This window comes from Nipponia nippon, unplaced genomic scaffold, assembly GCF_047370975.1.
Source record: "Nipponia nippon isolate SJK-2023a ecotype South Korea unplaced genomic scaffold, ASM4737097v1 scaffold_13, whole genome shotgun sequence".
Classification (NCBI taxonomy): domain Eukaryota; kingdom Metazoa; phylum Chordata; class Aves; order Pelecaniformes; family Threskiornithidae; genus Nipponia; species Nipponia nippon.
The window spans coordinates 7673076-7745164 of record NW_028262324.1 but is presented as its reverse complement, the minus strand read 5'-3'; the positions used below and the strand labels follow the sequence as shown (position 1 = coordinate 7745164).

The window sequence follows — 72089 nt, the reverse complement described above, 5'->3', positions numbered from 1 at the left end:
TGTCAATGGAATAGAGATGGGAATATTTTTACTTTCACACAGCAGATTTCGGGTTTTTTCCTCCTATTTATGATTAAAAAAGCAAACATCAATTGCTGGCATTACAGTGAATGAGCATTACAAGGAATGAATGTGAGGCACAAATATGATTTTTTTGACTGTTTTTTTTTTGTTTTTAATTCGTAATTTTACCAAAGGCCATGAGGATTGATCAGATCCATAATGCCAGGGGACATCAAACTGGATAGTTTCATTGAAGCTGCAGTGGCTACATCTTCCAAAATACTACTTTTGTCTACTTTAAAAAAAAAAAAAAAAAAGTAATTTCTGACTCATTCTAAAATCCTTGTCATTGAAAGACTTAGGAGTTGTAAGCAGTAGTGTAATATTTGCTCTTATCTGCCTGTCATATATATTCTCGCTTGCTTTGAGTTAATTTGTCACATATTTTGTAATTACCATTAACCATATGAAATCTTCTCTAAATGAGATGCACTGCCAACATGGTCATTTGCAGTTATTCAGTTTCAATTAAGCAGATCTTTTTAATAAACCTGACACCTTCTTTTGATCTTATTCTTAGTTTAAATAGCTGCCTTCTAGCTTCATCGTACTGGATTTTGGGTTCTAATTCATTAGTTTTGAGCAACCTTTTTGGCCAAATATCCTTAGAAATATTGCGAAGTTCACATAGGTTGATTTAATCTGTCTTTTTTTCTATGTGTTAAATGATATTCTTGAACTCTTACTTTGTTTTCCCCCCTTTCCTATATTTATCAGTAAAAATATTTCCCAACTCAATTCATTCTTTACACTAAGTTACAAGGAACTATTTAGTTTCCATATGTGCACGCACACAGAAGTTATGGTGTGACATTCTTGCATGGGAAATGGTTTTGTTGGTCAAAGAGCTTTTTATGTGTAGTATGGCTGTTCACATGTAGCTACTTTGGGAAATGAAAGGCAGCAGGTTTTCTTGGCTGTATGTATTTCTGTTACCTGTACATGAGACCATTGCAATGGCTTTTCACCATCCTAAGCAGGTAAAAATTGCTGTCCTTGTAGGCGAGGTCTCAGACAGTATTGTCCCCTGCCCTGCTCCTCTGTTCATATGACAGAGGAGGCAGAGAAGGGGATGGATGTCTGGACCCTGCTAGCCCCAGTGGGGCACGCATGCTCTCAAAGTACCATTTCCTTCTTTCTGTCCTGTACCATGTCTCATTTCTGTTCGTTGTCAAACTATTAGGCTTGTTGCATTGATGGGTTTTGTCGGCATCTCGGCTGTGAAGTGAGATACCTGGGTGGGGGGTACCTCCCAGTGCCTGCACTCTGGGAGAGGAGCTGGGCATTCGACTCATGTCAGCCTCAGGAATGGCTCTGTCTGCTCCTGGCTCTTTCAAAATAGTTTATTTCTGATAAACTTTCTCAGAGACAAATTACATTTTGTTTAATATTGTTTTTTTTTACATAGATGCAGTTTACATGCAACTGTATGGTTTGTGCTCCCTTAAAGATCGGACTGCAATTTGCACTGGCTCAGTTATTAAATGCTAAAAAAGTGCATAGAGAGTTTAGTACTGTGGCTCTCAATCCTGAAGTACAATTGTTTATGTTTTGTAACATTTGGGAAATCTTTCACTGGCAGATAAGGTAACATCAAAGTCTTAATAGTTTATTTTACAGGGATATTTTGGAGTCTTTCTAATCTGCTTGCATGATTGCTTATCTTCTCCACTGCAACTTGCTGAATGAAAAGATAATCTTCCTTTTGGATTAGTTTAGGAAATTTAGACCAAAAAGTCCACAGTGTTTTATATATGAGAGTATTTTATTGTTACTCATGGTGCTTCTGCTGAAATTCAATGTTACTAAGTACACACTAGATCAGTTTTTCATTCTGCTTAGCTGGTAGCATTAACTGAAAGTGTCAGTAAGTCAAATCAACATCAATATATATCATAAATTTCCTGCCTTTCTTCTAGAAATCAAGGTACAAGCAAAAAATGTCCAGAAATTACAGTGAATCAGTTGCAAAATATTATCTGGGATTATTGAGGTTGTCTGGGCAGAGATACCCATTAAGAAATGTGCACAACTGTGTGAAAACCTAAATCAAAACTCCAGTCATACATCTTCTGACTTCGATAACTAAAAGGTGGTTCAAACGAAGCTGTTATTCAGGCTCATGTTATTACTCTGAAATTAAATTCCTAGAAATGTAATTTACAAAATAAAATAAACATTAGTAGTGATATTAAACAAGGAGCTGGGGCTTTAAAAACCTTCAAATTTTCACATTTGCAATCCAGTCTTGAGAGGTGGAAACAATACCTGAACATATCTAAAATGGATTTACAGATACCACTGGATATATATTTTATTCTATCAGTGTTTTCGGGGAACTGTTAACAATGTAGTATAGTCAAGTTCCTTAATTTAAGATGGATACATACAGAAAAAAAGCTCATGGGGAAAAGGCACTGAAGAATCCTATTCAACAAAATCAATTGCTTACACTTTTAAAGGTAGAAATCTCACAACTGAACCTTTAAAAGTAGTAACAGTAGGTATGTGTTTTGCTCACAAAAAGAACCAATTGGCAAGCACATTTATAAAGACAATATGTGCAATTAGATTAGCAATTATACATTTTGTTTTATTGGCAAACATTCCTTCTCCAGTTTGAAACAAAGAAGAAAATGCGATGAGTAGCTTTCAGATGACACTAAATATTACACATAAATGCTTTTCAGCAAATCTACCCCAAGCAAGTCTAATAGAAACCCCTGATTTTCATAAAAGGAAATAACATTTGGTTAAAGTTTAATGTTAAGGAAATGAACTGTCACAAAGTATAAGGCTTGAACAGAGTGAGAAGGGATGACAGCAACGCCTGTTTCAGACCCAAATGCTGCTAAAATGCCATGGCAACACTCATGCATTATTTATTTCCATGACTAAATATAAGCATTACTTTTGCTATCCCGAACTGAACCACAGCTGGGAATTAGATTTTTCTTTCAATAAAGCCCATCAGTCTTACCAATCTATCAATCTTACCAGGCAGGCTTTTCAATTAACCAAGTAGTTGTTCGATCCACTCACACCAGCACAGCCGCACCAGGCCGTGCCATGGGGGATGCAAACCGCCCCCAGGAGCTCGCACCAGCCACCAACAGATCCACGGGTTACCTGAGATAAATTGCCTGCATTTTCATCAACTGACGGATGCCCTATTGGCCCTATGTGTAGTTGCAGGATGTTCAGAAAAGAGAGAGCAAGATGCCAGAAAAATGTATTAGTTGGTGACACCTATCCAGATCTAAGGGATTTCTCTACAAGGAAGCTGGCAGACAATATGGTGATGGCCAAATGAATTGCCCTGGCAGCCTGCATGTCGTTATCGGTGCACCCACCTTCTGTATTAAAGTTTTAGATCTTACGTGAACTCCTGCACTAAAAGGTTAATTGTGGGCAATTACTTGACATCTGAAGTTTGCAGCATGTGTTGGGATTGGAGACCGCGAGGAAAGCTCCCAAGACAAAAGATAAAGACCGACGTGTCTGCTAGTGCAAACTGGCATCGTTCAGCTGAAGGGAATGAAATTCTGCCAGTTTAGATTTACTGAGACTCCAACCAAAAGCTCATAATAAAGTTACAATGAGCAGACACCAGTTTCTCCAGAAAAAAACTCAAAACTAGTGTTATTGATAGAGAGTGAAACAGAGACCTCAGAATTACTCATCCATCTCTTCAAGGAATGAGGCCCTGGAACAGCCATTGCCTGAGCACATAGCAAACATTATTACAGGAGTAATTTATAACGTCACTATGGAACTACTTTAAATTAGGTTCACAGTTGAGGCACTTGATGAGTAAGGGTTGTAGCATCTTAGTGCTCATGGTCAAAAATTACCAAGAAGAGATTTGCAGGGGAGAAACGACTCCTTCCCCACATCCAGCCCAAGTGAAGGCCAGACTCCCGGGGGAGGCGGGAAAAGGGCGAGGGGAGTGTGGCACCTACTTTAAGGACAATTAAGCTTCTTGGTCAGGTGTGTGCTTTCACTGCTGCCTGGAGCGCCAGAGACGTATACATCTCTGGAGCAGGTTTGCTCCTTGCCCTGTTGATTGCACCTTATGGCCCTGCCTAAAACCTCCCAAGTCCATAGCGGAATGGGAAGATTCTGAAAGCTCCTCCTGTACGTTGTAAAAGCCTCCTTCGAAATGTAATAAACAGGCTCTCAGAGGAACCTGGCAGAGGTAGGCATCCAAACCCCGCTGCAAATTCATTAAGAGCTGGGCTTCCTTAAGCTCTTCTGAAAAGCCCAATGCACACAAGTGATTTCTGAAGCATGAAAGCGATGCCCAGAAGTTCTGCAATAGTGCCAAGAGCAGAGTATACTGCCAGTTTTTCACTCCTGCTTCAAGCTCTGGCAATCGAAAGGGACAGGTAATATTGTTACAGTGAGATAAGTTACAATTTAAAAATTCTTCCCCCCCCCCCCCATTCTTTTGGCCATAGTTTGTTTTGAAAAAGAAGGCTCTCTGAGCTTGAGTGTATAAATTCATAAGGACTCACCTCAAATGACCACAATTTGAATTTCAATACTTTAAGACAGATGGCAAGTTTAGTTTGTTCATAAATTGTACATGGAAACCTTCTCTCTAATTTCCTGTTGTTTACTAAAATGTACGGAAAAAGATCAATGCAACGCAGAGTAGATGATTATTAGGATGGCCGGTCATTGGCAGAGGCACAAAGTAGCAGAGAACGGCAAGCGCCCAAACTACCCGCGCTGTATAGCAATTCACATTAGTTAATCTTTCAAAGGAAAAAATCAGTGTAATCTATTTAAAGGAAAATTAATTGTGGTTTGGATTTGTACATGTGTCAAAGAATGATTAAAACTAAAAAATAGTGCAAAGTGCCCAGAGGGCACACTCCTCTTCAGCCTTCAGATACTTATTCGGCAAAGAACTGGGCTGGGTGCAGACTGGGCGGCTGGTCCTCACCACCAAAGGTTTCTGTCCTGGCAGGTGGGAGCTGGAAGGGTCATGAACCTGCATGTTAGCGTGCTTCAGAGAGTGCTCTGAGTCAGCTTAAGTAACTCGTAAGTTCCCTACATAAAGATATTATAAAGTTTTAATACAATGATGGAAGTTTCAGCAAATGGCTTGTTACGGGTTATAGAGTACGCAGGTTGTGCAGTGTGTTAGTAATTCTTCAGCGCTACATTTCATAATAACGTATAACCTTTTTGCTTAGTGCTTTTTACCACCCAAATTCACATATTATTAATACTAATTTAACATTTTTAATGTGTTGTAGACTACTTATTGAAAGAATGTTAACATAAAGCGAGATAGATGAATCTGGCCACAAATAATGACAAAGTTGAATTTTAATTAATCTAACATTTAAATATCAGTAAGGAAACAAAGGTATGGCTGACAAGACTTGTTACTGTTCGGCAGTGCATGCTTCTCAAGTTGTTTTTGTTGGTTTTGTTTATGAATGAGTGCTCTTTGTATGTTTGTGCCTGTGCTTTTCTTCCCCTCTCTGTTCCTGCTAATCAATGTGTATATCCACCATTTAGGACAACTGATGAATCCCCAGAGCCAGCTGAGCCTTGGCAAGCAAAGTCACCTGTGTTAATGAATACTCATTTGAAATAATTTACATGAGAGATGCAATTTACAATATTTTCTGTGTAAATTGCATGAAAATCAAGGATAATGGGGCACTAAGTCATTCTTCTCAGTGCCTCGGGGAAGTAGCTGCATGAGAGAGGTCTGTAAATTCCACCCAATGCAGCCAGATGTTCAATTAATGGCAACTTTGTTACAAAACTTGGGGTAATAGTAAACAAATATTTTTACTGATATATTCTACAGTCAAGAACACTGCCTTTTTTGCATTGCTTTTGAGTGACCTGACATAAAATTGAAATTAACCCTTTGGCAAACTTTTCCTGTTCTAGACAACCTATGCCTGTGCTGGAATCTGCTCCTCAAAATATTGACCAGCAGCAATATTTACCGCCCTCGGGAGGTGTAAGCACGTGGAATGAAGTCTCATGCTATTTCTGACCAAGACTCTGGGAAATCTGAGAAATCATTTAACCACTGAGAACCCTTTCCCGTTTGTATACCAGACTTGCTGGCGCAGTCTGGAAAGGGGACTAGGAAGCACTGTGGCTGAACCCAGGCAAGTTCCCTTAAATCTTCAGTAAGACTTCCAACTTCACTGTCCATGCAAATGCAATTAATAAATGGTGTCTCATAAAGAAAGGTCACAAGTGACTCAGTTTAAGGTACCTGCAGTTGCTGGGCAGTTAGCAGAAGTTTACAAAATCTATATTCTACACAGAGCCTTTTGCTGCCTGGTGTTATGGAGTCATGTAAATAGCTCTGATCTCTCCTTGAGCAGAGGGCCTGTCATTTGTGTTTTGCCAGCTCTGAAAGCGTTCATAATATTTTGAGTTCAATACTGAAATACAAATTCCAGATCTGTTTGTGTGCCGTAAAAAGAATGACTTGCTCTTCTGGTGTCTGCCTTATTTGAGTTAGTCTTTGTTTTATAATGGCTGTTTTGAATTTCCACCTTCAAAGTTAGCAAAGATCATCTGTAAATTTGGGCTGCCTTTTCAAAAACGTGACATGCAGGTTTTCACATGTGAACTGAATGTTTCCAATTGCATGTGCAGGAGGGTGATTGATGCAGTCTTTTGTCTCAGCTCTAGTTAAGGAGAGTCAGAAAGTACGCCTTTTTAGTTAGCTATCTTTTCTGATACTTTGGTGTGAAGGTACTGTGATTCAGTCATCATTCTTTCCTAGTAATTTGTCTTGCTTCTAAAGGGAAATTACTTGCTTTAGCCTTGTAGCGCATTGCAAAGCACAACTCTTCTTGCACCACCTCCATGCAAAAGGATTGATATGTTGGGAGAATGACACGGAGAACAAAATCCACCCTTCACGTCTTCCCCGTTCAACAGCTCCAGGGTGTTGTAAGAGCTTTGGCTTTTCCTACCTGCAAGTCGTGCTGCAATGGGGAATGGTGTTTGTTTTTAGATTAATTCATTTCATTCAGGTGCCCGGTTCTGGTAAACGCTTATGCAAATTTAACCTTGCAACTGCACAATGCAGTGTTAAAATCCAGCCCCCAAATCTACTAATTATATAAGGCAGCACATAATATTAAACTTTGCATTGTAAACTGACACTTTTTGATATCTTTAGCAAATGCCATCTGCAAATTCTATAATTAGAACATATACTTTTTTCTAACTCATTTAACAGCAACAAAAAGATCAAAAAACTTTCAGGCGTAAATTTTCAGTAGACCTGCAGCAATAAATGCTTAAATATGCGTTGTGTCAAGATAAGAATTTGCCTTGTAGACATATCGTTAACGTGGACATCAAATTAGCTTGACATTGGCTCAGTAATGAGTATTTAGGGCAAAACAACAGAAAATAAATTTCACTGGAATCAATCAGTATTGGAATATCTATAAATATATATATTGAAGTCTAATTTAGAAACAACTTCTCACATTTAAATCATGATATAACGTAAAGAAGCTTGACTTTTCAAGTGAAACCCTTAACATTTGGGTTTAAACTGAAACTTAGCTGATGCTTTTCTTGCACCGTGATAGTAGTAAATTATTTATTTAAATACACTGTAATAGCAACCAGCATCCTGTACGGCACTAATGAGGCATATTGCAGCCTGAGTGCTAGTACTAATCCCAAACCCTCTTCCTAGACAATGTTACCAAAAGCAAGATTTAGGTTCCTACAGAATGTCCTTCTTTAAAACTTGAGATACCATTAAATATAGGCCCTGGCTTAAATATTTCCCTGGGTCCCATTAATACTTTCCCAGTCAAGTTCCTTTGTGAGCATACAATAGGCAAAATGTCCATTTATGGTATGATTTCTACACCGTTGTCTGCTAAATCTCACTCACAGCTCGATGTTGGCAATTCACGTCTTGAGATACCCTTTAGCAGGCTTGTCTTCACTGTCTTGGAGGATGCTGCCTTATCCCAGAAGATATGGATTTTACCACCAGTGCTGGTAGGTCCTGTTTTGAAGGATCTCTTGAAGGAATTATTCAACGTGCTGTGGGGTTTAGCTGGGCCAGCCCCAACGACAACCATGTATGTCGTGCAGTGAAATCCACCTACACAAGCAACACAGTTAAATCCAAACACACACAAACGTGAATGAGCCTTTTATGTCCACATGGTGTAATCCAGATTCAGCTGTCGCTGAGGTCTGAGTCTTTGGTACAGCTCGATAAAGACTACAGTTGTGTATTTCGGGACCTGCTCTGGGATTAATGTTCTTGTGCTGGCTCAGATGGGAAATATCAAACAGGCAGTCAGGGAAACTGCAATTGCACAGGCTGTATCACTCCAGCTCTGCCATAGCCAAAGATCAGAGAGAGCTGCCGGTCCCAGTGCTGCGCTTTGATACACTGCAGGCTCTGATAAATTACCTATAGGAAAAGGGAGGATGGATGGTGACCCTGTGACCCACTACTCAGTCCTGTTTAATCCCTCCAGCCATGTTCTGCAGATGCAGGAAGGTCCCTTGATGTATGTCTCCAGGAGAGCGAGGATGAAAAAGTTGCTTAAATGCTTGTAACTGTCACAGAAATACAAAGCAAGCAAAACGAGTTGGGTTTTTCAATAGCTAATGTTACCCTGGATTCACTTTGCTTGCAGATTCAGTCAGCATATATTTATTTCTATCTTAACATTCACTGTGTTGACAGTAATTTTGTTAGGGACAAAATATTACAATCAGAACCACAGTTTCCAGTAAAAGGATGCATTTCATTTGCTGCTTCCCCCCCGCCCCTGCTATCTTCTCTGCCTCTCACCACCTTGGTCTACATGAAGCAAAATTATTTGAATGAATTGTGCAGAGGCAAGGTAATTTCAGTGCCTGATACTGCAATATTACTGTGCAAAATGACATGTTAGCCTGGTTAATAGATTATTTATTTTCATTAAATATTGATTATCAGTGGCTTATGCTGGCAGGCACTTTCCTGTTTACTGTGCAAGTAGCTATATGCCTACATTCTGTTATGGCAGGGGGTTTTTTTAAGTTAACTGCTCAGTCTTATGAATTTTTATGTTTTGGCACTGACTGACATCTGCATAGTAATTCCGCCAATAAGTTATGTGTATATTTCACTAATGCAATTTTATACTTAATGTATTCAAAAATCCCTGGAGCGAATGGGGATGTTTTAACCAAGGGTCCTGCCCTCACTTCACCAGGTAAGCTACCTCATAAAGCTAGCCCAGATTTTATGAAGGTTTCCTAAATTCTGTGACCCAACACACTACTCCTCTGCCTGAAGCCTGGCGGTGCTGGCCACTGCACAGGCAGCCGTCCTGGCATATTAGAAAGACACAGAAGATGTAACAGCAGAAAAAAGTATCATCTGAGAAGTCTTCATTTCTGCAGAATTCATTCATTGCAAATCAATCAGCACAATGATACATAAATGGTGAAGGAAGAGAATTTCTGAGCAGTTCTGTACTGTGGGTCCAGCATATGGTTTTGCATTAGCACCAGCAGTAGAACAAGCCACAATTATAAGGCAAAACGAATCAAATCTCTGCATTGTGAAAGAAGTAAATTCAGAATAAACTTCTTTTTTTTGTTTTTCCAAAATTAAATATGGCTGGCCTAATGATCCAAGGCACTACTACAAGTTTGGTTTTGTAAAAAGGAAAATAAGGGATTTCAAGGTTTGCAATAGCATAGGAAAACCCCCGAGTTTTTTAAAAGAATGAAACTCCCTTATTTTTGCTCATTGTCTGTTGCATTTCCTTGCAGCTAGAACTAGTCCGAATTCAGAATTTCCATTGCAAAATTCAGAATGAAATGTCAAAAAAAAAATCTCACACCAAAACAAAATTAGACATAGGAATGCCAGAAAGGTTTTCATGGAGATATCGTGTTTGAAATATTGCGTTCCAGTAACCTTGAAGTACTTGATAAGGTCAGAACACTTCATTGTGATGTTATCGTTTCTAAACTACTCTGAAAAATCAAAACAATAGTGGAAAAATGTTGGCATGTTGACCTTATGGAGACAAAATGTTACGGGAGCTTTTCATAAAAAAGTATCGATGCATGTTATACATTTCCTGAAAATCATTTCAGGGTGATCAAATGAGAAACTTTTTTTGTCAGGAAATACTTGACTATTGCCAGCTCCATCTGTTCAAGGAAATAACTTCCGCAGAAATTATTGCTTCCTTAAAATGGCCTCCGCAGTTTTCCTATTCTTTAACTTGGTAAGTCTCAGAGACGTTTGTTGAACTTCACCTGCAGACTGTGATGAAATAATATCATGGACACGGGGGATGACATGTGGCAAATACAATAAGGTGAATGTAACTTCTTTTTAAAATGTCAGTATGGCATTTTGAAAAAAACTAACTGATAGCTTCATTTTCAGTTAAAATGCATAACGGTGATTTCCATTTCCAGACCCCTAAAAGGAAACGAGCTCATTGTAGGGCACTACAATGATAGTTATTACGAGATTAGAATATAACAATGATCTACTTAAATTATTAACAGCAGGCTAGTACTTCAACGTGACCCTTGACTCTTATCTTCATAAGAAATAATAGCAATAACATTGTCATTAAAAGGAAAAGAACTTGAATTTCAATGAAAGCTTATTAAAAAGGTTTTACACAGTTTTGAATATAGATAAACATGTGCAGCATTTCCGTACAGGGAGTGCAAATGGTCAATAGACCCCTAGGGAAATGAAAGAAGAACTCCTGTCAAAACAATGAGAGCGCACATTTGCATTGGTATTGAAATCCTGGTAAACAAGTTTTTTTCTAGTGATAGTATTGGGTTGAAAACCTGAACAATGAGATTTTCTGGCACATTCTTGGAACATGTTGCACGCATGGGAATTAAAATGGATTTTCTCTTTGAACCATAGCATGTGTAAGGGATTTATGTTGTTCAAAGTAAAAACGTAAGTGGACACTAATATCCTAATTCATCAAAGAATAGGCACAGGCTTAAATCCACCTTTACTTAGCAAAGCTCTTAGGAATGTGTTTACCTGCAAGAATATGCTAGTGGCTAATGAAATCAGCAGTATGTGTTTACAGGTACTGGAAGGGATTAGAAGAAACGTCTAAACTTGTTGAAAAGACATCTGAAGTGTCTCTGTAATTTGTTTCCTGCTACAAATGTCTTTGAAACCAAAATAAGCACTCTCTGTTGTTTTCTGGGTTTAGAATATACTTGATGTATCCGGCATTAGTATTTTTATGGTGCTTGAGATTGTGAAACATGTCTCTGTGCTGAATACACACTTCTATACAAGATGAAGCAGGCCGGGTGTCTTAACTTTTCTAGCTTTCAACCAGCAATGAAATCTGATTAATGGTACTGTGGGACTGGTATTAATGGTGTTCTTGGGTCTGTACGATATATATAACAAAAATGCATTACTTGGCAATTTTGCAGTGAGGAACCTATGCTTTGTAATACACAACTTCTGTGTTGATTTAGGGTCATATTATCCTAGTGGGTGGACTTGTCTCAGAATATTCTTGTTTCTGGCATACTTTGGTGCATGGGTGTGGATGTTTTTGTTGTTTCTAGCTGAAGCTTCTCTATTTCATGCATTCTGTAAAATAGCTCAGTGAAAAGGAGAGGGAAGTGTAAAATAATAAAGTAGACTCAGAGGCAAGGACTGCAGACTTGTCTCCTTCATCCTAAGTGAATTAGCCCTTCAGCTAGAGAGTCTTACACTCTATCTCTGTAATCCACTCCATCAATTAATATTTCGTAAAGCCTGCAACGCATAATCACCTCTTCCAGCAAGAACTGAAAGCACCAGGCTGTTACCACAGCAGAGCAACCACCATCATTTCTGGCTGCTCCTAAAATGAAGGAGCTACATATTTAAACCAGAAAGGGGCCAGTTTTATCCTAGGTAAATTTTGTAGTCATTGAACAACTAGATAAAAACGGGCATCGCTTCCACGTCACCCTGCACTCGGCACAGCTGCGAGGTGATTCTCCACTCTGTCTTTCTCCTTTCTACCCCATTTGTAATTTCCATGGCATGATAATTCTCAAAGTCAAAGTCATCTATCTGGCTGACCTCCTCAGACGGCCTATATTTGTAACGCTATTAAAAGATGTCACGAAGAGATGAACAGTCCCTCTTTCCAGGACGTAGTATTTATAGTGTGCCACTAACAGGTAACCCATGTAGAGCAAGCAGGGTCACTGGAGCCCCTCTCTCCTGGGCTCGATGCGTACTTGGCAATATTTGCATGTTCTTGGAAAAGGAGAACTCAGGGGACGCAGAAGGCAACCCCGGGGGCCAGTGCCAGGCAAAGCCTTTCATTACCGAAACCGCACGTTGCCTAGAAAACGCAGCATGTGCTCGTGTGACATTTCCGCGACATGAAGCGCACCATAGGACAACAGCTCAGGTTACCGGTCTGTAGAAGGAGGCTCTGGAGCTGCGCCACTTGGCAGACTTTCAGGCATCTGAAAGACTTTCTGGGAAGCCCACTTTCCTGGGGAAAACCACAAGTCAGAGCCTCATCGCCCCGGCACGGGGGGGCAGATCTGATTATTCCCAGCAGACCCACCTGCAGCTGGAGGAAACTACGTGCTTGCTTCAGCGTGGGGTGGCATAAAACATTTAGGCAGCCGTTAGCGCAGCTCCCGAAACGGCCCGTGGCGGCGGGGACCGGGGGGAGCCCGCAGCGTGTGCTCCCCCAAGCTGACTTTGGGGAGGGAGGGCGGCGGGATGGCCGGGCAGGGGGGCCGGGGGGCCGGGGGGCGGGCGCTGCCGCCAGCCCTTCCCTCGGCCCGGCCCGCCCCGCCGCGGGGCCGGGGCGCTCCGCGGGGCGGTGCGGAGCGGGGCGCGGCTCCGGAGGCTGCTGCGCGCCATGCGGGCTGCCTGAGCGGCGCCGGCCGCCGCCAACTTTCCCGGGGGAAGGATGGCCTCCAATTTCAACGACATCGTGAAGCAGGGCTACGTGCGCATCCGGAGCAGGCGGCTGGGGGTGAGTGCTGGCCCCTCCCGGGCTCGCCCGCGGGGCACCTGCCTTTGGGCTTTTTTTATCTTTTTTTTTTTTTTTTCCTTCCCTCCTTTGTCCTCCTCTTCTTGTGAACTGAGCTCAGCGGGTGTCTCCGCAGGGGAGACACGAAACAAAAAAATTGGGGGGAGGGGGAGAAGAATAAAGGCACCTAAATGCGCATATATATATGCATTATATATATACACGTATATATATATATATTTTTTTTTTTTTCTCTCTCCCGCTGGGAGATGGGGATGCTGCCTGCCCGGAAGGCTGTGCTGCCGCCACCTCCCGGCCCTGCCCTTCCCACTGCGCTCCCCGGGGCGCCCGGAGCCGGGCAGCCGCCCCCAACTTCGGGCCGGGGCTGCGCGGCTGCCGCCGACGGGAGCGCGGAGGGCTCCGGCCGCCGGGGGCAGGGGGCGGCCGGGGGAAGGCGGGGGCCGGGGGTGCCTGGAGGTGCCTGTGCCCTCGGGACTGAGGGGCTGGGGGTGCGGGGGAGCTTTGGGCAGGGGTGAGGGCTGAGAGCGCTCTGTAGCTGCTGAAGTCCTGGGGTTCCTGGGGGGCTGCTGCAAATCAGGGCTTTAAGGTCTTGCGTGGGACAGGTGAAGACCTGGTGATTTCTTTAGGGCTTTTAAGTTCATTGCATTTGAGTTGCACACAGTGAAAATCCAAAAAAAGCCCCTTTTACCTCCTTATTTAATTTTAAACTTATTTTAAGTCTGTCCTTTTACTGTCATGGCGTGTTCCTAGTTTCGGGTGTAGGTACTAGATAGGTAACAGTGGCGGGCCGGTTCCCTGCAGTACCTTGGTTGGCATATGCTCTCTTAAAGCATGGTCTGTTCGTACAGTCCATGGGCTGCTGCTACCCGCTCCCGTGAGCGGGCTGCCAGAGCCGCTCAGTAACGGGACCTGATGCTCCGCACCTCCTGTCTGCCTTCCTGAGCCAGCATGGCTTAAGGGGGGTGCGAGCTGGAGGGAGGCTTTGGGTATGCTTTAATTGATGCAACTGCCTCTCAGGACAGGAATGTAACCAATTTCTTGTGTTTACTGAGAACTGATGGGTTGGCAATTCTGAACTGTTCCTAGTGTGAGTTTTGCATCAAGATTTATTATAGGGGGGTGCGCACAGTCATCTGGAAGCTGTTGCTCGCTCATTACAATTATAGTTTCATTTCTTGCTGTATCCATGTTCGATGGCTTCTCTGCAGTTTTGGTAACTTGCATCTACTTGACTTGTCTGGAAACTGGAAAGCATTTTAAAGTATTCCAGCAGGCATCTCTGAACGGAAAATGCTATTTTTCCTTGTACCTGGACTTGCAGGCATAGTTCGTTCTTTAAGTACCACATGATTCTGTGACAGATGGAGATAACGTCATTATGAGAGAACTTGTAGTAAACTTACCAGAATTAGTGTATCGTAACTATCCTTTCATTACTGGATGTGTATTAGTATTCAGTTTGCTCTAGCATAAATGAAGAACAAGATTAAACTTTGGCACATCTTTCCGTACTGTAACAGTGAAACCCAAAGGGCATGTGAATAAGGCACATCTAACTCTGAGATAGGTGTACATTCCGTTAATGCCTGCGCCTTGCCTTTATTAAGGCTTTCCAAAACACTCTGAGGGTGGTGGTGGTGGTGGTGGTGGTGAAGTGTTCAGTGCCCTCTCAGCAGGAGTGCATTTGACAGCTGAATGCAAAAACAGAGGAAGAAATGGAGAATGACACAGAGTCCATGGAAATGGAACAAATGTTAAATGTTTTCTTTGAAAATACAGTTTCTTTATTTGATCTCATTCCTTCTAATTCCAAAGGTTTGTATTGTTAACAATGGCTGGAACGTATGAAAGGAGTGATGGAAAGTGCTTTTGTGAAGAAGTCCAAGCAAAGTCCCAGAGAGTTCCCATGGCCATAGATTTGTTAAAATGAAGGGCCTGGAGTTTGTTGCCCTCAGGTGCCCTTGGCTCTGGGCATCCTGTCCCGACGGCTTTCCAGTGCTGTGGAGAACATCAGGAGGGAAGCTAGTAGCTGCTGTGATCTGGCTGTCATGGCTTTAGGTCTGGTGATGGAGGCCTGTGCTATGAGGGAGAGGTGACCTATTCAAATCTTGCTGCTCCATTTGTTTGGAAATAAGTGGTTTCATCAGCAGTAATGCTTTTCTCTCCCTGTAGTTTTCAGTTTAGAGTAGGCCCGCTACTTAAGAACAGACAGTTGAAACATGGCTGCAGATTTCTTCCTGTAACTTGCGTTTTCTATAAGCTGCTTAAAAGCCCAGTGCCCTGATTTACGACGCCCAAGTAGAAGCAGGTAATTATGATTAACCCGAGTTCTTTAAATGCAGGACAAGCTTGTGTTGCTTGCGGCAGCAGCGCAACTGTCAGCACCCACTTCTCAGTACGCAGCCCCAGCTAAAACGCGTCCTTTCTCCTTTGTGTGTTTTCCTCCTTGCTGCAGGTGTGTATGTGTACGGCTGGTACTGAAGCTGGCTGAGCACCTGGGGCTAGCGCCTAGCTTTAGGAAGAGCTTGAATTCAATCTTACTCAGTGACTAATGGGAGCTTGGCTTCTTCAGAGGGGAAGGAATGATGCAAACAGCTTGTTTTCTGGTAGCTGTCTTGGGGAGGGCTGTTGGATACCCAGGAGCTGGAGGTGGGAAGGGAAAAAAATTCTTTAGACCTTAAAATACTAACTTGCAAGGAACTTTCCCGTGCCCTGAAAACATTAGGAAGGCCAAGCCTACTCCAGCCCCGTGTAGGACTCCTGTTTAATTGAGAAGGATTTCAGTCCTGTGTGTGTGGCGAGATGTAAGTGGGAGTTATTAAAATACATTCCAGTATTATGGTGGCACAGCTGTAATCAGTGCATTGTCTTTTCAGACTGAATTCAGCTCCTAGGTTTTTCTCTGTAACACTATGGTAATTCCATCACCAAGGGAACTAGGAGCAGAGCTTGTATCTACAAATTATCTCAAGAAATTACTTTTCTGAATAACTGGGTGCAGGTGCTAGATTTGGGAAGAAAGGGGTGCAGAGAAGCAGCTTGCTCAAAACCAAACCTCTTTTAAAAGAAAAATGACAATTCTGGTAGGTCCTACTTTGTAATTTCAAGATTGAATTTAGGCTAATTAATTTTGTACCTGGACTGTTTTTGAGCACTTTAAATATGTAAATTTAATTTAATATTATTTAATAGAATAGTCTCCATAGCAACATTTGTATCACATGTGTCTTCTGCAGAGCCAAATATATTCAGGAGACAGCACACTCTTCCCGATTCTTTCCATCCTTATAGGGAGAAAACTAATTCCCTCAGCCAATGGTCTCCTCCTCTTATGTCCTCAGCAGTGACACCGAGCAGGTTGTGTGCTAGAAAACTGCTGACAGTGTAAAAGCCCAACCTGCCAGAATTCCTTAAAACAAAAAAAATCAGCTTTGCTCTGCGAGCGGCGCTTCCATCAGTGACCACTAGTGACCACTGGACCTATGTTTTGGGAAAGAAGATGCTCTGTTGCGCAGAGTGCTTTTGCTTGCAATCACCTTTCATTTGATTAAGAGCTTTATATGTGAAACAGGGGAGTCGTTTTATGGCCTCTGTACTTAAAAATGCTTTTTTTGTGCTTATGATTTTCAAATAGTGTCTTGTTCTGTGATACAGATGTGACCTTTCTGAGGGGGAACGTTTTATGAGGATGTTTCCTCTCCTTAATGAAAAGGCCAGCTCTTTGTGTTTCCATTTTAAGGATGGGTGGATGTGCACTGCTTGTGAACGCACTTGGGCCTTCATTGCAGGTTGGACTGGCTCAACTGAGTGTTCAAATAACTATTAAAAATCAAAACAGGAACAAATTTTTGAAATAGAGGCCTTTGGTGAGCCTGAAGTGCTTTAAAAGCACTTGATAGTCTTCTTCGAGGTGCAGCCAGCCAACCTCTCCTCACGAGGTGGGAGGCTTCCAGAGGTGTGTGTTGGTTGCAGTCTAACACTTTTATTGAACTCCCTGTTGTTAAGGCTTATCTTACCCTTCTTGGGTCCGCGCCTAAACTCAGTTTTGCTGGGAGCCACGTTTCAATTTGAGCAAGGATTATGCAGCACAGAAGCTGCTCTAAGGATATCCTCTACTGCCGTTGTCAAGGTGTAGGCAGAAGTAAGTGCTGGAGGCTCAAAGTGAAGGCAGGTGATGTTCCTGAAGCCTGTTCCTCAGGGTACAGGCAGCAGCGTTGGGAGCGCTGATGGTGTGGCATCAGGAGGGTGCCAGCTGCCCTCCTGCACACAGGGCTTTGAAGACGATGCTGTTCCCCTTGGAAGACCCTGCGGAGTTTGCAGGCATCTGGCCTGTCCCTGCCTCTTGATGTATGGGAGACTGCTGGAGTGAGATGCCATGGGGTTAGCTGTCAGCCCCTACTTTCTGGTATGCCAGTAACACACTTGGAGTGTCTTGTTGCATTAAGTGATGAAGTACTGTTAGTGTCAGAGGGAAACAATCTCTTCGATGAACAGCAACTGCCTTGAGCTGCCTGTAGCTAAAAGCAAAATAGTGCTGATCAAACAGAAGTGCCTCAAAGAACCAGCTGAGATGTGCTGGTGGTGAGCAGAGATGTCTCTGTTAAGGAGCTGTACATATTCACAGCTATGCAAAGCCTTGTAGAGTCTGGCTTGGTTCTGCACAATACTTCGTTGACTAGAAATCACTGGCTTCCAAAAATGTTCTCTCTGTCTTGCTCGAAAACTAAGCACCTTCTTCCTGATAGAGGGTTTGGCTGTGGTGGCTTACATGTTGCTGCTTTCCAGGAGAGGTGGAATACCTTTCTGAACATACCTTAAGACAATACGAATACAACTGCACTCTCTCCCAAGCTTTGTCTGCTATGAACACATCTGGCTTGTGTGCAAATATTTCCATTGTATCCCCATTTCTCAGATAGTATCACTTTTAAACTCATTAATAGAACAGGTATATCAAAATGTGAGCTTCATTCTGTGTAGTGAGATGCTTGATCTGCTGTGGTACAAGGTGGATCAAAGCTCTGCACGGGCAATGTAAGGAGACTGTGTTACTGAACAATCTTCCAGGAAAAATCCAACAGCAAGGATGGACAGATTCTTTTAAATTTTTAAGGCTTAAAAGTAGATGTGGAGCCATCTACAGTAGTCTGTGCTCCTATGTACTCTTCCCTCTGTTACAAACTTCCCAATGCTGAAGCAATCTTTATCTGTCTTGCTAATAAAGCTCTTAAAATGTCTTTTTGTTCTGGAAGACTTTTGATGTAAGAGGTCTATGCCATAATCCAGTATAAATCCACGTTGAAGTAAGGAATGAATTATGGTTAAAAAAATTGAATGTGCAGTTGTTTGCATACTTATTTCTTTCATTATAAAGAAAAGAAAGTATTACAGTTGTGATGCTTTCTGCTTCAGCATACTTCTCTTTAACATTGAAACTATTTCTGTTCCCTGGCTATTCGCAACCTGTTACTTCAGGTTGTCTGTCGCTTAATTTCATGGTAAAGATGCAAGAATTGGAGCTGTAAAACAACTTTGACTCTCGCAAATGTAGAAGTAGCCTTCCCAAGCTCAAATGCATGTTTTCACAAAGGATTCAAGAAAACACTAAAGATCATATGTATCTAAAAGCAGACTAGGAAATGCTGAAATAATTTCCGTATGAAAATTAAGATGACCTGTATTCTAGAAGAGGATGAAGTTTTTTCCTGTATAAAGGCAAGGTTATTAAAATTAGAACAGTGTAGGACAGCATATGCTGCTGAATTAATATACAGAGATTACTGCTTCTGCATGACAGAAGTACTTAAAACAAATAGTCCTGACAATTTGTTGTTTGTTAGAAAAGCCTTACAAAGTATTTGTCTTTCTAGAACATATACTATTGCTAATTAGATACGCTGGATGGTTACAACCCAGAAAAACAATCTGCGCACTAAAAATAATGTGTGGAACTCTCGAAATTGGACATTATTAACAGGCAGCCTGATTTATTTTATCATTGCCATGATTTTTATGAAGGTATTTCCTGCATGTGGAGGTCTGGGAGTCTGCTCCACATGTTTGTATTACTATCAAATTATTACAGGCTATTAAAAACACTCGTTTGGGAGGATCCATTGACTTCAATGGAGCTGTGCTAACAGGTAAGTATCTGTTCCTAAAAATGCAGGTCTCTGCAGAGGCTTCTCTATCTGTTTGTCAGAGAATAAAGCTCATGGAGAAGAAGAGAGGAGTAAAGTGGAATTTTTTTACCTAGCAATCTGTTTCTTGTACCTCTGTCTGGCAAAGGAAATGCTGCTAACAGATTTTTGCAGAATCCTGTCTCATGAGGTATCTTCCACTTTGCACTTACGAGGCGAGGCACAGAACTGTTCTTGCAGTCGTATCTGTTTAACAACACTTCTAATTAAATCCGCAGTCTGCGCAGCCTTCTCTTGGGGTTGTGTGTAACCCCATCTGTTGGAGGCACCTCCTTGTTATGCAAGGAATGATCAGCCTCATCTGTCTATTAGAGTGGGTCCTTCATGGAAATTTGGGCTGGATCCAAGAAAAAGGTCCGAGCACCCAATGTGAGGGTTAGCGGGGTTTTAGCAGCTGAAGCCCAAAAGTGCAATTCTGATACCACTTGTGTTTCTCCATGGGAGTTTTCTAAGGACACAGAGATCAGCCAGTGTCCCCCAGGGTTTCAGTCATGGCAAGCACTGGGTGGTCCAGTATCTGATGTGTTCCCGCAGCCCTGCCTGTCACTATCCTCTGATGGGGCCAGATCTTCTGGGAACAAATGCATAGAACGGAGTTTTAGATGATGGCTTTCACCACCTTTGTTAAAGGTGGATAAACTTCTGCCCATACCTCTAGCAACAAGGTTACCTGAAGAACTAAAGACAAACTAAGCTCAGTCCAGACCTCTCCTTTCCAACTGCTCCTTTGGCAGGGCACTTTCCTGGCTGTGCTGGGGAGCATGTGGGTCAGGGGATTCAGCCTTTCCTCCTCAGTGTCCTTGCCCTCACTGATGGGGCAGCATAATTTGATTTGTTGTGCCTCTCCAAATCAACGTGGGGCATAATTAAGTGATTTCTCATTACAAGAGTGGCCTTATGCAAGTGCTGAATGTTACTGGAAATGTGGCTGCTAGGTAGGACCTGACTTATTGTTGTGAAGGCAAGGAGAAAAATCAGAAGCTGTACTTGTGAAAACGACTATGTTGATACCATTGATCTCGCTGGCGCAAGGATTACATTAACATACAGTCAAAAAAGTTTGTGTGGGTGCTGTTCTTCTGAACACTGTTTAACACTGATCTGAACCAGCTTAACCAAGTTCAGTAAAGTCTTGATCATAGTGAAATGGGGGAAGTAAAAATTAGGTAACTGTAACAGGGTCTCTTCTGAAAGATGTGACTGCTGGAATTACAACAGTAGACTTGTTCCCTCTTTAGTATTAACCTTGTTAAGGACAGAAACTAGATCTGTGCGTGTCAATTTTCTTTGCTTGATGGGTCTGACTAGCCCAAAACCTCTTAATCACATCAGTGGGAAGGAATGTGGTATAAGTGGTGTGCTCCAATGCAGAACTAGGGCTCTCCTCGCCAACCCCATAACAGGAATTTGTAATAGTTCAGTCTTCAGTTTGTGGCAGAGGAGGGAGCTGACTTCTTCACAACTTTGTAACTAGTTGCTTGTTTCTAGGAAATGCTTCCTTAAGTGGAGTAACGTGCGCAGTACTTAGATATTTCTGGAATGATTTAAAAACAATGAAAAATCATTCCTAGGTTTCTGGACTGCTTCTTACTTTGATTAATGCTTTACCTGCAATATTAAGGATTTTTTTTCTTTAGTATTTAGAAAATAAGTGAAAAATTCATGTAAAATTAGGAGGATGTTAATCTCTTATATTTGATTATTGCATGAGAACTTACATGTTGGACAGTGGCCATATACTAGATTTAAGTGGGAAAATACAACAATTTGTGCTATAGACTGTTCCTTGGGAAGTATAGCATTAACGCTTACTGCATACACTTGCTTTAGGACTAGATGGGAAAACTTCAGATTCATGCCTAGAAGTCTGGAAAAACTTTTGTGTAAAGTTTTGGACTTGTCCACTTCAGCCTTTTTTTTTTTTTTTTTTTTTTTAAACTGCAGCAGAAATTTTTGACTGTCAAAAGCTGAAAAGAAATGAAGCTTTCAGGGTTTTCTGTTCTTGATTTTAATTAAACTGACTTCTGTAGAAACTTCATTGAGAAGATTGGTGTTGAACATTTAAAATGACATGTACTTTTACAAGTTTTGCATAGCACCGTTTCTGTGAAACCCTGTAGGAGGAGAGGTAAAATGGGGGAGAGACAATCTGCAGGACTAGAACCATATGGTTAAAGAGATTGGTGCTTGAATAAGCATGCCAGAAAGTTAATATGGGGATTTTAGAGTATGAGCTGTGAAAACTGGAAACAAGAATGATGTAAGGCTGGGCGGGGAAGGAGAAGTTGTCTGCCTATGTCTACATTGGAAGCAGCTTTATTAATCAAACTCTAGTGTTCACCTGTACAGCTCCTTTCAGTCTGGAAGCATTGAGACAGAGAAAAACTGAAGAGATTTCTTATGTATCAACTTCAACCTGCAAGATATTAAGCCTGCTGGATATTCACATTTGTAGGAAACTGTTAAATAAGGTGTTGGAACATATTCACAGATATTAAGATTTCTTACTGCTTGGAACTTGTCAGTGGCAGAAGGGATAGGATCCAGGACACTGCTTAGAAAGTTTGAGCTTTTATCCTTGGGCTGATAAGGGGAAGAATACCAGTAAATGTCATCAAGACCTAATGTAGCTCCATCTGACTGCTGGCATTGAGTCTGTCGGCCCATGAGCAAGTTCCCTTTGGATTTCCTCTGGCACAAAGTTAATGGGATTTGAGTCCAAGTCAGTAGGTGTCTTGGTGGGGTTTCCTCTGGAATTGAAGCAAAGATCCTCAAAGCAAAGAAGTTGAGCTGGAGAAAAGTGAACAGTGCTTGTTATTCAGGAGCTGCTCACCTTGCATGATCTATGTGTTAGAGGACCAGGGTACTTAGCACCATATTCAGGATGAGTTAAAAGGAGGTTTTGCAGCTCATGTGGTGGAATTACATTTTGTTTCTTCTCTTAAGGTATCTTAATTTTTGCCGTGTGAAAACAGGATGGAGAAGCAAGGGTCTGATATCTTTCCCATGGCCTCCCAGTTTTCATCACACTGCTTTTCCTATCTGAGTTTCATTTTGGGGCAGCATCTGAGTTTGTTTTGGATATCACTCATAGCCCAAGCTATGATTCTAAACGGAGCTGGGAAATCTGGAGGTTTGTGCATCTTAAAAATAGGCAAATCTGATCTTTAGGATTGTGTGGAGAGAAATAAAAGAGAGCCTAATTTGGTTCCAAAAAAACCCAACCAAAATCCCCCAAAACAAGCCTAAGAACTGTTCTGGTTTTTCTCCAAGAGGCAGAAGATGGGAGATTATGCAGATCATGATTTGGAGTATGAAATTCCTGTTTTGATGGTGGCCCTTTTTAGGAGCAGGAACAGCTTTTCTTGTGCTTTCCAGCATATGTTTTCTGCTAAATTACCTTCCACATTCTTCTTTGGAAGATGGGCTTAGTTTGTTAAGCAAAACAATGAGACTACAAATTTGCCTTTTTTCATAACCTGAGTTAACTAGTAAACAAGTGGTTCTTACCCCTTTGCTATCTTGTTTTAAAGATGGAGTTTTCATTTTAACATGTCTAATGTAAACCTGACCAGGACACCCTTTTTCTTCTGCTTTTATCTCAAACACTTCCCTCATCTTCTGCCAGTTGTGGGTCCCAGTTCTGCATTTTCACCATTTGTTCTTCCTTTGTTAGACCAAGGTCTGTATGGTTTCTGGAGGTGACTGCACTAGCTGCTCTGCATACAAAATGGTATGCCAACAATGATTGTAAAGGCAATGAAAGAAAAAGAAAACCCAATTATAAGCAGGTGAAATTTAGTTGTTTGTGGCTTTGATGCCTTTATGTCATCAATTCGTTACACAGTGTGAAGGCGCTTCTCTTATTGGTGTGTATGGGCATTCCCCTGAAGTTACATCAGTGACAAATTAACATTTTGCAGTGTTTGTGGAAACACTTGAAAGAAAGTAACAGATGTAAGGTCTGCGCCTGAGACTGTCATCTTAATTTGATGTTTGTGTAGTTTTAGGTATACCATGGAAGTTGATGGACTGTTCCTATTATCTTCTTGTCTGACTTCAAGTGCTGTCAGAGATAGCAGTGAAAGTTCAAGCTATTGGAATGAATAGTGTTTTTTTTTTTTCCCCTTTACTGAAAATAATGTAACTTGTTTCAATTCAAAATATCAATACGGTAAAACCAGTGGTATTTCTCCCCAGTAACGTTAATGTAGGAGATTAAGTTGTCCCTTTACTTACCAACTAATGTTTATCTGGGCAACTATCAATGCCCTGTGGTTGGCAAAGGAAAAATTCCACTCCAGAAAGGAGACATTCCATTATTGTCTCCACATCAGCGAGGATGGACGTGAGCTGATTGTACTGAATCAACTGCATACTGTTGAGTGGCATACTCTTGGCACAGTGCTTATGGTAAAATACAAGTGGCTATTCTCTGTTCAATGAAGTAGTGCAAATTAAGACAGTATTCTGCTAAGCTTTTATAGACATTTTTTATGCAGCAGTCATACTTTCTTGAGGATGCAGTCTACCTAAATGTGAATGAACTCTTGAACTCTTTTCTTAATTAGTACTACACAGCTGGGACATGAGAAATTAATAGAAGTTGGGTTTGTCCATTTGAGCTAATGTGTAGATTAGCCTAAGCAAATGCAAGAGGACTGCAAGAGCTAGTGGAAAGCTGAAGTCTACCAGGGAAATACTGGCTCTGGAATCCTTGTTTTAATCTGTGTTTCTTTAAGTCAATATTAGTCCTTCCCCCACAACCCAAAACAAAAGAAAAAAAACCCCAATAAACAAGCAAAACTCTCCCCCCAGCCTCAGTTGCACCTTTACTAGAAAACTGACTGTATTTTGTTTTTAAAATATTGGGCAAACTGGTGACATTTTTCATCTGGTCAGTAGCTTTAAAAGTTCTGGCAGAGCAACGGAGTTCTTACCTGCAGGGTCATCGGTTTATACCCAGGATGGAGTCCATCTGCTGATTGCAGGCCTTGCGGGCTTTCTGCTGTGACTTGGATCCTTTTGTGCATGTGCCTTCAGTAATTCAGGATACGCTGAAGCTTATCGCTCTGAAGCCAGTGCAGCAAAGTGCTTGAAAAGACAAATGCATTTTGATTGCCATGGACTTGTCCCTGCAGCAGCCTTGAACAGAGTATCAGTCCATCTAGCAGTCTAGGCAAATGGCTTCAGTTGTTTGGGGCAATCCTATAAGGCAATGCTGAAGTGCTTGTTACTATGATTTAATGGGCTGTAATTCTGATGCTCTTAACAAAGCACTGTATTTTGGTGAAGTCCAGCTTGCAGTGACTCCCTTGGTAGCATTATTTGCTCTTCCATGCATATTCACTTTGATTTTAAAACTGATCCGAGCTCCAGAGAGGCTGGGGCAATGACCTATGACTGCATAGCTTTGTTGTCAGGATTGGAAGAAAAATGTGGAAGGAAAGCTAAGTTTACCTTGTGTTGGGACAGTATGATGGACTAACCTTGAGACTTACTTGAGGTGTCTGGAGGGATGGGAGGTAGTTTATTTGTTACAGGAAACCTGCGATGCTTTCTGAAGCTTGCAGTTAAATTAATTGGTGAATGGCAAAGGATGCCAACAGGCCAGAAATGGGCAGTTATACCCATCTGTTAGTTATGGGCTTGCAGGGCATTTGTCATCCTTGGCTCTCCAAGCAGCACATAACAAGCATCATTAACTGGATTTAACAGGTGGGCAAGTGGCAACAGGTACAGCTGAATTGTTCAAGTCATACACTGAAGACTGAGAAACTAAAGCCCTTCTCCCACGTCTGGCTTTGGATGCTGGCAGCTTACTGCTGAAGAATTTACTCTACCAAGATAAAGGCCCAATTCATGTGCAGTTTCTGCCCTCTTTTTGTCTCATTATGTGTAGTTTTAAAATTACAAGTCCAACTCTGAAATGCAGGTCTTACAAATGGTTGTATGCTCTGGGGGGCTGAAACAAAGCCTGTTGCTGGGAGTTTGTGAGCAAGTACGGTTCATCTCCAAACATGGAGCAAGCCCCATCTGTGCCTTCTGACAGGTGAGTTCAGGAGAGCATCCCCTTGCCATGGGTTTAGAAGGTGAGCTTGTGTTCTTGTTAGAGCTGTGAGCAGCTGATACCAAGGTTAGCGCATGTGTACTCTGCAGCCTCTTTGCATCTGATGTACTAATTAGTGAGCTCTGTGAACTGTTAATGAGCTGTATCGATGCCATTTTCCCCCTATAGCCCATGTAATTAAAGTAACCAAGTCAGACACTTAGTGACAAAAAAGAATAATTCCAAACCATAATTCATCGCAGTCATTTTAAGTTATTCAGCAGTTACCTAATTCTAAGACAGTACTAAATTGTGTTAATTCACTGGACTGCACTAATGGCCTGACCCAGCAGGACAGCACATCCAACTGCACTCTGTAGAGCTCAGCCAGCGTGAGCTGGCTGCACAGAGTCAGTTTTTAGTCTGCACTGAAGCCTTTACTATTTTTTCTTCCTTTAGTAGTTAGAGTCCTAGGCTGATTTTTCTCCTATCCAGTTTCATGCCTAGAATTATCTGTGCCCATATATAAAGCTTAGCAGATGTTCAGGGAACCAAACCAGATACTTAGCTCCAGTCTGACTTTTTTTAAACTGGCGCTAGCAAGAGAGGGTTTCTGCTGTAAATGCTTCTTAGTACTTGGAGGCACTCTCCTCTAATGGCCTTACGCAGCCCAGAATTGTAACCTTTTCTGTGTATGACTTAAAAAAAACCCCAAAAAACCCCAACAAACCAGCAGCCTTATACTTTGAAGGCTGTAAGTCCATAAAGAAGGGTCTGAAAGTGGCAGGATATTTCAGGTAATGCTCTCTTTCTAATGATACTGCATCCAACTCATCATTTTTGCAGGGAGAGTAGACTGGAAGTTGAAGTCTTGCTTTTAATATCTTTTAGGTCCTGAAATTCTAGACAGTCATTAGAGAAACTGAAAAATGGAGTCAAGTTCTATATTGCCGTCCATCATATCAAACAGCATGACTGCTTATCCCTTACATCTCCTGTGTAGTTTATTACACAGTGTAACTTACTTACACATTAGTTTATCAACAAGTCTCCTGTGAGTTGCATGTAAGGAGCACCTGCCAATGCAAATTCAAGGCACCATGAACTGAGTAGAGAAGGGAAAGAAATGACTCCTTTGCAGAACACTTGTGATACTCATGTGGGATAAGCAAGTCCTAAATCCCAGCCCTGTCTTCTTAATGGCATTTTGCATTAGCAGCTATCAGTGTTCTGTTTCAGGTGCCAACCTCCCAGGTGTCCTGCATTCCTGAGCCCTTTCCCTGCCTCTTGAGGTCCAGAATGCTGTTTTAGGTGTCCCCTCCAAGTCTGGTGGCTTCTCTGCCCTGTCTGGGCTGAACCATAGTGTCCTTCCAAAGCCCTCAAAAGCTTGTATGTCAGAGAGGTTTCACTGGTAATGTGCTCTGGCCAGGATCTGTAATTAAGATGCCTCTGAACTCTAGACTTCCAGCTGCTGAGTGCATCAACAATTTGAAGGGGCACATTGCTTCTAAACTACTTTATTGACAGTTGCAGTGATTCACTGTAAAGGGCTCTCATAAGCTGTTGGGTGTCCCTTTAAAAATTTAAAAATCTTCTACCAGGCTGGAATGTATCAGCAAATCCCTTCTTGTCTTTCAATAAGCCCATTCCATCTTGAAATCTGCCAGAGGTGACCTGTGCCAGCAGCAGCGTTTTTGTTGAGCATTTTTTTCCCTGGTATATGCCAATTACAAGCAAAAGCTGTAAAATGCTGCTTGTGTTTCCCTGTCAATGTCCATTGTCACAGAGCATAGTATAGACATGAAATGAAACAAAGGCTCCGTTACTAAATTGTTAGGTAATCTTGGGTGAGCCATTTTACTGTCTCTGCTTAGATTATGCTCCTCACCACCCTGCCATGGCTTGGACAATGTGGCCGAGATCACAGCATGCAGACTTCTAGTTGCTGAGGATGTGTTGGCAGTAAGTAAATCTTGTCTGTGGAATGAATCCCACGTAATCATGAAGGACAAAAAAAAATTAGAACAAAGTTGCCTTCTAACTAGTGTGTCAAGTGCGAATGCATCTGTAGGCTCAAATCCAGCTGCTTGGTGTTTTAAACTAAGGCTGGAGGAATGGCTTTGAGTTCTGAGCCTGAACCATTAACAAAAATCCCACTTCTGGTTGATGCAATTCCAGTTGGGAGGGAAGGTGTAGAACGAAAGAGTTTTTGAAGAAGAAAGACTGATTAAACTGCCTCATATTTTAGAGCAGTAGGCATCTGTTGTGACTTGCATTAGTAACTGTAAGAGTAGAAGAAGGTGTACAGATTCATAAAGATCTGCCAAGCATTTTTTTGTGCACTGGTCTTATAGCAAGTTCTGGCCAGTGTCAAAGCTGGATTTCGTAACTTGATGAAAAAAACTTTGCAATACTGAGCAATATTGTGCATTCTGAACAGGCACAGAGACAAGATTACAGCTTCATTCCCTATCAGCAACTGCGGATGACTTGTTAGTGTAAAATATTGTTTCTGAAGATGTATACTGAATGAGAGGAAGGAGTGAGGTTTCTCTCTCCGCAAATGTGTTTCCTGGGGGAAGGAGACATCTAGATTATTTTCTGTAGTCCCCCAGAGAAGAAGATAGCTTGATGTAAACCAACTATGATTTATGTAGTCATTATAACCTGATCACAATGAATAATGCAATATCGCTTACTCATAACACACTCACATTAAATGGGTATACTGGGAAAGTGAAATTGTCTTGTTACCAAGTGCAATGATATCTTTACAGACATGTGAACAACTTTGCTGCTTATCTTACAAAGCCAGTGAACCAGTCTGCATTTCTATGCACCATCTAAGTCATGCTAAGCACATTTCAGTACAAGTTAGCTATCTTTACAGCTATGTGATTCTTTCTAGTAGTCCATCTACTTGTAATTGTTTTATACTTACATTGTGTTTTTTCAGAATGAAATAGCACTGAACACAGCTGCCAATATGGGGATGAAGTGGGCAAGGGACAAAGCTGGACTGGAAAAGTAGAGGCAAGTCGTAACCTTGCGAAGAAATAGTAACCGTTCTAAGAAATACATTCAAATTAAGTATTTCCATTTTGTGAAGTCGTGGAAAGATTGTGGGGTCTTCACTAGAGCCACACAGTCCCATTCAACGTGATACATAAGGCGTCATCGTACTTACTGATAGGTAGATCTCTTTACTAGAAAGCAGTCCTCCAGTCTTTCACAAAGAAACAGCTACCTAATGGAGATCTACTGCTTCAGACATGTCTGAGGAGTGAATATAATTAAATGAATGAGCTGCAGTCTGCCTTTGTTGGCAATATTCCATTTTTCTAGATGCAAAGCAAAATTCTAGATCCAGTCGCCTCAAAAATTTCCTTCGTGCTAAGAATTCTATTTCAGGGCTCTTTACCGCCTTTTGAATCCGAAGTGATGTATTTAAAATAGAAGAATTAAGATCCAAACACTAAGCACTAGCTGGCTGATTTTCTGTGTGACCAGCTCCCTGTTGGAAGGGACCTTGTACCTGGAACTCCAATCTGCTGGAGACTCCCTGGCAAAGTTCAGCAAAAACACTCAAATAATTTTCTGTATGCACCTGGGGTACTTCAGTGGGTGAGCTATCTACCAGTCTTGGATAAAGTGGCAGCATTTTTTCCCCCCCCAAAAAAAATATCAGAACATACTGTGGGAAATTTCTTGTGCTATTATGCTGTGCCTTTAATAGATTATCTGCTTCTAGAGGTTATCGCAGTCACAAAAGACAAGTTCCTAGCAGTAGCCTAGGCTTTCTGGTAATCATCCCAAGCTGCATAGTACTTTCAGCTACTGCTTTTAAAAAAGCAAAGTTTGTGTTTATTTGACAGCAAGTTCAGTGTCCTTGTAAACGCAGCTCATTGTAATTCTTTGTTTTAGGGCAGAGAGCAGAAAAACACAACGCAGGAATAAAATAGAGCAGCTTTCCCTGAAGGTTCACTTGTTCGCAAAGGATAAATTTGCCAGATGAGACTTTGTGCTGCTGTCTCTGACCTCTATATCCCCCTTAAATAACAAATAAGGATTGTTTGGTCCTGAAATAAAATAGGCTTGCTTTGCCATAGTGTAGTGGAAACCACATATCCTAGTTTTAAAAAATAGCAAGTTTTAAACCCCCTGCCCCAAGATATGAAAAATAGCCTCCCCCACCAATTTCTAAATGTTTGGCTATTTCCATATGCTTTTTTAGATCAGTTGCTGAATAAAGTATTGAGGAGTGGGGTAAACTTGCTTTGGACTGAAATGCAAATTTTAGTTTCTAAATTCAAATGTTTGTTTCTTCTGTGGAATAGTTTGTGCTCCATGTATAAAGAATGACATTTTAGGCACTCAAAAATCTAGCTCTTTGTTATCTTGCTTTTCTGATCAGTTGGGAGGTGGTTAAGACTGCCAGATCTCCCTCCCCACACCCATTTCCAGGATGGTCCAGGGGTTTGGGTCATCACGTAGGACAGCAAGCCTCCAGTTTCAGTTTCCCTTTCTGCATGAGAGTATCCTCCAACCACAACTGAACCCTGAAACCCAGGAAAGTCAAAAGAAATTTTTCCACTTTACTCAGCCAGATGCTGACCAGTTCCAGCTGAGGTTAACAGCTCCTTTGCTTGACAGTGTATTTCCAGCATCAGAAGGAGCATGGGAATGGCTGAGCAATCCTGCCTGGTTTTGAAGGCATAGCACTGAGAGGCAGGAATTCAAATACTCCGATTGCATCATTCCTTTGAAGTCGCTCCTTCTTTGACTTCAGTTGTGGTAACGATTTATACCAGCTGATCTTCAGAGCCAAGAATAGAACTGTTTTGACGTGACCTTGGACATGCATATTGGACCACCTATCTGGGTTTCAGATGACCCACTTCATAAACAGTCGCATTATTTCCCTCAAGTTTTACGTTGTTACCTGCTTGATGGGCTGCTAAAAGCTGAAATTTTCAGGCAAGACCATAGGAAGTAGACGCTAATTTTTAATACTGGAATTAAATTTTGAGTTAGGCTTTCTCAGAAGATCTCACAGCGAGAACTTTGTAAGTTTTAGGTGTTATGCAAATGACAGCTATTACTGTTCTCTCTCAGCACATCAGATCCTGATTTGCTGTTTGGATTATCTAATCACTGTCAGCCCAAGTGTTTGGAGTGGAAGTAATTACAGCAGTACTTTGAACTAATTCCTATTCATGGAGTAGTAGTGAAAATGTTGATTTGAGGGATAAGTGAGCTAAGTATTCATGACAGAATAGGCACCTAAGAGCATTTGGGGCTGGTTCTTGTTGCTGCTGTCAAAACAGCTGTAACAACGTAAACAGTTCACGTGCCATCTTCAACTTCAAGAAATACTGACAAGTCTCAGACACGTACTAGATCATGATGGCATCAAAGACCTAATTACTTGCTCTGTATTGAAGCTCGTAACAGCGTCTATGATTAGCTCTCTGTCTTGGGCATCACATCATCGCTTCTGTGCATTGACTGTGTTGAAGGGCTTTCAGTGCTCCTAGGCAGATGCTGCCAGATTGGTTATTCATAGAATCATAGAATGGTTTGGGTTGGAAGGACCTTTAAAGGTCATCTAGTCCAACCCCCTTTTTTTATTGCCTTATTGCTAGAGGTTTAGGGTATCATGTTGTTTATGCTCAGTTAAGATGGTGCTAGATGTTCACCTGTGAGATATATGTGTCATGGGAGCATAGAAATGTGACTGTGATAATAGTACTCATTATTGATGGCTCCATTATCTCATTTTTGAAGGTACTAAGCAGCTTTCAAGTGAGAGGATATATCTTTTTTTTGACTTTGTTTATATAAGCTCAGCAGAGAGGAGTTAACCATCACATCACTAACATTAATGGGATTCTGAACTGTATAGTCAGGCAAAAAATTATTCATTGTCGTTAATCAAAACAAAATACTTTATTCTACTTTAAACTACTATTGCAGTAGCATCTCTCTGCCTAGAGACTCCCTGAGAGGAGAGAGCTGACTCGCTCATACAGAAGGAGGAAGAAGTTCAGGGGAGGGGCCTTCATAACTTGACTTTCCTCCACTTTGCTCAAGTTAGCATCACAAGTACCATTTGCTCTTTATGGGTGAGGTTACTTGGGTCATGATGATATTGTCCTGAGGCACTGGCATAATGTATTCCAACCCTGGGACTCTTTTGTTAGAGAACTGTTGTAATATGGGAGCGGAACCAAAACTCAAAGACCAGTGTTTATATTATAGGCTGATTTGGCTTTTGCATCCTTGGACGTACTTACGTGTAACAGGTTTCCCCCTGCCAGCTGTGCCCTGATTCTGATCTAAATCTAAGAATTAGTCTTGGATTAGTCATTGTTGAGCTGCAATAATAAATTCCAGTAGCACCAACTTATAGCCATCTACCATGCTTGACTGGAGTTCATTGCTAATAGTACTTCTGCTCCTAGTGGCATTTGGAAGGGTGATAACTGTCCTGGATCTGTGCCCAGCTGGATGCAGAGCAAAACTTTATTTGCTTATTTGTATTAGAATGTTACTCTCCTGTTCTGCCCCTGCTTCTGCATGCTGTTGAGCTCACTGTTGCAGCTACAGCTTTGAGATACTTGCTGACCCGGAGAGGTGCTTCTGAGTGCAAATGATCTGAGTAGGACATCATCATGTTGTAGTTGTCCTCATGTGTGTCGTATAATGGCAAATGCATTACTAAAGGATTCTGTTCTCTTCTATGGGCTTCTAATTGCTAAAGTTAAAACTATAGGTTTTTGAAAAACAAAAGGGCTGAATACTCAAACTTTTGACGATCTCTTTTGGATGGGGTTTTAGATTTTTTCTTGTCAAGTGTGATGGTTATCTGCGCCCAGCAAATCAGATTCTCAGAAGGCAAGTGTAGAAAGTCTCTTCCAGTAGAAGCGGGTGCATATCTGAATTGCTTTTTTGATGGTAAGCTCTCATTTTGGCTAGTGTCTAGTAATTCTTGAACAATTCAGTTCAAACCCTTGCATTAAACAGAACAGGTCGAGTGGCCAATAAGCTGAAAAATTGGAAGAAAATGTTGATAGGTTCAGCTGGTGCCTGGCATCAGAGCAGCCTGTCCATATGCTAAATGCTTCTGCAGCCAAGTGGGCCAGGAGTTTGAGTGCCCACATGTGAGGCAGAATAATAAAGCTGGGGGGAATAATAAGGTTCCCTGAACATCTTTATAAAAACAGCTAAAGGCCAGTGAAAGAAGCACAGCTAGTCAACTAACAATCATTTTTGGGCACAGAAATAGAGTTATAGATACCTTTCATGGGCATAATTGTTTTGTGCTGAATACATTGGTTAGAAACCCATCAAGGGTTCAAAGGATGGAGTTGCCTTGTCTGCTGGTTACCTGTTGGGTGCTGGCTTAGCTGGAGGCAGTGAAATGTTTTGATGGGTCTCATCACTGATCGCTCCAGTGAATTTGCGCTGCGTTGGAGGTCTGTCAGAGCTGTGAACTACTTGATAATGGCTGATCAGATTTTTTTCTCTGAAATCACACTAATTTTGGTGGCAGTTTTGTTTTATTTCTAACTTACCAGGTGTTACTTTGGAATTACTTATTAAATGTAGGCTGTGAACAGTTGGTAAGGCTTATAATTCTTTCCTTCTATACAGCCAGTATGTTATCTAAGCTGAGAGCTGTGGTTTTGAATGTAAGGGTACGGTAGAAAGTGCACCACAGTTAAAGAATAGGTGGGAAGATTGCAAGAAATGGTGGCAGAAGTTTGAGAAGTGAAGTGGCTTAATGCTATAGATGAAAATGTGTTTTTTCAACCACTCTGCACAGACAGAGTCTGCCCCAAGTGACTTGAATTTAAATTCAACTGGACCTTGAAAGCAAAACGCCAGTTGTCAGAATGGTCCTGGGTTCTGTAGTTAAATGATCTGTCTTTTTTGTTACCCAGTAATTCAGTCTCTTCTCCCTTAGGTATCCTCATTTACCCTTATACATAGAATATACGCTTACAGTTTTCTCTCTCATACTTGTGTGATGGAAGGTCCATTCCTACCTGTCTGCTCAAGCTTTCTTCATGTCTGTCTTAAGCATGCAAGACTGGAACCAGTAACAAATCCACATGGAAAAGTGTGTCACTTTATTTTTAAAAAGCCGTTTCCTAGAAAGCCCTGCATTTGCAAGCATAATTATAGCTTTTTCTTCCTAACACCTTTCATGCAAGCATGTACTGTCTTCATAAGAATTTCTGATTGTATCGTAATTCAAAAGAAATAGGATGTAACTATCCGTTAGCTTGATTTTATGTTTTGTCTGTGCTACTGAGAGTCATTAGTTGTAGCTCCAGAGCAACAGCTGATGTATGTGTTTAACTTCTATGCAAATATTAGTAATAGTCAAGTCATTGGAGATGCCAAATTTACTCTCTTGTGTTTCTAGATTTACCAGAGATGCTGGTTAGTATTCAAAAAAGCTTCAAGCAAAGGGCCAAAGAGGCTGGAGAAATTCTCAGATGAACGAGCTGCTTACTTTAGATGCTATCACAAGGTAAGACTTGATAATAAGGTTGTTTCTCAAACATTTTTTTAACGTACAATCAAGAATAAAACCTGAATTTGACATGTATTCATTCACCTGAAAATTAGAACTTTTTTATTATGAAGGTCCTAAACCCACTTGTATGTTCCTTCACTCAGTGAAGTAGAGGCAAAGTAAGTGTTCTGTTTTCTGCTTTGTTGCAAACATCTTGCTAAGCTAATGGAAAATGACTTTATTTTCAGAGAAGGCGTCCCTTCCTCTCCTCAGCCCTTTAAAATCAGATCTGAAATACTTTGCGGTGACTGCTATTCATAATTACGGTAACAACCATGCAAGGTAACGTGTGAATTCAAAAAGCTGGGTACTTAGAGGTTCCCATTTTACTAGGATTTTGCATCTGTGGGAAGACAGTAGACAGCTACAGAAATGAAGGGCAACATGCAAATTTTTCTTGCAATAATGATGTGAAAACCTTTGCTAAATTCACCGGTATTAAAAGAATGAAGTTTTTCCCTCTAATCACTTCTCTGGAGTTATGTGCACATTTCGTATTCATCTGAGGATTTACATGTGTAATTCTCCTGGGCTTGGAGATGAAAATAAGAAACTAATTTATAATCATTGTTGGCAAAAGCTTAATATATTAGAAGATTAGAAAGTATATGCATAAATTCCTAGGAGTTGGCGAGCACAGCTCAGCTTGAGGCTGATCTGCACTTACTCACTTTGACATACATTTAGGAAGAAATCTTGAGGGAATAATGAATCTGAATTCAGACTTGTCTGTCTACATGCCACGTAATTTGTAATTGATTGGTCATAAAAACCTGTGGCTATTTGTAGTAAGTCATGCCCAGAAATAGTTCATTCAAATTTATATTAAGCAACTTTCGAAAGTAATGAGAAGTTCATTTTTTTTTTATTTGATGTGTGTGAGGGTTGCACAGTATGTATAAGACAATTTCCAACTTTGTGTGAAATTTTATGTTTATATTAGTATGGCTCTGTCAATTATTGATGCAAATCTGTATTTCTTCTATTGTATTAATGCAATATATCAGCAGCACACGTTGACTTGAAGTTCAGATTAGGTAATGGATATGAAATCCATGAGGAATCTAAATGAGCTGGATTTTTTTCTCTTCTTTCAAGAAAATCTGTAGGTCAGCACTTACTTGTCGCCTATGAAACCTAACAGCAGTTTCCTACATCTGGATCTGCAAACTAAAGCACCATAGAAAGTCCCACTAGCTTTGAGGGATTTTCAGCTTTAAGTCAAGCTTAGTCTATAGTTAACAGTTATTTAATGTTAAACTATTGCTTCTTCTATAAATTTAGTATCTGGATTTCCCTGGTAGCTTATTTGACAGGAATAAACAATGGTCAAACTCCACAATCAGTCACTTTTGGAGGAGTAAAACAAACTTGAATGCAGGTCACTTGAATGTGGTGTGTGCTCCTGAAAGCACTGGTTCCCGCTGGAGTGAACTGATAGATTATATCCTAAGTCTCCTTCTCAGGAATTGGAGGGTGGTGTCTTGGGGTCTGGGTCTTACGCTGAGTATATCTGAGATGATCAGTCTGAGCTTCTATGTTTTTTTGGTGTCTTGGACCTGCTGAGCTAGACTGCCAGCTCCAGTGCTCTGAGCCCTTCCCCTAAACGTCTGTTTGCTTCAGGTCCCAGGTATGCAGACCCAAATTACAGGATGCATTGCTGAGGTTTCTGCCAGAAAGCCTGTAGTCCTTCTGTATAAAATGGAGAGATCTCTCCTCCCAGCACCATGACTGGGCAGCCATGTCGCTGCCATTTGTGAGAGCTACCCTGGGAACATTGCCATCAGCATTTGTTCTCCATGTTTATCACTCCTCTTTGCCACTCTGTAATGAAGCAGTGCTAACCAAGTAGAGCAGTTTAAATGTGATTGCCCAGGACAGTAGGTTGCCACTTACGCCGTGTTGCTGTTTGGCAGTGGGGCTCTGCAGCGTCCCCATTTTCTCACTGTGATGGTAAATGAGGCTGTCTTCTAGTTCTAGAGTCATCAGCTGTACAAGTTGACAGGTCCTGTTTATTTTTAATGAACCTTACTGAAAGGAAGCTAATGAATATTAAATAGCATTTTCTGGCGAAAATGTGTTAACTTACAAAGAGCACAGGTGGATAAAAATGAGTTTCTTTTTTAAATAAGCTTTGTAAATGTGTGAAATTCTAAGGTGGTGAATGATGCAGCTTCTAACTATTAAATAGGAAGTGTTGAAAAAGGAGAACATGTCACTGCTGCTCTATACTGCTCTGTAGTTGAACTGATTCTTACAAAAAGCATAGTTAATTATTAATAAAAAAAAACAAAAAAAACCTTATGTGGCAAAGTCTTCAACTAACACTATTTGTCACCTGTTTTTGATGTATACTATTAACGGGACTTTGGTACTCAAGCCATCACCCAGAAGTCTAGGATAGTCATGCTGTTGTCTTGATGTACATTTGGTCAGCAAGAGCAACTGTTGTAATAACAGCTTGATGGTGCGTAGATGGTTTTCTGTGACTATTCTAATTCTGTCATTCCTGGGCAGAAGGCTGCTTCTCGCTGTTGCTGACAATAAAGTTAGTCCTACAAATGGAAGCCCAGCTAGTCCTGTTAACATGTCAAGTGTCACTGTGTCATAAGCTTGTGCTAATGAATCTAAGGATGAATGCAGTTCAGTCTGATAGATGATATTGTAAGAGGAAAACCTCACTTACAGATTACAGTGTTTCAGAAATACGGTCATTAACTTCCTACCTGGGTTCTGAAGTGATTCTCCAATGCTGTTGAAAGCAGCATCAAATCTAGAAAACTGAGGAGCCCCTGCTCACCCCATCAATCTCAGGAAAGGTTTAATCCATCATAAAACTGTAAAGGGTAGAAAAAGAAAAGTGATGAATGGAGCTAATTTTTCAATAGCACCTGCCTCCTTCATTGAAGTGTTAAATTGTTTCATTTTGTTGCTTTTTTTTTCCTGTCATGAATTAAAGTGCAAATATTACTTCGATTTATTAGTGGAAAGAGTCTTTCCAGAGCGTTTGCTCTGTTGGCACTGTGGTGGTACCAGTCACTGAAGCTGCGCTGCTGCGGACTGAGACTGTACAACATCTCCTTGGCACCTTTATCCAGTGAAAGTCTCTCCTTCATCCATTTGAAGTCTGGGTCACAAGCAATGTTTCTGAGGTGTCTCAGTGGTGTTGCTGTCATATGGGGGGGGTCCAATTTGTTTGCATTTGAATGCGTGATGTATGTGTCCTCTGCTGCAGCCCTGCACCAGAGGCTGAATTTTGACCTCCTTGCCACTCAAAGTTTAAAACAACAAAAGAAATAAGTACTTTTTTTTTTTTTTTTTTTATAATACTGACCTTTAAATACTTTCTAATCTTGTTCTATTTTTTTAAACATGGAAAGGTTAAAGTGTCCTAAAATACAGGTCGTCCAAGAACAGTCATCTGTAGCTTATGAAGTGAACTGGAAATTTGCATACACAAAGCAAATTGCCCACTTAATTCATTTGGTTCCACAAGGGAGAGAAAATAATTAGGATGCAGGCTACAAAATCTACACAGAGAGTTGCTTTTCAGGTAGCTGGTTAGTTTTCACTTGGTAAATAAGTAATTGACCACAAATTACCATATACTTTAACAAAGTACTATTGGAGGAAGGTAGAAATTATTATTTCTCCAAGTGACTTTTGACTTTGCAATGTGCCAGAAGAATCCTTAATATTCCAATACAAAACCAACTAATTGCATACTGCTGACAGGAATGTACTGATTCCTCGAGGGGATCTGAGTTTTAATCCGATTGTATTAATCTTGCCTTGAAACAGCAGAAGTAATTTAAACAGTCTTTCTGTCTAGTTATGGAATAATCCATTTGGAAAATTGAATTGTGTAATTTGTAATTGTTTTCCAGGCTTGCTAATGCAAAACTGTATCGGTAGCAAATTAAATGTTTAAAGTATGACCACTCTGCTAATAACTGGCTGTTAAACATTTATTTTAGTGAATACTATCACTTACTATGAATGAAATGTCTAGTTTGAGGCTTTAAAAGAATTAAAGTAACTTGTCAGGATATTTTGGTATCTTTTCTATAATGCCATACAGTGAGGCTCACTGCAAGTCTGTGGGGTAGGTATGTGTACTTCCATATGGAAGGCCTTGTTGAACCTCATACAATTGGCCTTGGCCCATGGATCCAGCCTGTCCAGATCCCTCTGTAGGGCCTTCCTACCCTCCAGCAGACCAACACTCCCACCCAACTTGGTGTCGTCTGCAAACTTACTGAGGGTGCACTCGATCCGCTTGTCCAGATCATTGATGAAGACATTAAACAGAACTGGCCCCAGTACTGAGCCCTGGGAAATGCCATCTGTGACTGGCCGCCAACTGGATTTAACTCCATTCACCACAACTCTTTGGGCCTGGCCATCCAGCAATTTTTTTACCCAGCAGAGTATACTCATCCAAGCCACGAGGAGCCAGTTTCTCCAGGAGAATACTGTGGGAGACAGTGTCAAAGGCTTTACTAAAGTCCAGGTAGACAACATCCACAGCCTTTCCCTCATCCACTAAGCGGGTCACCTTGTCACAGAAGGAGATCAGGTTAGTGAAGGTTACCTGCCTTTCGTAAACCCATGCTAGCGGGGTCTGATCCCCTGGTTGTCCTGTACGTGCCATATGATGGCACTCAGGATGATCTGCTCCATAACCTTCCCTGGCACCGAGGTCAGACTGACAGGCCTGTAGTTCCCCGGATCCTCCTTCTGGCCCTTCTTGTAGATGGGCATCACATTTGCTAACTTCCAGTCAACTGGGACCTTCCCGGTTAGCCAGAACTGCTGATAGATGATGGGAAGTGGCTTGGTGAGCACCTCTGCCAGCTCCCTCAGTACTCTTGGGTGGATCCCATCTGACCCCATAGACTTGCGTGTGTCTAAGTGGTGTAGCAGCTCACTAACCATTTTCCCTTGGATTATGGGGGCTTCATTCTGCTCCCCATCCCTGTCTTCCAGCTCAGGGGGCTGGGTACTGGGAGCAAAACTGGTCTGACTGTTAAAGGCTGAGGCAAAGAAGGCATTAAGTACCTCATCTTTTTCCTCATCCTTTGTCACTATGTTTCCCCCACCACATCCAATGAAGGATGGAGATTCTCCTTAGCCCTCCTTTTGTTGCTAATGTATTTATAGAAACATTTGTACAGGCAAATCTTATAAGCAGGACTGGGGCTGGAATTGCAGCAGCAGCATTTTCCATTAAATGTTCCCCTGGCTTGTCCTGGGAAGTGTTCTACCTGTATTCATCATGGGGGGAATTTTCAGGAAGCCAAGACAGGAGCATGAAGTCCTTAATTAAGATTAAAACACAAGATACTTGAAAACCATTGAAGGTAGCAGTTGTGTAGGCAATAAATACACTCCTTTGTATTGTGCTGTGAAAGGCTACCCATATTTGAGAATTATGTGCTAATTCAAAAAATAGTTCGAATGCAAAGGACCTTTTTTAGTAAACTGTGTGTTTGACATGTTTTTGAAGGGAATGGGCGAGATGGAAGAATTTTTGCTTGAGTGTATCTGGTCTCTTACCACACAGCTCTGCAAGTATTTTACTTTTTAATCTAAGGAAATGTATTTCAATTATATGGTTTGTCATCTTAACATAAAGGAGGCTTGAAAATAAAGGGGAGGGGAGAAGTATGCAAAGGGATGTCTTTAACCCCTAACAAAATATCATTCTTCTTGTGATTTGTCTGTTAATAGTGTCTTAGGTCTGAGATTTGTGGTTTACCCACCTTTTTAGAATTAAGTTTATAAATGTACATTACCTATTAATCTCAGACAAATAAAACATACATGAATTAAACTAACCATAAAATCACTGTTTTGCAAGAGCCTGGCAGGAGGAGAGTTATTTAAAAAATGCAAAAAAAAGAAAACTTCAGCCTCAAATATTTGCAGGTGTTCGGTGTCTGCTCCTGAATCCTTTCCAAAAGCGTGGTAGTGGGGATGTTAGCAGCCTGCCACTTCTTCAGTGTGAATTCGGTGCATATGTGCCAGACAATTTGAACCATCTGTTGCATAAGGGTGAGCAACAGGAAGGCTATTTAGGCACCTGGGATAATGATGGCATTTTGAAGCACCTCGCTGGGTGACACAGCAGGTCAAATATCAAGTGATCTTTAGACGACTTCTCCCTCAGGAGCTCAGGTGCGCTGTTGAGCCTTGGCAGCAGGAATAGCTTCTTGGCTAAAGCTGGATCTTGCCAGAAGGGGCTGTTACCATATTGGAGTACCTCTGAACCTCTGAAAGGTGAAGGCAACTTCAGCGGCTCAGTCCCAAAAGGGAAGAGAGGTCAGCTGCTTATTAAGTGTATTTTTGCCAGAGATAAAAATCAGGTGTCACAAGGTTGTGTCCAGGACAGAAGGCATGCATGAGCTGAAAGACTGAATTCAAGTGACTCTTCTGCATGCTATCACTTGTCCCACTGACTTCAGAGTCCCAGAGCACCAGATTTTGTCCATCTGTTACTCTCCCTGTGTCTGCTAGGTCTGGTACTGAAGAAAACTTAGTCTGAAACCATCTGGAAAGAGACTAGAGTGTGTGCATATTACCGCAGAAATTCGGACCTGGATCAGAGGTCAGAATTGGGGGCTACCTGTCTGTCACACTACAGAGAGAGATGCTTTGGTGTCAGCTTGTGCAGCTTAACAGAAGCAAATGTCATCAGGAAATCTTCAGATGCATGTGAAGACTTTAAGACCGTGCTCTGTGAAATGCCATTATACAAGAGCTCTCAAACAGTCAATGCAGCACAAAATAACCCAGGAGCTGCCAAATGTTGTAGCTAGCATTTCTCCAAATATACCTTTTTTTTCCCAGTTCAGAGCTAAAACATAAGTTACAAAGGATTTGATGATCAGTGAAATTAATGACACAATACTATCGATTTCAGTATTTCTTCAAGATACCACCCAAGGGGTCAAGTCACGTGCAATTTTATTTGACCAGGCTGTGAGCCAGGGCTCTTGGAGTGTGTTTTTGGCACATGGCTGCTGTACTTTGCAGTGCAGGCAGTCTGCATTCACACAGGGCATAAGGTGATTCCTGGAAGCACCTGACTTACTGCACACTGCTGCAGTGTGAGGACTTACTGGGTCCCTGTCCCATTCCTCCTCCCTTCTCCCAGCACATAGCGCTTGGAGGTAGAGGCAAAGTGATAAGGAAGGGGCTTAGGATAGAGCTTTATAAACACATAAAAAAAAAAATCCTCATATAATTCAGTTGCTCATGTTCACCCCATCTCTGTACCCCTTTTTCCTTCCTCCCTTCGCTATGCACCCACCATGCAGACCCGGGGAAAAGCCCATCAGTCTGAGTTGCCCTTGCACTAACATCCAGGTCAGTGGCACACTCATGTGCTCTCCATCTTCATCCTCTGCTCTTCTGTTGACTTAGGGAGAGTTTTCGCTTGGAGAGATGAATTAACTGCTGGTTGATACACCAGAAAAGCAAAACAGACCACTGTGAATACTGCAAAGGCAACAGATAAGAGATAAATAATGTCTTAGATAATCTGCATTGTCTTCTTCATAACACAGTGTGCTTAGAGGGAGTACAGTAATAAAAAGTAAACGTAGGAGAAGGCATATTCAAATGAAACATATTTTTCTGTTCAGAAGGATGAACTTTGGGATTTCAGGCATGAGCTGATTCTTGTAAAATCTCTATTGGGATATATCACTCTGCATTTGAGATTACAAAGAAGTACTTTACTGCAGTGACTAACTGGCTTTTGAGAGGAATTTACGATAAGAAGGAAAAAATGATTGCTATTCTCGGCTCCAAAACAGTGATGCCATTATATTCATGCTTTTTTCATATTTAGTTGTTTCTGAAGGGGAGTGCAGGAGTTGCGAGTTATGCTGTCATGAGGTCAAGTCACCCAGCCACCATACTTCTGGACACCTTGAGTTTTGCACAACTCCCTAATGCTCCACTGAAGTGACTGTAGCGTAAAGTGTCTGTCTGCACTCGGTGGGAGGAGAAGTGAGATTGCTGTGCTGGACCATAGGATGGAGGAGGAGCTGCTGTGTAACTTTGGGTGAAACTTTTCTTGACTAGGAGACCTAAAGAAAGAAAATTCTTGGTTGCAAAGCATGTCCATGGCTTCTGTTCTACTCTGTGTGCTGGGTAGATCTTGTTGAAATCACCAACTGCTGCTGATGTGAAGCCCTAGACTGGAGGGGAGACCTCAGGTATCTGAGATGTTGGCAGGAGTAAGTCTCAGTCCCTGTGGCTGGGTTCAGAGATGATGCAGCCCTAGAGCTGCAGTGTGAATATGACACATAAGCAACAGTGTGCAAGGCTGGAAGCCCTTGGGTGCATAGAGGTGAGCTGGAGATTGGAGTGCGGAGACTGGAAAGTACAGGATGTCTCTAGTAGTACAGAAATGAGAGGAAATGGGTGATGGATACTCTGTGCCAAGGATGCAGAGACTGCAGGAGCTCATGCAGGGAGACTGGGCAGTATTAGCAGCTTGCAGCCCTAATGAGAGTAAAACATGACAACTTGCAGGGTAAGGTGTGGTCTTAAGGATGCTGGGAGTGGTGAAGGTAAGATGTACAAGGTTGGAGTCACAGTAAAAGAAACAGTGACCAGAAATGTCTCTCCTTTAGTGTAGGCAGACAAAGCAAATGTTTTAATCTTGTCTTTCTCACATTCCTAGCAGTGTTATGAACATCTGCTCCCATCTGGCCTGGAGGTGCATGAATCAGTCTGAAAATAGCGTCATTAGTGATACTGTTCGGGTGGGTTGGTTGTTTTTTCTTTCCCAGCCCTGTGCAGTAGCTAGCAGCCTCCCACATGGTCAAGCGTCCTTTGCCTCCCTTGCTAGGCTGTTGGGTGTCTCCCTGCCAGGGGCTCAGCATGTGCTACCCATCACCGGGGGCTGATGGGGGGCATGGGCAGCAGCTGACCAGTTGGTGCTTCTGAGCCTCCTAACTGCTGAAAGTGCTTTTTGCTCCTGAGCCAGCATGGAGAGGCAGCATGCTGTTCCCTGACGAGTATAAACCCTTCATGATCTCACGGAACGCTGTCACAGCATCCTCAGGATTCATCACACTAGAGACTGGGATAGCCAGCAGTAGGAGTATGGCATGCCTGATTTTAAGAAATAAGCTTTCCATTAGGACAAATCCTAGATAGCTAAATGATTCATTACCAAAATATACGGCTACATTCTGCTTCTGCTAACTTTTGTACTTGTAGGTACAAAACTTCATTAGCACGTTCATTTGCAGAAAATGTAAATGTGCTCAGTATAAATGTCAGGGTGGTTGCTGTCCTGAATGAAAAAGTGTAGCTCTTTTTTTCCTCTTGCATTTAAATCCTTTCTTGGCATATGAGAAAAATATATGAGAATTGAACTTGGCAGCTGGCAATTTGTGCTTGACCTGTCATGTGCTGAGCATGATGGGAATAGGTTATGACAGATTTGTCATATTTAACAATGAGTTTGTCGGTGTCTCGTTAGCACTGGGGGATGTGCTTCCGTCACAGGATTTCCTGGAAGAGTAAAAAATACTCATGCAAAATTAAGCACCGTTCGGAAGTCTCAGTTTTGACACTTCTCAAAATCTTAAACCTGGAGGCTATAAAAACCCGAGTTCTAAATTTGGCAGCTATGCAGAAGGTTTGGTGTGTTCCCCACGGGATGTTCCTTCCATTATTTCCTTCTACTGCCCCTAGAGAGAGTTTCCAGACATTGGATGTGTTGCTTATTTTTATTTTGGAGAGACGTTGCCCACCAACTGCTCTTTGTTCCTTCCACTCACAGTAAGATTACCTTTTCAGGGGTCTTACTTGAAAATGTGATTTTGGCTGTCTCCCAGAGGAAAGTGACTTAGGATGAAGGGCAGAGAGGTGCAGTGGGTGTGCTGGTGAACCCAAGGTGCTCTAGAGGAGCCGTTTCTGTTGCTGAACCCTGCAACACTGAAAACTCTTTATACTTCCCAAGTCTTATCTGTAAGACAATTGCTGCATTTCTTTGGTTAGAGCTGACACAGTTTGATATGAGACTATTCCACAGTACTAATGAGACCAAAGCAGTGGAGTTGTTAGGTTGTACAGCTTTGGGAACATTTCTGTTAAATTCCCCCTCTTTCTTTCTCTCTTCAACCCCTAGCATGTAAAAGAATCAGTGAAATGTTTTCTGATAATGGATATTTAAATATAACTTCCCAATTTCCTCTCTGGGTGTTAACCTGTATATTAAAAGGAATGTAAATAATGAAGAATTCCTCCTCAGTCAAATTTAGGAGTGTTACTTATGGTTGTGAGGGTGAAAAGTGGATGTTAGAAATATGAAGCAACTGTAGTATGTATTTACTAAAGCTGTATACAAGGTAACAGATACATGTTTATTTTTTTGGTGTGAAAGCTATTTTTTCAATCAGTTTTTGGCAACGAAGCAACAGAAATCTGTGTTTACAAGTCTGTGAATCTTTAAAGCTAAAAAGCTTTCTAATAACTAAAACTGTGATTTTTTTTTTTTTTTTAAAGTAGACCATTCTAACAAATCCTCAACTTTCCATCAAAAAATAATTCAGAGAGCAGCTTTTCACTATTCTTACGGTTTTGTTCTCCATGATGAAAGCTGTACTGGAACTGGACTTGCTCCTCCAAATGGGTGAATCCTTTAGATTTTTATCTTCACCTCTCTGCTTCTGCTACATCAGGTTGGTCTTTCTGATGTCCTTCACGTAAATATTTCTCAAACTGGAGTGAGCATTGATTGTACCTGCCTCTTGGCTAAAATACTGTTCAGATGGTGTTGTACTGAAGGTCATGTACAGACAAGAGAGAATTAGAAGACGTGGCTACTTCATCATCCAGGGTCTTCAAGTTGATTGTCTAAGGTGATCCATGTCAAGGCTGCATTTCTTTAAGAGCAATCATAGGCATGTTCATGCTCTCTCTCCTTTTCTCTGTCCTTTGCAACATGATACAATTCTTTTCTCTCCTTCTCCAGTCAATAATGGATATATATCTTTTCAATCTCTTAAGTAAAGCTCCAAATTGTGCTTTTTCAGGTCACAGAGCTTAATAATGTGAAGAATATATTACGAATGCCAAAAAGCACAAAGAAGCATGCTGTTGGGATTTATTTTAATGATGATACATCGAAAACCTTTGCTTGTGAGTCAGGTGGGTAAAACGGCAACGCACATTAGAAAACATAAGAGCATTAATTGTGAAATTATGGATGTATTATACCTACACACAGATGTTCTGGGCATTTATACAGAACTTGAGGCAGATGAGTGGTGCAAGGTGCTGCAGATGGAGTGTCTTGGAACGCGAATTAATGACATTAGCCTTGGAGAGCCTGACCTGTTGGCATCTGGAGTAGAGAGGGAGCAGAGTGGTAGGTACATAAATATTGACCTTTTAAATCTTTAATTGTGTTATTTTAGAGTCTTTTGGACTGTGCATAAGAATATCAGAAATAAATTGGTGCAAAATTGTTTTTCCAAGCCCTCTTTCCTGTCTTGGGGAGTTTTTTTTGTTTGTTTGGGGGTTGTTTTTGGCTTTTGGTTTTGTTTTTTTTTTTTTAATTGCTACCAGAGATAATAAGTAAGGTAACTAGAATTATTTTGGAATAGCATTTTTCTTTCTCAGACAAGTCAGTTGCTCTTGGAGATGGGGACTGTCTTTTGTTGTGTGTCTTCTTGTATCATGTCTGTACAGCAGTTTCAGTCTGTGGCTGAGGCTCTTTGGCAACACTGTAAAGCAAATAATAAATAGTAATTGCATGCAAAACCTCAGCCCATGGCTACTTCACTTTCCTATATAAATTAACTAATTACATGCACAAATGCAATTGCAATGTATTTATTCATGCACACAATTTTATTAATTGTTTGCAAATATCAGGATTATGATGGTGCAGTTCTCTTTGATATATGAATGCACGCACAAATGTTCGATGCCCTTTGAGTGCAGCATTCTGACTGCCCCAAAGATGGAGTTTATTGAGTTATTGGATGAAAATGAGTCTTTGTTTTTTAATTAATTGTTCAAAGTGGAAATAAGATCTTGTAATAGAGGTGGAAAATAGGAAATTCCTTTAATGACTTGTACATTTAAAGGGCAGGGATTTTAGACTAACCTTTTGTTTTTCTCCCAGAGAGATTCAATGTGTATTTGATGCCATCCCCTAATTTAGATGTGCATGGGGAATGTACCTTGCAGATAACATTTGAGAATATCTGTCTTTGGGACATCCAGAATCCCAGAGTAAAACTCATCTCTTGGCCATTAAGTGCCCTCCGACGCTACGGGCGGGACCCATCTTGGTTCACGTTTGAAGCAGGGAGGTAGGTGTGTGTTCGCTATATTGCGTTGCTTTGCTTTCCTTGGTGGTGCTGGCTGGTGCTCTGGACCACTTCTGAACGTTGTCGGAGGACATCTGAGCTTATCTTCAGACAGAGGCTAGTCTGTACCCTCTGCTAATAAAACCAAAACACTGAGACAAATATAAAGACAAATAAAAAACTCTCTTAATCCCAGGTTGCAGCTTGAATGGAAGCAGTTGCCAAATAAAAGTGCCTGAGCAAGGGGGTGGGAGAGCTGTGGTATCCCAGGGGACTGCAGGGTGGAGGCTGACAGCATTATATATAACTGTATAAGGTTATTCTTAAATAAAGAGTTGTATGAGCCAGAGAATTGGAGGGACAGATCTGGGAAGAAGGTGTGAACATCATTCCAGAATTTGTACGACATGGGCCTTCAGGCACAGAGTTACGGGTTCTGTACTAGGAGAAGTGGAGTTTGAAGTTGAGAGCACTGAGTGCCAAGTTATTTCCTAAAAGCAAACTAAAGTAATGGAGAAGGGACTCCTGTTTTCCATTGGTTATATTCCTGGTTTCCATCTATTTGACAAAGGGATTTATAAGAAATTTGCATGCAATTCCTTGTTTTAGAGATGTTCTGTATTGCTTCCTGCAGCTCAGCCTTAATGAGCTGAAGTCTTTGCGTGGCTGAAGTTGGAGCACTTATTTATTGAACTAAACTATCAGATCCTTTCTAAGGGATATGGATGCACTATTTTATATAAGCACATTAAAGAATTAGAATAGTAAAAGAGAAATAGATCATAAAATTAATTTATCTGGAAAGGGAAGAGGCATTTAAATGTCCATCCTCCATATTACTGCAGAATTTAGTTCTCTCGGGGGGTAAAAGAATACATTTTTATTTAGCCGATCATGCATTAGACATGATAAGACAATGCAGTTGGGATGCTGAGGATATGTATTTATTGTTTCAAGTGGAAGACAAAACTGTGCAAAACTCGCTACAGGCAGTGTTAAAAGTCTGAAAGGGCAAGACAAATTAATCCTACCTGGCACAGATTGTAGATAGGGTCTAAATATTAAAAATCTGGGTCTTGCACATGAACTCTTTAGAGCTTAAGCACTTATGATAGATCAGTGGTACTTAGCTGAGTCCCTGTTTGGTGACAGCAATACAAATATGGGCTAAAATAGTAAGATTGGACCGGGGTGGTAAGACCCATATGCAAAGACTTTTAGATAACTTTGTTCCATATTTCAACAACCTTTGTTTTCTTACTGCTTGTGCTTTTAGAGCAACATGGTAAAGTTTTGTTTGTTCATGGTGATCTGTAAATTTAAATCTCACACTTGGATCCCATCTGTTCTTGCTTTGGCAGGATGTGTGACACAGGAGAAGGACTATTCATCTTTCAGACCAGAGATGGGGAAGCAATCTATCAGAAGGTTCACTCGGCTGCTTTGGCCATAGCAGAACAACACGAGCGCTTGTTGCAGAGTGTGAAAAATTCAATGGTACGGCTGCTCATTATGCTTGTTATTTTGCACTGGGCACCAACGAACAATATGATTCTTCAATGTGATTTTAAGTTTTGAGTCACAGATAGTAAGAAATCTGATTATAGCTCTTATTAAATTCTCCTTGATTTTAATATTTAGGGCAGTATATATAACTGGGGTTGCTTTTCAAGGATCAAAACAACAGGGAAACTTATAGTCCTTGATTTTTGTGTTTGCAATGCTGTCAATAAGTGTGAATTAATACAGAGATGATAAGCTCCTGTCAGTGCACATTCTCATCAGGTTCCTTTAATTAATCAGCATCATGAGTTTATTTGGAAGCATTTCTCATCAATCTATTTGCAAAATGTTGTGGCTCATGCTCAGTTTTCCATTTGCTAATTGATGTCTGCACTCCAAGGATGATTTGGAAAGAGTCATATGGTTCAGATTAAACTATGGGGGAGGACTAGATGATTGTCTGATCTCTCAGTGGATGTCTGCTTTCCACGAGTGCTTTTTGTGTCTAAAACTTGTTTTATGACACACACATGCCTGGTAGGAAATATAGGAGAGTAAGATGCAAAACCAGCATACAGATTGAGGACAGACATTGTGGCATCTCCAAAAGCATGTTTAAGGAAGGCAGTTTTATGGCACTTGCACCTAATGTGTTTCAGGATCTTATTAACTTTAATTTTTTTTATTCATGAAACCTGTAGAGTGAAAAGGAATGTTCTGTTTATCCCGTATCACAATTGGTCTCTACACCCCAAGACTCACAGGTTGACTTTGACAGCAAAATTAGTATCCTGAAGATAAGAGACTTTCTGGAATGTATAAAATGCCCAGAATGGACAACTGTGGAAGAGCCTGGCTATAAACATCATCTCTATTCCAGGCAGTAGTAACTGATTTATGAAATCTGCAATAAGACTTACATCTTTCTCTTATTGTAACCGTAAGCGCTGCTGTTATCCACATCCATGTCTAATCCTTTCAGTAATTCTACTAACATCTTGGTTTCAGGGATAAGTTGTAGTGATGAATTATCCCAGTATTAACTGGATGATCCAGCTGGGATGAAACAGAAAATGCCATTACTACTTGTGGAAACTTAAGAAGAGATGAGAGTGGGTGTTGAGGGAATGGGGAAGGGAACAATTTGTCTTAAGTACTTGTGTTTCTTTTGTTCTTCCACTTTCTTGGACTTGAGACAGAATGGAAGTCAAATACATGGTAGGGAAGTTATTTCTCTTAATAACAGCCCAATGAAGAGGAGCAAATGAGGAGAGAAGGAAACTCTTTCTAAGTGTCTCAACCAATCTTGTGGACTGGATACCTGCTTCAGCTGAGCACGCAGGCAAATGGGCAATTCTGTTGTTTGCAGAGCAGGTGGGATAACTGAAATGGGAAAGTAAGGAAAATTCAAGTCTGTTTCTAGGCAAGGTGGGTCATGCGATGTCTTTACTTTCAACAGGAAAGAGACTAGTTAGTGTTATATATATATTTATATATATATATGTATGTATTTCACACTATATATAGTGTGATATACAAGTTTTCAGTTGATGCTACTCTGTTAACTTCTGGCTGGTGTCATTACAATGTGGTCACTTCTGTAAAGCCCGTGGGAGAGTGCTGTGTCTGTGAGGATGAAGTACTAACTTGGAGCCTTTCTAGTGACAGCCTCTGCCCTGTGTCTATTTAGACCATGTGCTTTTTTCCCAGCACATCCAGGTTCACTAGGAAGACCTTGACACTTTGCTTGCTTTCTTTCAAAAACAGAATTAGCAGGTGAACTCTGCAGCCAGCTGCACTGGTATTTTTCCCTTTCCCAGTAAAGTATCATCTAACACCATCTTTGCTGGTTTTTGTTTTAAAGAAAAGTAAAAAACTTTATAGTTCTAGTTAGCAAAGGGAGTTTTTGTTCAAAAATATCCAAAATTATCTAAGTTGAGACAGATGGGTAGGTGATACAAGTACTCAACAGTAACTAAATTAAGCAGATTAAAATTAACCTAGGCTAAGTCAGCATAACTAGCTAACATTTGTAGCCCACCAAGATCAGAAGCGATTGAGTAACCTGTTGAGAGCACAACTTCATGTGCAGAAAACAGAGATAAGTTCAGTAACAACAGTGAACAGGCTTACAGCCAATTTCATATTCGGTGGTTTTACATTTATGTAATAGCATCTTTAATAGATGATGTCTGATGCTGTGCTGTAAAATTTCCATCTTACAAGTGCCAATAGACTCAACAGATGCACAGTTGCTATAGATTTCAATAGAGAGCAGCTGCACAACCTCTAAAAGCTTTTTCATGAACACTGTGTCCAACCACAACCCCTAAATCTAATTTTATAGACCCTAGAGTGCTAAGTGGAGGATAAGAACATATTCCTGGTGAACTGGAAGTCTTGTAATTTAGTAGTGGAATATAATTGTTTCAGATGACTCCATATGCCCCTGAATACGAGCTTCCCAAGTCTGTCATAGAAACGTTGTCTGGTTCCGAAATAGTCAGTCAGACTTGGTGGCTTGTCTGGGGATCAAGGGTAGTCAGATTTAAAAGTTTAGGCAGAGGATCGTTATATCAGTGTAGAACTCAGGTGGCTTATTTTGCTGATTACAAAATATTTGTAAAGTACATCTTTGTTCAGATTGATTTTTCCCTGTATTTTTCTTCTGCTTTTGAACACTTCAACAAGGAGTTAATTTTAGATGCTTGCATTTCATGCTTGGCTGTCTATATTGTTTCTATATCCAAGAATTATTTACCCTGTGTGAATTTTCGCATTAGTGAAGCTTGGGCTATTATTTACAGAAAGGGTAAATAAAAGTAGAAAGTAGGAGATACTGGTGGTGAGAAATTAAGTCTACACTGAACATCTTCTGTTTGCGCCTGTAATCCTGACCACTGCTACGTCAGTGATGTGATTATCCGAGACCGAGGTGAAGATGGTATTAAGCTACCTGAGGGCTCCTGGAGCCTATGCAAAAAAAAAAAAAAAAAGGGAGTTGAATGTCCTGTGCTGATAGAGCGAAATAAAGCTGCCAAGTACTGTTGAGAATGTGGGCTATAATGTGTCTGTCACCTCCCTAGCAGTCGCTCTCTTTATATTACAGTATGCTGGTTCAGTTCGTGACTATAACTGGCTCTGGCTCTTGAGATGCCTGTGGAAAATTGATGCGATAGTGGTTCCTCAGCTGGGAACCTCACCCTGACGCTTTCTGTTAATGTGCTGTTGGTTTCTGGCAAGGTCTGAGCATATGCTGACCGGAGTCTGTGACACTTTCACAAGTGGGTTTCATTTGTTTTCCTTTTCAGTGAATTCAAAGATCTCTCCCTTTTCTCTTTTAAAGGGAAGAAAGAGCTGGTTTTGCTTAGCGATGCATGAAGCCATTCCGGCCATTTGGTAACTCATCTCATCCAACTGTTTCTTTCCTTTCACTTTTGCATTGCCAGACAATGGAAAGAAAATATCTATTCAAGTTATATTTTCATGAGTACTTGGTTGCCATGAAAACTGACGGGAGTAGTGCTGTGACTTGACTGCTGTCACTTACGCCTGCTCTCAGTTCGGGTTGCTTTAAAAAAAGACATTACAACTTGACATCTCGCTAAAGTAATAACAGTGAACTTCCCAGCTTTGGCAGTTAAAGCTCAGTGCTTCACAGAAAGATATTATCAGCCAGTTTACCGGCAGCCTTCCCTGACTCTTATTCCCCTCTCGGCAACTCAAGTGCGTACTTTGCACTGGATCCATCTGATGTGCGAGTGCGTCTGTCCAGGCTGGAGCCTGCTATTATCTCTCGCCATTTCCACAGAGATTCATCATGAAGAGAGGAAATGGCGCTCACTGACTTTTGAAAGAAGAATATTGAGTATTAGTGTAAGATAGATAGTAGTCAAAATGGCAGCAATATGCTACTTTCTGAAGTTGTTTTTATGAGTTTACCATACTGTACCTTTGCTGTAATGAATTTAGCAAATATTTCTTAAGCAATTATTGTTCTAATTGGTTTTGATTGATTACATGAATTTGCTTCACTGGGAAGAAAATTCCGTCAAAAACACAGTGAGTGCAATCTTCTCCAATTGGGGATCCGAAGATGAGGGTGTACTTAGTGCAAGTTGTTCTGCAATATCTTTGAAAATTGCATTGTCCAGCCTGAGGAAACCAACCAAACCTTACAAATCTTAAATCATCTTTCTTTTCTTTCCTTTTGGAGCCGTGCTCACAGCTAGCTTGAGAGAATGTTGGTGTGTGGGTTTCTTTGGGTGGGTTTTTTTGTTTGTTTTGTTTGCTTGTTTGGTTTGTTTTTTTTTTTTTTTAGCAGACTGGTTTTGCGACTAATGCAAGTTTTGCCGATTGTTAAGGTGGGATCCAAGAAATAAAAGACTTAATCTTTCCTCCCTGAGCCCCCAAGACTTCTGGGAACCCACCACACTCTCTGTTTGACCCAGAGCTGTGCTTTGGCCCAGCAAACTGCCTCGGTATAGCCCTGTACATCTCTCATCCTGGTGACAAGAGGTGGCACAGCAGCTCCCCAGCTGCTCTCGGCACTGGCTGCCAATGGCTGCGAGCGCGGTTTCTCCATCCCCTTTGCTCACGCGTGTTCCAGCATATCAATTCTGTTATCAGCCTGCTTACGGTGCTGGGTGCTTCTGCGGCATAAAGCCAGGTCATTATCAAGTTATTCCTACTCTTTCTGTTGCTACAGAGATACAGTAGATTAATTGCGAGAATGAAATCAATCATCATTAAAGCTGCCTTTGCTCGCAGTCCAAGGTGTTTTGATGAAACAGTGTATATTCAGGACATAACATACTAATTCTTATTGCCAGCTGTGGGCTTTTTAATTTTTTCCCCTGCTGTTTGAGTTCAGGAGGGGCACCCCTTCTGTCCCTTTTCTGTGTCTTTATCTAATCTTTCTCTAGCTGTGTCTCTTTTTTCTCCCAAGATAGCCTACTGCTTCTTTTGCACTCCTCCTGACAGCCAAACTGTTGCTCAAACTGCCTTAGTTGTTGTCCAACTCACCAATAAACGTAACCACCAAAAAAAGTATCTCCAGCCGGGAAATGCCATCCTCACAACGCTCTGCTGATTTTTATTCCCAGTAAAAGATCCATCGTTGTTTGTTTCCGTGGTGCTGAGATGTGTGTGGTGACATTGCAAAGGGTGTTGGGGCTTTATTGAAGGAGCTGTAATAAATCTGCTGTATGATGTAGGTGGAACCTTGCATGGTGCAGTGATTCACATCCAGCTGACGTGGAGGTGGGTGTCTTAAAAGCAGCAGTTGATCTGGGTTTGGCTTGGTTTTGTTTTACCTTCAGATCACAGGCACAGTGTCCACCGTACAGAGAGGAGGTTGAAGGTAGATGGCACCTCTAAATAACTTGGAAATGGGTCTCTTCGGATACAGCCAGCCCTCGCCTCTTTTCTGTGCTTGCTTTGCCTGTTTGGTTTTGCTCTAAAATATACTGATCTTCTTGTAAAAGGTTCTTTCACCTCAGGTTTTGTGAAACTAAAATGTAAAAGCATGCTTTTCTGTAAAAAGCTATCTTTATAAATTAGAAAAGTCAAGTGCAGTCTTGGTATATTTGAACTGATGCTTTCCTGAGCTTTGGGAGAAGAATTTTAGCTGTACTGTGAAGCTTATGATAAAATCCAATTATTTTCATCAGCTTGCACATACATCTTAATAAATCAATGGAAAAGAATGCCTTAAAGTAGTCAGTTCTCGTATATATTTTGTGTTAAGTACAGTACAACTAATAAGGGGCTGTGATTATGTAAGAAAATGTAGCTGAAGACCCTGTATGGAGGGGGAAGTGTGAGATGGGGCTTCCAGCGATGCCCTGCAGCCCACGTGCTCTCCTCTCAGCATACCTGGATGTGCTGTTTGTTCAAGGAATTTAGCTGAAGGATGCAATTATCTCCTGTGTTGAACTCCTGTGCCATCCAGCTGACACATTCCTCAGCTGTAGGAGATGGGAGAAGAATAGAAAATGCTTCAAAACTAACAAGAACAACTTGTCCTCACCCATGTGAAACATCTCCAGTCAGGTTCTCGATGTGCTGAGGCTGTATTTAGCTTTGGGAAGTTGCTTGCGTAGCTGGGAAGACCCTCAGATGGCTTTGCTGCTAAAGGGGGAGCATACCAGCACTTTCCTGTCTTCCACTGATCCCTGGTTTCTGTTTCAGCTGCTTGAGGTAAAACTTCCCTCAGGGGAAGCAGGGCTAGCCCAGGACCAGGGGAGCACCAAGGTGAGCTTTGGCGTGCAACAGCAGCCTGGCCTCCTAAACCGAGTGGTGTGTGCCCGTGGAGATTAACCCCTGACTTTGTTGCCTCTGCTTGTGTAGGGTGGGCAGAGGGAGGCAGGGAGAGGCTGTGCTGGCAATGTCACGAGAAGTCCTTGCAGCCAGTGGTCATGCTATTCTCAGAGGATTTGCAGTAAACATGACTGTCTCCTTCACATCAGTTTACTGCTTTGCAGCTTCAGATGAAGATGAGCGAGCGAGCCGTGTCCCTCAGCACCATGGTGCCCTTGCCCCGCAGTGCCTACTGGCAGCACATCACGCGACAGCACAGCACTGGTCAGCTCTATGGTCTGCAAGGTAAGGGGCTGGGGTGGAAAGAGTCAATGCACAAAGCAGAACACGACATTGTTGAATCATTTCATTATCTGTCCATCTCACTGAAGGCTGATGTTCAGTCTAAGCCAGTTGCCGCTGCTGTCTGGTTGATGGAGAGAAGGGCACATCCCACCTTAAGACAGACAATTTGGCAGAAGGCTTGTCATCAGGAGGTGCTCTTCTTACTTCCCATTGGAGAAGGATCCTTCATTTGACAAGTTTTCTGACCGTTTTTCAGTAAACAAGGAGAAATTGCTGTTACAGGAGGGCCAGTGATCAAGGTTGTCCAATCCTTCCTACTACCAATCTGCTTTAATGGCACCTGACTTTTTTTGCCAGACTTATAACCATTTGGCTCCCCTCTCCTTTGGATGACTGCCTCGTGCTAAGAATGATGCAGTCTTCATTATTCATTTTGTGTACTTGCTAACATTCGACCTAAACAACTGCATCCTCGAAAACAGCTGAATTAGGGAAAGTAAAAGTAAATGGCCATGATAAGTAGTTCTAGAAAATTGTTGCTTGAACAGCTGCAATGCTGGCACTGTGCATTGCAGTGTGGCCTGAAGATGGGCAGATGTCTTCTCCAAATCCCTTCCTTGCTGTCAGCCCAAGGGGCAGCAGAGCTCAGTCCCCTCATGCCTGAAAACCTTCCCAGGCTGCAGAGAGGGAGCAATCGCTCCCCGGGGAGGTCTGGGCACCCAGTTGTCCCTCCGTGGTCACCAAGGGACATCTAGTGGTTACTGAGCGCAGGGATGGGGAGACAGAAAGGAAGCCCACTGCACCTGCAGGACGGGTGGCTAACAGGGGCTCGCAGGAGTGCTGACCTGAGCCACCTCTGCCCGTGTATTTCTGAGCGTGTTTCAATGCTGAACTTTAATCTCCTGAGATAAAGTGAAAACTCCAGCCCCTGCCATGCACTGTTGTTGCTTTGTGCCAGTTTCCCCAGAGGCATCTCTGGAGCAGGAGCTGCAGGTGCTTAGTATCTCTGAGGAGCTGGTCCAATCTCAGCATCTTGTACCATGCATGTTTTTAGAGTTTTAAGAAAAAAAAAGCCCATTTGTATTTCAAAACACAGTCTTCCACTCTAAGCTACATGGATTGGCTGAGTTAGTGTTTGTACAGAAGTTGGTATTGATGAGTTGTGAAGTCAGGATCAGGACATTACTCAGAAAAGCCAGCAGAAAACAGACTGAACACTTAATAGAAGGGGGACAGCCTGGAGGATTGAACAGAAGGAGCCAGTACCCGCCATAACTTTATTTTCACAACATATGGAACAAAGGCTGAGCTTGATTAAACATCTGGATGATGAGGATGGACTGAAGTAGTTTCCCTTCACTGTGGGGGCATTAGAAAGTGAAGCTCAGCTTGGTCATCAGGATATGGGCTGTTTCTCTGTCATCCCTGAAGGTCAGGGCTGGCGTGTGCTGCTCCAAGGGGCAGCCCTGCTCTTGGTGCCTCATCCTGCTGCAAAAAAAACACAGGTAAACTTGTGTTTAGCAGAAAATCTCAGGAGCTGGCAGGGCTTTCTAGTACTAACATGGAGATATCATTTACCAACATCAAGCATTCAGAAATCACTAGACAGATATGTTAAAACATCCTGGTTTGGAAAACTTTTGCAGTCTTTTTTTGTTTCTTTCTTTCTTTCTTTTTTCCTCCTCTCAGATATTAGGAGTTTCTCAAGGATTAATGAATGATAGATATTTATTTTACTTTTTGTGATAAAGCGGGAAACCGTAGAGGCTAGCAGCTCCAGAACATGAAATATCACAAGGTGTAATTAAAAGCTACAAGCACTGGCAGCCCCGACATACATAGCCATATTCCATTCCGGTCCTCTGATTTTGAGCAAATCATAAAAGCTAGTATTTTTCCTTTTTCCAACACTAGAGGGGGCAGGCAGCACATAAAAAGCCCCAGCTAAACCTGGCAAATGTTCCAGAGGAGGAATGAATAATAAAAGCAGCACTTACATGCCTGTTCAAATTTGTTCAATCACTTAGGGCATGGGAAGATGACCTGCTGGTGGCAGCCTGTGGCACACAAGAACAAGACTGCTTGCAGCACTCTGACACAATCCCTGGACTGAGCTTACTGTGCCTTACTATAGAGTCCTTTATTAAAACAATAATTCAGCATTGAGTTGACACAAGATAAATAGACTGTGTGGGGGTACAAACCAGTTGTTTTATATTTAGAAAAATAGCTTGCTTGTTAAACTGGGAAAAAAGGATCCTAGGAGATTGTCGTCATGAGAATGGGGTAAAAGTCTTTGAAAAATAAGCCAGCCATGCAGCCAGCGTTGTAATTAGGAAAGACACTGAAGTCCTTGTCTCGTTCATCAGTCAGGGTTACTACTTCAGTGGTACCCCAGGCACCTCTAATTAGATTAGGTTGCCAAAACCTTGAAATGCTTCAATTACTGCTGGAAAAAGAAATATGAAATAATTGTTATACCGGGTTGTATAATTCCATAGCTGTAAAGCAGCATTTCACTCACTGAATGGTAGAGGCATCTGAAACCTTGTATGCAAAAACTTTTTTCCGCCATAGCTGGAATTTATAGTTTCTGAATTGACTCCTTTCCCCTTTTCTAATGTACAGAAAAGAAATGATGCTAATATTGTGAGCTAAAGTGCATTTTTGGTTTAAAATGCAAAGTGAGAACTTTTAAAAAATTAATTTGCTTTGTACAACTCTCTGTTCTGAAGGAACTGGGAAAGAAAATCTGAGTGATGTTTCTGAGATGGAGTAGCAGATTAAGCAGGGATAGGTTTACTTAAAAGGCGTAATCTGTAGTTCACATAGTCCTTTATAAAATGCTGAATAAGGTGCCTATGTCTTACTGAGTGTTGTTCTGTTTTTTTGCATCTGACTTGGCAAAGATGTTTCTAGCCCGATGAAGCTTCATCGCACAGACACTTTTCCAGCCTACAGGTCAGACCACCGATAAAAGACTGTAAAGAACTTTACAAACTCTTTGTCTTCTGACAAACTGCCCCAGTGGATGACAGTGGCGATGATAAGCAAGGACGGAAACATGGAAGAGTTCAGGTTGGATGAAAAATTCTTGCAATACAAAGTTTTTTTTAAACTTTGCCAAAAGTTAAAACTATTCTGTAGATATTGGGGAGGGGAACAAAACCAACATACCCTCCAGTGTTTCTTTTATATCTTACAGCTGGACAGAGAAGAAATCACTCCCTAAATATTTCCAAATGTTTTTGTATGATAGGTATGTTGTAAATATATGAGGCTTTCTTGTTGTAGTGTGGTTCCATTTTGTCTGTTACAGCTGTGTGTTCACTGATGTCAGCTGCGTCACCCTTGTTTGTTGTAATGCTTATCTTTAGTTATTTACATTATTGTTCAGCCTAATCCTTGACCTTTGAAATGGTGGCCAGTTTTAAGCAGCTATTGGATACAATTTTTCCTGTTTGAAGCCTGATGAAGACTTGATTGATTTCTTTTAAAAGCTCCCTCTCTATCTTCTATTTCCTGTATTTATTTCCACCTCTGTAAATGCTTAAAATAAAAAAAAAAAAAGTCCCACTTAATTTGTGGTACAGTGCTTTTTGTTGTCACTATCAGCATCATGACCAGAGCTGTTGTGGAGCCACTAGGGCACTAGAAGGAAGGATGAAGGGGGACAGTGGTTTGCTTTGGCTGCCCCTTCCACATCTAAAGCCACACAACCACTCGTTGGGTGTCCTAGTGAAGCAGAGTAGTCGATTCAACAGGAATCTCACAATGCCACAAACCATTTTGTGGAAGAAAGCCGACTTTTCTGTTTTGTGACAGCATCCATGGTAGGCACGACTGGATTGGCACCAGCATCTTAATTTAACAGCAAACAGACTTTTCAAAATTAGCATGGTTGACTACTGTGTGCTATGCCAAATGGTCAGAAATGTATAACAGCTGTAGATAGAAAGCTATGATTACCCTGAATCCAAGTGAAGCACTGTGCTTAGCGAGGTGTAGTTAAATAATTTTGTTAACAAGCTCTGAGTAAGAATGCCTTGTCAGGTTACAAGTCAGACTGATCGTCTCTAACCATCTCATTCCTGCTCACCTAACAAGCTTAAGGACTAGGACTTATTTTGATTGCACTAGTGGGGAATATGGTCTCTGCATACTTTTAATTGAAAAACTATGGGATACAATTCTAATGATAATTGCATTTATCTAGGCATGTATAATGCTAGCAGCTAATTTTTCAGCAGATATCCTGGAAGAAAAATAAAAGAATGTAATGGCCAGAGCAGGTTTGTAGAGAATGAGCTACATTTGTTCATGATTGTAGAGAATGAGTCAGCACAGGCTAATTGTCTCATATGACAGACGTAATGGTCTTATGGTTTGAGTAAATATAGCAAGTATCTTAAGCTTGGCTTTTAATTCTGAAGATGAAGTTTCAAAGCAGACTGGGAGAACATGATGTTGGTCATGACCCACATGATGACTAAAAGTAGATTTCAAAACTATACTCATAGTTACAGTGAGCTGTACTTGGAGATGCTGTCAGTGCTTGGTGCTGGAGGAGGATATCCAGAGTGGTGTGCGGTTCTGTGTCCGGTTCCAGTCCTGGTTAATCCCTTGGACGGAGCAGTGGGGAGTGTGTTTATTAAAACTGCAGATCTATAAAATGGGAAGGAAGGACACAGGCATCCAAGATTAGAATACAAAATGCTCTGGACAAATTGAAGAAATTCAATAGGGACAAGTGCTTCTAAGCAAGGCTAATGGACTACAGAAATACATAATGGGAAGAGAAGCAAGACAGCAGCCCTTTAGAAAGGGATGTAAGGGTTATAGCAGATTACAAGTGGAACATGAGGCAACAAGGCCGTGTTGCTGCAAAACAACTAAATGTCGTAAGGGAATGTAAAAGCATTTAGCTTTCAAGACAGCTGAAGTAATTCTTCTGCTCTGCTTAAGGCTGGCAGGGTCTCAGCTGGAGTCCCGTTTGGTGGCCGATCCCAAGCTAACGTGCTCAGCTACTACAAATGGCTGTGCCCTGTACAGTGCTGACATGTTGGGATAGTTCGGCTCTTGAATTGCACTGTGCGCTGTATAATGTCTTTACCTTCCTTTATTAAACAGACTTTCTCTCCAGGAATAAGGAAGGAGCAGATGTTTCCAAGTCAATTCAGCCTTTCTGTTTGTTAGTGTCCTGAAGTAACCAGTCACTGCAGTAAGAGCTCTTTTAACTGGTTTGGGCTTAGGATCCATATATCAGTTTAACAAACACATTATCAGCTGTGAAGTAGAACACTGGGAAAATGTAAGATGTTGGCTTTCTACATCTGAAAGGGTTGTTCTAACAGAACTGGAGGTGAGGGAGGCTTTCAGGGAAGCAAACTGATGAGTGTGGTGAAGGTAAATGTGTTGCTGAAGGAAAAAAAAATCAATAGGCCATCGTTGTTTAAGACACACCATAGTGCAAAGATAAGCTTAATTTATTGTAAATAAGGATTATGTTCACTTTATTTCAAAGCTGAACTGCTAACGTAAATAAGTGATTGAAAGGCATGTTATGACTAATAGGTCTTTATTTTTCAGGTTTACTTCTGCTAATATATTCCCTTTAGAGCTGACAGCATCTGTTGTTTTATCATGGATGTGACAGTTCAGTAAATGCTTTTACTCACCTTTCACTCATGCAATGATTGATATGGTAAGACTATCTGTGGTTGAACACTCCAATTACAAAGAAGACAAAAAAACCCACTCTAACCTTGGCCTTTAAATGAAGGGTCATTAAATCAACTAGCTCTGATATTATTCTTTCTAGTGAAACTGTCTGTGAAGGATGCAAAAAAGTTGTAAAAGTCACTTTGCTTTGAATTACTGTGTTTATGACACAATATCAAGAAGTTGTTTTGTTTTAATTCGTGGTACTGACAGATTAAGTCACTTAACTTTGCATCATTGCTGACTTGCTTAGTTAGCAAGGTCATTAGCTGAAGGAAGTGAGAGGGTTTGCTGGTTCCTATAGTTACTGGCTTTATGGTGAGGGAAAGGTCTTCACTGTAGTTGGAGTTGGGTTGTTTAGACTGTACAGCAGACTGCTTATTTACGACACCGATATGACGATGCCATTGCGTGTGCCAGTTGGGTGTCAGTGGTAGCTGATATGCCGGTGAAGACAGATGCAGAATTGGAGTGGAAATCCTTCAGGTACCTGAGCTACGCTCTGTCTGAAGAGATGTACTTCAGAAAATATGCTGCAAATCCATTTGTAGAGCTGTGGGGCTCAGGGTTACTATGGGATTCAAGGATCAGTGTGTGACAAATCCTTGAGAACTACTTTTCTCCAGCCTCTGCCTTACACACAGGCCCTCCAATTTAACAGGACTTCACAAGGGGTTTTTTTTGTGCTTGTCCTGTATCTAAAAAGGAGAATAACAATTTTACGGACTAGTTTCAATTGCTCCACCAAATTCCAGCATGCCCTTTTATATCCGTCAACCTTGTTCTTTCTCGAATGTCCACAGATCTTCCTAGATAGCTTTTTCAAAGGCAGAAAAGTGTTCTGCAAAGTCATCCAAATGAGCAGGTCTTTGGCTCTGTGTAACCTCTCCCATTCATATGGCTCTAAGTAACGCTGTGCGATTTCTCAGACGGCCACTCCTCAAAGACTGGACAGAAATGCTCTACCCTCTGGTCCCTTTCATCCCGCAAAAGACCCGTGACCAGTCTGCAAGCCATAATTGTGGAGATGGCAGAATATGTTTTAGGGGTAAAATAAGAAGGGATCGGAAGAGAAAACATAGAACTGCTTACCCCACTTTTCAAATCCATACTAAGAAAAGTTGTTCTTTCTTTTGAGCAGGTATGAACCAGCAAACTGGTAATAGCACAGTGGGTAGATAGAGATGGTCCAAACTGCAGCAGAACTCGGTGGGTAATGATCTTAAAAGGCTAATCTTGGAATCAAGTACCTTAGAGAAAAAAAAATCATAATATCAAAACTTCAAATTACATTTCTTTTTCTTAGATGTTCTTATTACAGGTAACGGAATGCAAATGCTATTATCTAAAATAGCATAGAGGGCAACGTAACTACCGTAAATCATTGTGCTGCTGAGAGAAACGGAATGGCTGACATCCTCTCCATTTCTATTTTATAGAGGGAGATGGAGTCACATAAGGACTTGCCAAAGTTGCTCAAGACCTCAAGGTATTTTCATCATACTTCAAAACTTTTTTTTTTTTTTTTAAATAAAGATCTTGCACTTTTTGCTTGACCAAAATATAAGAAAAAACAATTTTTGCTTCCTTGAGGGAGGGAGGGAAGCGGTTTAAGCGGGTTGTTTCAGCATTTGGCTGAGTGAAACAGCTTTATTTTTCATGCTTGTACTGTTGTTAATATTTATTCTTAAAATTGTTAGTATTTAGTTTTGTTTTCTCTTCTTACACCTTACAGCAGAAAAGCATCGTTAATATTTAAGCAGATGAACATCTCTTGAAGTTTGTGACTTGCAGCCAGAATGTCATTAATTTAAATAACCACACAGATAAAATTAATGCAATAAGAGTTGTATCTGAGTCCTGTTGCTGAGCAATTCTGGTGAGTGCATAATAATACTGCTGCCTCAGGCATTGAGATCAGGGGTCATGATGTGATATTTCTGTGTATTCATTAACTTTCACAAGGGCAGATTGATCTTCTGTTTCCATGAACACTAATGAACCATTTTCTTATTTTTAGGGAATATTCTATCACTACCGCTAGCCACGTAGTGTTTAAAGAAAAGCTGTTTTCAAACAGAAGGCTCTAATTAGAACCTGGGCCTCAGCTATATTGATTGCACTACACTTTCTCAGTGGATTTACAAATGCCAGCAAATAAACTTGCCAGGAAAAAGTTTATTGTAGTGGTTTTCTCTTTAGTATTCAGCCTATGCATTGTTGTGTTTCTTTACAAGCCTAAAAAAGGGAATTAGGTGCTGAGACGTTCCGAATGGTTGGGTTTGTATATGAGTATTTTCCCAGCTACGTGTCTTTTAAATACTCTGGAAATCTTAGAAATAAAAGGTGTGAGGTGTTCATCGTACCCTAAGCCATCTAAAAGAAGTTATAGTCTCTCTGGCGAAATTAATTCCTGGTCTTCCAGCCATACGAATGTGAGAAAATATAGAAAGGAATAACCAAAAATAGCTGAGGGTGTGTTCGGCTCTTGTTTCGCAGGTCTGCGTCTGCCGAGCGCCTCGCCGGTGCCGGGTGTCTGTGGTGGCGCGATCTCTGCCTCGGCCACCGGGTGCCAGCCTTGCCATGGGAAAGGGAGCAGGGGGCTTAGGAACCTTGTCGCTGCCTGCTCGGCTCTCGCATCTTCCGCTAAACTGGGTAGAGCCAATAACGTCAACATATCTCATACCTTTTTTTTTTCTTTATCTGGCTCGTGGCGCCTTCCATCATTCCTTCCATATCAAGCCTGTACGCTCCATCTCTTCCCTTGCTTGTGTATCAATAGAAACAAAGTGAAACGTTTGTGTTATTCTAAAAGGGATCTCTATGGCTAAACCTTATAGAAACACAATAAGAAGTGTAAGTGTTTTGGAGAACTATAAGTTCCCTTTGTACAAGCAATAAATGTGTAGGAAAAAATGCTTTCCTGTGCACTGCTGGTGCCATTTTTGCACTGTCTGAACAGGATTGAGGAGGGCAGCAGCGTGAGCCCGCCATTTGCAGTTTGCTGCTGGCCTAGCGGGTTTTGCACAGGGAAAGGAGGGATGGTAGATGTAGCTGGCGAACAGCTGGATTTGTGCAGATTTCTCCTGTCTCTTATGTCAATTTGAGAAACCAAAGCTTGCAAATGAGCCCTGACCCTCTGCTTTCAGCTCCGGCTGCATCTCGCCGAAGGCGTCTGAGTTGGCACAGTGGTTCGTTTGTTTGCTTAGGGTTTTTTTATGAAATTATTCCAACTTCCAAATGCTAGGTCACAGTCAGCCAACGGCAGTGGGTCATCTTTAAAGCTTCCAGAAAGCCACCTCCTAGCAAAAGGAGCAGTGTACTTCTGAGCCAATTCATCGCGGCTGAGCAGAGAGAATGGGGGATGTGGGTGATTTATCCTGCCCTTGCATTTCTGCTACAGGTCACAACCTAAGTGAAGAGCTTTATATCCTCAGGTGAAGAAACTAGCAATGTCTAGATGGGCTCATTTTTTGGCTCAGGCTCTTATTTCAATTCCAACCTGGGATTCCCACTTGATTTTCCACATCTTAAAAATGGGAATGGCATGTCTGCAGGCAGGAGTCCCCAGGATAAACGTTTAGTAACAGTCCTGCCATTTTCAGAAACAATACAGTAAGGACCACATAAAATACTGTGAAGAGGACCTCTGGTCCTATTGGACAAATTATATTTTAAAGGACGCATAAAAAAAAGACTCTAATTACCTGTGCTCATTAAGATGCTTTTGGTATTTTTTTTTTAAAAGAATTGCACCCTAGCCACACTTAAACTCTGGCAACTGCCTGAATTTGTCTCTCGATTTTCTAGACTGACTTTCCCTAGCCTCCTCTCCTATACTTTTATATTCTGCTGTGAACTTAAAAAATCTAGCACACTCTACTGCAGAGGTGGACACACTATTTATATGTAGTGTATGAAATCATGCTTGTATGAAATCATAGCTTCTAATCAGATATTGTCTGCACTTTGAGATCACTCGATAAAAGATGTTACAAAATGACTAAGAGAAACAAATAAGAGAAATTCACTTGCTAATATAATTTATCGTATCTTTTTAACTGGCAAAAAGTGCCTAATTTTACATAATGAGATAAACTGTATACAGACCAAATGATATAGAAAACTCTTTGTGCTGAAGGCAATGCATCCTTCTGGAATATATTGTCCATAAAACTGAAGTAAATAGTAGCATAAATACTTATTTCGCCATAAACATGTAATGACTCAGCTGAAAGCCAGACAGTGTTAATGATGTATGATCTTTATTTTTGGTACATTTAGTAAAATGAAAGTTTACCTACATTTAGCATAAATGAAATACATAAATGTTGTTCTGCAACGTGGGAAGGGAAAAGGTAGCAAAAATAGATTTATAGCTCGTCTGCCAGCTGTGAAAGATAAGGAGTTGAAGGGACCTATCACAGCTAGAGAGCTCTGTTCTGGTGTCCTCTTGGAGCACTTGAGTAACCTGCCCTTTTCTTCATGTATTTGTCCCAAAATGAAGATCAGGCCAGGCTTTTGTGTGCCTTTTAAATATATTGGGGGTAGGCTCAAAGGAACTCCATATATTCAGATACTGGAACATCCGTGGACATAGGCAGCAAGGGGGAACGAGAGTGGCTATGATGGAGTGATGTCCACATAAAGCCCCAGCAAAATGATATCCTTTCTTTAGCCAAATGAAGAGATGGATTGGAAAAAACAAGTCTGTGGTTTCTGCAGATTCTACTGCACCTTACGACCGCGGCAACCCACAAAAAGGAAGATGTCGCACAGCCCTGCTTTGTGGAGATGAGCTGCAGTAACTCACTTGGCTCGGTCCGTCATGCCGTGGTCCATCACTGCTCACAGCCTCCAGCTGTCAGCTCTCTTGTCCAGACCTGGCAGCTCACACCGCAAGACAAGAGGATCCCAGCAGAGGGAGATCCTTCCCAGGAGAGGACCAGTGGTCATTGGTGTGGGGCTGGAATGGCACTGAGGTACCTGATTCCTCTTTGGATCCAGACTCTCAATGGAAATTCTTGAGAAAAAAATTCTCCCTCTCTTTTATCCAAAGGCATCCATCACTGGAGAACGGGCTGGACTCGCACTCATGGGTGGTCCCTCCGAGACACAAGCAGCATTCCTCTAGCTGGGAAGGAAGATTGATTTGGCACAATACCCAGGCAGACATGCTTTACTAGGGATACTGTCAAGTGACATGCTTTGACCTGGGCTAACTGCACATTCTTACTATTTTCTTCCCTTTCTTCCTTGAGACATTTGGAATTTTTACAAAAGGCATTTTCAGTATCAAACCAAAGGAAAAGCAGAATGCATACTTTTAAGGGGGTTGAGTCATTCTCCTTCCTGAGAGCCATGGTAGGTCTGTAACACAGTCAATCCTTTTCTCTACTCCAGAAAGGTAGCAAATATTTGCAAGAAAAAATGCTTCTGTGGCAGACCTTTGCCGACCTTTTGCAGTGAGCCAATAAGGATCAATCCAAGGCCAGGGTCCACCTAGAGTAGCAATATCTAAAATAAAAATTCCATTTAGCTTTGTGGGGGGCGTGGTGTCTGTTATTTCTAGCATTTGTTTATCCCATGTATTATTCAATTTACTTGCTTACAGAGTAAAACAAAATCAATCGGAAGTTGCTTTTCCTTTGCCACACATGACTGTCAAATCCTTGTGGAAAATTGCTTAAATTGTGTGATCTATGGTTCAAAGTGAGAACAGAATGCTTAATTAGAGTTTAATTATCTTGGAAGATTTGATGCTCTCTGATTGCTTTTGTTTTATTTCTTTACTTGCTCAGTGGTCTCTGTTGAAGCATGTCTTCATTTGTAGCAGAACCAGGTGCACAGGTTGATACTGCACAGTTCACCAGCATGTAAGAATATATTTTCTGTTCAGTCTCATGCTTAACATGTATATCTGTCCAACTGACCAGGTAGCAAGAAAAATACAATACCCCTGTTAACATGGGCCTGATCCTTAAAGCTGATGACAAAATGCCTAAAAAAAGTGAGATGGGTTTACACAGACCCAGATGTTATGTTCTCATCAGTCAATGTTTTTAAGGCCAGAAATAGGATTTACTGAAGAACTGTGATTTTTGACATTGAAAGTCACCACTTGCCCATCAGTGCCTGATCTGGCACCAACTGAACTGGATGAGTGTTTTTCCCATAGGGCATCCTACGTACCTAAAGCTCATCTTTCCATTGTAACCAGGCTCCTAAGATGCTGATATGCTGCAGGATATTAAGAATATATAATTGCCAAACCATATTCTTTCGGGTGGTGGAAAAAGGGAAAAAATGGGCTGCGCCTTGGTTTAGATCTCTGTCTTTAGATCTTTGTTCTGGCACAACAAGGGTTAGTTCTCTGCCAGCAGAAAACTGATCTGCTTAAAACTGCACTTGGTTTTGGGGAATGTTTTGTTTGGGTACGGCTTTTTGTTAGGTCTATTTAACTTGAATTAGTTCCCAGGTTATCTTCACTCTGGGGCTGCTGGCATGGAAAGGGGCAAAGCAGAGGCAGGAGCAAATAAAGGGGAGAATTCTGGCATCAGTGCCAAGCTGTGCTGGCTTACGAAGATCCCTGAGTTGTGGTGTGAAGCCCTGCCTGAATCAGAAGTGGAACAAAGGGAAGGCAGGCCTGAAAGTTCATGGGCAGATTTTGTCGCTGAAAATCTTTACATCTGGTTCAGTATCACGAGTACTTTTGGATTTGAGTTTTACTCAAGTTTCAGATTTTTTTAAGTTTCACTTTGTTTTTGCCAAATAGGGATAAGATTGCTCATTAACTTCTAACCAGTTAGGCTTGTGCTGTTTGATTGTTGACAAAAACTTCATGTCAGGTGGGGAGAGTTTGGCTGGGAAAACTTGTTACCTGTAAGAAAACTGGAATTAAGAACCCCTTAAGTAGATACATTTGCCGAAGATTGTTTCCCTCTTTTGTGTGTCGTCTTCCCCCTGGGGAACCTCCTGTGACAGCATGTTGTTTTCCTGAGGAGCCATTATTTAAATAAGAGCATATAGCAGATTATATAAGAAAAGGTTGCCTTCAGTGTCAGGGTTGCTCCAGGCTTCCTCCTTGAGCTACACAGCCCAAAATAAAAGCTGACATTTGAGCAAGCCCAGGCGATGCTTGTGTTATTTGCAATAGTCACCTCTTAATTCAACCTTAAACTGGGAAAGTGAACAACTGAGCCACGGAAGGCGGCAGGAAGCCTTTCCATTTGTATTGCTGGGCTTGGATCAGGCAACCATTTATTAGCGCTCTTGGGATTGCAGGAAGTCGGCATCGAATGACAATGGCATTATTACTGGCTGTCACTGCTAATGTCAATGCGAACATTAGGTCTGTAACACATAAAATGAGTCAAGAAATCCAAGCTCAGTAGAAATAAAGAAGGCAAATTTAGGAGAGAAAGGCTCACAGTGCTATTTTTAATCTGTTTGAATCTACTAATAAACTGGTAACAAATCTTTGTGTATTGTTTGATTGTGTTTCTGTGCTAGCTAATTTCTTTGATTATGATTAGGGGATTCTGAAGAATAATGCTAGCTTTTTTTGCTGTATTAGAAGAATCAAGACTGACACATCATTATCCATGAAAGGCTGTGAGTGCTTCTCCTGCTTTGAAAACGTGTTCATTTATCTACCCCATGAGCCAAGAATACAAACCCTCGTATTCCAGAGGTTGCAGCTGTGGTTTCACCTGCTTTGCAAAATACAGGAAGGTTTCTCTGAATTAGAACTCAAAATGCAACCCTCACTTTTCAGGGAAAACTAGATTTATAGCATCTTCTAATTGTATTGATTTCCAGCATTGAGCTGGGGCGCTACTTCTCTTCCCAGGAGGAATGCCTCATCCAGGCCTATTGCAAATGAGAAACCAGACAACAATAAAATAGACTGGTCAGAAAATAAGAGAGAAATCATTCAAAACACATCTAAGAAAGCTGGACATAATCGAGGACTGAAGGTTGTACTTAAAGCCATATGGTAAGCTGAAGAAAAGTTGTTCATGATAGTAAAATATGAACAAGGTTTTTTTGGTGTTTTTTGGGTTTTTTTTTGGTAGCTACTGCTGCGGTGGGTCTCCAGCAAAGATGCCATATGGATCCTTTGGATGCATCTGTGGGTACCTACATGTGCGACCTCTGCTCTTTGACTGCTTGGAGCTATTAGAAGCAGCTGCAGGTTAAATCAACTTTTGGCTTGCTCTGAGTTGGATCAAGCACTGTTTCGCTGAACAAATGTGCATAGGATAGGAAATCTGGCTGTTGCTTCTGTGAGCAGGGAAATACCATGCAAACCAGCAGACAACTGCTGGGAGAGAAAGCCAGGAGCTGAAATGCATAGGCAGTATGTGAGAAGTTTAGATGCTGTCCCTATGGTCCATGCAATTTCCTGCAGATTGCACTGTTCCTTTTTCATCTTCCTAAACTGTGACATCTCCTTGATTTCCCCCTCACTATAGAGAACAGCCTGATCCAAAGTACTTCCTAATGAATGTCATTAGGAAGGAATCATTTAGCAGGATGGAGTTTGTTTTAACTGCAACAAGACCTGAACCATCATTGTTTTATAATTTATTCTCTTGCATGTTATTTTTCATCACTTTTGCAGCTTGTAAACAAGTCAATGAGCAGTTTCTCGTCAAAAATCCCAAATAATGTTGTCTCTGACACAGTACACCAAGGTGCATTTTCACAGTGATTCAGTAAAAACATCGTGATGGGAAGTAAAGAGCCCTTCTCCTTCCAGACGTAGCAGTTTGTTATCAGATTTACATGCTTTTATTTTTCCTTTGTGGAAAGCCTGAGTCAAAGAAGTTGGAGAGTTACTCGAACAGATAATTGAGCTGGCTTTCCCGCACGGGCAAGTGTGAGATCTCTTACTGCTGAATGAAGCAGAACATACTTTTTGACATTGCAACCTATTTGAACTCTGCTTGTTTTGGTTCTTTGTGTGAGGGAACATTTCTTTTATAACTCTCCTGATGCCCTCAAAAAGGGTATCATCAGCTGGAGCTGGAAGTACTTTATTGTCTAAGTGCCAAACTCTGATTAGGGTAAAGAGAAATGGGATAAAAGTAGGTGAGCCACATAGCATTAACATTTAAATGACTATCTCGATGGCTAGGTGTGCCAGCTTTGGCAGTGTCTGAGCTTCAGGATTTTTCGGTGAACTCTCACTTTCCGTTCAGCCTCTGCCATAGGGAAGGAGCACAGTCATCCCGGTTTGCAAAGCAAAGTCTGAATCCCAGCATATCACACCCTGAAAAAGGTATTCCTTTGCCTTGCAATTCCCAACTCCTGGCTAGCTCGCTTCCATAAGAAAGTCATTGCCCTGAGGCAGGTGAGGATGGAAATAGGAGCTGGTACCCAACAACAGGCATCTCACCAGCCCGCTATGGCTTCGGCAGCGGTGGGAGAGCACTCCTTCCCATCCCTCATGCCCTCCCTTCATATGCAACTTAACAAGCCATTTTTTCCTGTGAAAAATAGAAGAAAGGGGCCTCTCCAGACGTTCTGAAGAGCACTAAGTCCAAGAACAGTAAGAATTGTCTTATTTTGTAATAACCTGCCAGAACTGAGTTTCTACTCCTGTCTCTAGCAAAGTGGGAACTTCCCAGAGAACAAGTTGGTCTCAGAGGTGGGAAGCTGGCCAATATGCAGGGCCACATATCTGTTAAAAATATGAACTAGACTGGCAACTCGAACTGATTTCTTATTTTAAAGAAGTAATCAGTTACCTCAGTGAATGAAAGCAAGAAGGTTGTTTTTCTTTATCCTGATGACACTTAGTGGAGTTTTCCAGCTGCATTATTGCAATATCACTTGTTTTTCCACCATGTGCTGTCACTTTTCACAAACGGTATTATATTCAAGAATCAGAAGTTCCAGCTAGGTTTTCTTTTCTTTGTCTCTTATTGGCATCTGGCAGGGTCCTGCTGAAATGCTGTTTTAAGCTGTGCTTTGGTGATCAATCAGCTGACTACGGAATGAACGCTTATGGAGGTATCTGAAGCGTATAATGAGGTAAAAAATACACAAAGGTATCAGGATGGCTCTTTCCACCTAAAATACTGGAATTTTCATCATTCCTTCCATTTTTTTCCCATGCTGAAAGCATTTTTTACAGAACACAGTGATAGATTGTATTAAAAGAGATTTTAGATCACAAAGCAATGTGTTGGCGCCCACCATCAAAATGAAGGAAAGAAGTATGATGTACTGATACTGATCCAGAGATTCAAACTTCCATGGAATCAGATACTTTTGTTACTGTAGTAAGCTGTGGCCTTACTAGCCCGTTAGAAAGTGCTGGCTTCATAATTACTTTGTTTTACAAAATTACACTGAATTTCAAAGAACCTAATCCATTGAAGTTGCTTGCATTATAAATACAGCAGATTAGGGTGCAATTTAAGCTTTGCAGAACTAGCTCAGGGGAGCATCCCAGATCTTCATTTCATTTAGCTGTTACTGGTGTGTTGAGAAGAAGAAAGAGTTGATTGCTGATTTATATGCCTTGTCTTTCATTATGTTATATTTCTGCTGTGCAGGGGGTCACAACAGAGTCTATTAACAACAACCAAGGCAGAACCAGCTGATGTTCTCACAATCATGTCAGTCTCTTCAGAATTGCTGTTGGTTGCTTTTTCTCTGTTGTTGTCTCCAAAGTTTGCAGTCTGCTCTCCCAGCCATGACTAGAATTTTAATGGACTTGCAGTCTGTTGTCTATTAGGGTTTTTATTAGTATTAATATGGTCTATTTTTCTAGCTGTCTCTTTCACTATATTTAATTTCAAAATGTTTCTGAAGTACAGGCTAAAGGGGTGCTCCCAAGGCACCATTTGCTGGAAGTTCATTTTAAAGCCATTAATACATGCCTCCAGCAAACCCTCATATTACGTTATGCAGCAAAGGCTCCAGGAGCCAGCTTCTAAGGACACATCTGATTGACTCCCAACTTAGAAGAGATATTTTAAAAAGATCTCGGCACTCTTTTATACCAAAATAAAAGATTTGTCAGAACAGAGCACCTCGCTGTTCAAACATACTGACTGTAATCTGCATTTGAGTTTACACTGTGGACGTGGTTTCAGAGAACGTTAACTTCCTACAAACTTCATGAAGAGCAGACGTTTTCTACAGAGGGAGAGGCTGAGAAATGAATTCACCTTCTACTGGACACCCAGGAGATCTCTGAAGGCAAAGGTAGGTGCTGTGGAGCTCCCACCCGATAATTCACCCCCAGGACACAGTCCCTGGGAAGCTGGTCCCTGCTAGCTCTGTGGCATGTAGAACTACTTGTTCACCCTTGCTTACCCTCTCTCTAGAAGGTGATTTAAGGAATGAAGAGAGATACGATGCTGAAGCCCATCTGGCTGCCAGCTACCACAAGAAAGGGAGGTTTCCTGTTGCTTTAATTAAATAACCATTTTCTTTTGAGCCCAGAGTGCTTTCATTGTCGTTGTCAATGGCTGCCAGGCGCACGGAATTACAGCTGCCACTCTTCTCTGAGCAATATAGATCTGTGGAAAGCAGGACACAGCGAAGACATGACAGACATGTGGGACTCCTGCAATGCATCTTTTAATCTGTTATGTAAGAAGAAAAAGAGAGGGCTCCGTCACAACACATCAGTTTCACCAGATACATCTTTTATATGGAAACATGCAGAAGTTTATGATTTCAAAAAAAGTCCATTTCCCAAGACGCCGGTGGCAGGTGCCGTGCTTGGGCAGCGCTCCCACGGGTTCCTGGCATCTTGGGAATAGCCTTGTCCTCCCTCTTCCCAGTACTGCTTGAGTAACACATACTGGTGTAAACAGGAGCCTTCATTAATTTTATCTCAGAGCCCAAATTCCCCCTTTCTTAAACAACATTTTCTTATCTCTGTAATGTTTGAAACCAGAGCCTGAGATATCAACCTTTTGCCCTAGGTCTGGGCAA

At 41.4% G+C, this 72089-nt stretch overlaps 1 protein-coding gene across 1 annotated transcript; it reads left to right on the top strand.

Annotated features, from left to right (window-relative positions):
* The first annotated feature begins 12928 nt into the window (after positions 1-12928).
* DOK5 (docking protein 5) lies at positions 12929-57962 on the top strand. The gene is made up of 8 exons (XM_087749890.1): positions 12929-13097; positions 33799-33906; positions 45015-45129; positions 45230-45349; positions 46112-46301; positions 47660-47795; positions 54287-54407; positions 57317-57962. The coding sequence occupies exons 1-8, from the start codon at positions 13032-13034 to the stop codon at positions 57382-57384; spliced, it is 924 nt and encodes a 307-aa protein (XP_087606016.1). The 5' UTR covers positions 12929-13031; the 3' UTR covers positions 57385-57962.
* Positions 57963-72089: the final 14127 nt, after the last annotated feature.

Bases quoted from the DNA above. Each gene is read 5' to 3' on its own strand.
- DOK5 (XM_087749890.1), top strand. From the start codon at position 13,032: ATGGCCTCCAATTTCAACGACATCGTGAAGCAGGGCTACGTGCGCATC. The intron at 45,350-46,111 runs GTAGGTACATAA...TTTTTCTCCCAG, and splicing joins AGTAGAGAGGGAGCAGAGTG to AGAGATTCAATGTGTATTTG. The intron at 54,408-57,316 runs GTAAGGGGCTGG...GACTTGGCAAAG, and splicing joins TCAGCTCTATGGTCTGCAAG to ATGTTTCTAGCCCGATGAAG.